Source organism: Hylobates moloch, unplaced genomic scaffold, assembly GCF_009828535.3.
Source record: "Hylobates moloch isolate HMO894 unplaced genomic scaffold, HMol_V3 SCAFFOLD_1, whole genome shotgun sequence".
Classification (NCBI taxonomy): domain Eukaryota; kingdom Metazoa; phylum Chordata; class Mammalia; order Primates; family Hylobatidae; genus Hylobates; species Hylobates moloch.
Genome location: NW_026652276.1, coordinates 24,093,071 through 24,165,159, shown reverse-complemented (window position 1 = coordinate 24,165,159; position 72,089 = coordinate 24,093,071). Strand labels below are relative to the sequence as shown.

Here is a 72,089-nt window from a genome sequence, read left to right as displayed (position 1 = left end):
AGTTCTCTAAACAAGCACAGCTAATTTCCCACCTCCCATTTTTCCCCTGGGTCCTCCCATCTCATCTCTCTGTCCAGCCACTCTCACTTTTCCTAGGTTTGGGAGACAAAGTAATTCAGTCACTCCCCCAGCCATGCAGTAGACTAGGATCATGGCTTCCAGCCCAGAACTGTGCCATGAAGGAGCCAAGAGCTGAGTGAGCAGTGGATGTCTCTCCTCCCCAGTCCTGACCTGTTCTGGGGATGGATGGGAGAGCGAGTATCTGCTCAGAGCACCTGGAGGAAAGCACACCTGACTTGGATCTCAGCCACATTGTGTCCCGGTCATGGAAACTTGGGCAAGTGGTGACTTCTCCTACACTCAGTGTACAGACCATTCGTCTATGAAATGAAGGCAGTAACACTCCTTCAAAAGATTATTTTGGGGATTAGAGATTAGACATAAAAAGCACCTGGCACATACTAGATACTTAATAAACCATAGCCACTTTTATTATTCTTGTCTTCCTTCTTTTTATAAGGATTAGATAAGAAAATCCACTTGAAATTCTAGCACCCATTTCACCAGATTCTCAGGTCTGTACAACTGGGAGGGAGGAGAAGGGTTGGGCTCGGGAAGAGTTGTGCTCATGAGCATGGGCTCTCCTCTATTCCTGTGGTCTGGATAGCGGAATAGACAGGTTTTTTGCTTTTCAACTCTATCCTCAGAGTGATAGACAAGTTAGAATTGAAATCGTTCAAATGTCACTTTTCCAGCAACTTAACTTTAAAAACATCTTTTAAGGGGGAAGTTAAAGCAGGTGGCCAATTTTCCATAATCATTATTAACATCTAGTTATAGACATCATTGCTCTGGTGCTCCCAATGTTCCCTCACCCTCCCACACCTACCCCAAGCCATGGAGAATCAGGAGTTGGGCTTGAACACCATGTTCTGCCTCCACCTGCAGCTCACAGGCGATACCTGTTTGCGGGACAAACAGAGGAGTCCAGTTTCCAAGGCTGTCAATCTGGAAACCAATCCATTTTCTAAAAAGATTGGAAACGGCGTCTCAACAACTTGCAGTTAGGCAAGAAGGCCTTGGCCTCCAGAGAGGCTCTCATATTACAAAACTTGATAGAAACCACTTGCATGGGGGCTTGGAGAGACAAGGCCCAGGTCACTTTGTTCCTGCTATGGGAATCTGGATGGGAGGCAGAGCTGTCTCCAGATGCAACCTCAGATACCACCCCAGGCAGCAAGCTGGCCCAGCAGCACGGGCTGCTTCTCCCAAACCAGCCACCTCCCTCTGCCCTAACTCTCCACCCCATCTCTGTTTTCAATCACCACATTAAAAATCAAGCTCAGCTATTTTGTTGGGTTATTTGGAGTTGATCCAGGTGGAATAGCACACTTTGCATGCAAAAAAAGGGAAGACGGTAGAAAGGAGTTAGGCAGAACTCAGGGGATACCATCTCTTTGTGTCTCATGGTTCTAGGATCAGGTTCATTGAGACCCAGGTCCTCTGAGATCCTCTGATAGCCTCAAGATGGAAGAAAGATGACAGTAGAAAGCAAAGTGTAGGAGAACACTTGAAAGAGGTCTCAGTCATGGGAGTCACATATGTGGACAAGCTCTCAGACCATTCAGGAAGACCTTTTAGACCAAACCACCCAACCAAACAGAACTGAAAGCAGCAGGCTAATGGGAGCATTGAGCCCCTCAAATCAGGGATACCCAAGGCATGCTCTGCATCATTCCTGGACACATGATCTAACAAATTCCCTTTGGTGCTAAGTTGCTTTGAGTTGGGATTCTGTCACTTACAAACACAAAAGCTCCAGCTATACACTAAGTCATCTGCCCAAGGTCACACTGAGTAAGAAGCACATCAGGCCTGTTAACCAAGGCCTGTCTGATCCAAAGGCATGCTTTTTCCCCTTCTCCATGTGGCCCTCCATGTGCCTCTTTCCAATGCCAAGTTCACTGGCAACTTCATCAAGGCAGGAGGGAAAATAAATAATTTTGTTCAATAATGAAATCTGCCAAGAGTTGTTCTAGGCGTTGGGATTACAGTGATGAGAAAGGTAGCAAAAGACATGGCTGAGCGGGGTGTAGTTTGTGAAAAGACTGGACTAAAGGAGGAGAAGAAAGCAGGCACTAGAGCCGTGCTCTGTGGCATTAGTTATGGACATCTCTCCTCCCTAGCACCAGGAGAGTTGAGGGTACTACCTCCTGAGAGAGTGCATCTATTTAATTTTTGCCAGGATAAATTTCCTCAGATTTCTGGCTTGGCAGATATAGTGTATGCATGCCCTTGGACTGACCATGTTCAAGTTCTGCAAGATAAAGGACAGAGCTTAAATTCAAGACCTGGCCTCTCACATTTAGTTCCACTATATAGATGAGGCCATTGGGGCTCAGAGAGGTTAATAGCAATGACTATTTCATGCCTACTTCCTCCTCCATATTGAATGAGAGAGCAGACTAAACAGAGATCTATAAAGATAAGAGCATGGCACAAATGTAAGATGGTATGATTCAAGGTGGAAGCTATGGTATCTCTTTGGTTGAATCACCTGTTTGCTGCACTCTGGGTAGAATCTGGGACTCTGATTGACATACAGCAATTTTCTATAAATTCCTATTTGGTGAGGGGTCAGTAATAGTGATGAGTCAAGATGAGCTCACTTCCATTATATAAAGACTCTTTCTACCTCAAGAAAAAAACACGCAGGGATTCTAAAATGCTTATAACACTTAGCCTGTCTAAAGCCTAGCTTAAAATTAGGAAAACAGGATATAATCAGAGCCTCCAATAACAGGTTCTCCCCAGAGGGACATCTAGAAGGATGGAAGAAAAGGGTTAAGATATAGTCTCATTTAGTAAGTCAAGTTTATGAATCTGAAAATATTAAGACCTTTGGGGGTGTATTAGTAAGGGTTTAGGGTTGCAAATAATGGAAATGAACTGAAAGTCATTCTGCTCATTTCTTGCCCAAAAAAGGAATTTAGTGGAACAATATTGGGTAGCCCACAGAATCAACAGGAAGGATGAAGAATCCCACTCTTCAGGGAGAACAGCCACAGTCATGCCCTAGAAACCTACTTAGGGTCCCATTCTCACTGCCACTTGACCTGAGACACTGCCTCTTCTAGCACTGTGTCACTACCATTAGATCCTGAATTCTGGTTGCTGCCACTGGCAGAACTAGTCCTACAGCATCCTTGGTTCTTTTTGTCAAACCTCTTGAGACTCAAAGCCCTGTAGTGAAGGTATCTGGTAGAGTTGTTTTAAGTCACATGACTATGACTTTGCCTCCAAGATTACCAGAGAATAGGAGTCTGACCCTTGGAGCTTACTCTGTAGGGTGGGGTGACCTTCTTCCCACCTGGACTCGCACAATGGTGAACTCTCCTAGCAGAGAAGAGGTTAAGATGACAGGGACAAACTAGTGTCCCTGCAATGTATCTGGAGAGGAGGGGAGGGGGAAGGGGAAGGGGAGGGGGAAGTGGAAGGGGAAGGGGAAGGGGAGGGGGAAGGGGAAGGGGAAGGGAAATATCTGGTTGAGAAAATTCCATCGGACACTGATTACATAGTCTCATGACTTTTAGAGAAAGAGAGATTTCTTCTTGGCATCTTACTCTGTTCTCATCAGCAGATGGACACTGAGGGTTAGAAACCTCCCCACCACCAGCAGCCTTTCACCAGGTCCTATTCAATCTTTGGCAGCTTGGAGAGACTCAGTCTGGTCCATCCCACCCCACCTCCAGCTTCATCTTATGCTAACCTGCTCACCTGCCCTAATCCTTCAAGTTCCTCACCCCAGTCTCTCAGATTGCTGCCCCATCCTGTTTCTCCCCTCCAGCACACAGCCAAAACCCAAATGAAATCTGGAATTTTAACAAGTATCCGATAATGGAGTCACACAATATGAAGGCCAGGGTAGCTGGAGAGCAGGCTCCACTCTCATTCCAGCATGGAAACTCCGCACCAATGCATCTTCCTGTTTTTAACTAGATAGCTCTGCCTACTCTGGCTAACATACCTAGTAGCCAGAAATCAAATGCCAAAATGCCCCATCCTGAGCCTTGTGCCTGCACCCACCAAAACAAGTCTTTCAGGGCTGACCAGAAGATTCCGGATCTTGGAACAAAAGAGCCTCACAGCTCCAGGCTCTGCATGGTGACTCATTCCTCATAGACAAGTTAAACCTCCCTTTGGGAGAAAGAGCTAAGCTACAGGTACTCCAAGCCCAATTCCAAAAGCCCTCCAGGAACAGGGCTCAGAGGGAGCCAGGCAAAGTGGAGACAGGGTGGCAGGGCTGGGAGGGTGCCAGAGGACAGGAAATGAGCTTCTGCCCTTCGGTTAGTTTCCAGCAGTGATTCCTTCCAGCCAGGCTGAATGGGATGCACACAGCTGCCTCCCTGATGGGGTTTCAATGTTTGTTTCCTCTCCAAAGCTGCAGCTGGAGAGGACAGTCATGCAAAAATGAAAACAGAACTAAGAATCTTTCTTCAACTTTCCTTCAGCCCAACTGAAGTAGAAAATGCAGTCAACAGATAGAAAATAACATATTGGCAATATTTGTAATTCAGCACAGAATTAATCAATAATATTGCTTAAGAAATGTTTGTTTGGTTTTTACATGTCCAGAATCCTGGGAAGAAAATCTAGTTTAAAGAGAGAGAAAGATAGAGACTTTGAGATTCTGAAGGAAATGTCTTCTGGGTACTTTTAAAGTCTAAATTAATGGTCTTGGTTCTATTTAAAATATGTGTGATTTCCTTACTAAAGAAGAAATATCTGTTTCTTGTAGGAAAAAATCAAAATTCAATTAATGGAAAATATTTTTAAAAATTCCTCCTCCCATTAGATGTGCATACCTTCCAGATTTTTTTCTATACATTAATGCTTTGTTTTTATAAAAATGGAATTCTACATATTTTGTAATCATTTTTCCTTTCGATTATATCAATAACATCTAATTTAGATTGTTATCCTAAATGGATATACAGTGTATCATTATATTGACATTCCATTATCTAGTCAATAAATCTCTATTACTGAATATTTACTGTGTTTCCAATTTTGGGTATTATAAACAGCATTCTAATAGGCACTCTATCTTGCATATGAATTGCCTTGTCATTTCTTTAGGATATATTCCTCAATGTGAAATTACCATATAATATTTATTAAATGTTGATATATATACCAAACTGCCTTCCAGTAGGGTCGGATCAAATTGTACTTCCCCAAACCATGAATGCCTTTTCTCTGCCACACTCACTATTATGGGTGTTGTCATTCTTTTCTGTATTTCTTAGCTGTATCCAAGTTTACTTGATAATTGTTTTTATTTGCTTTGATAAAAATATCATGAGAATTCTTTTTCTTTTGATTGCATGTGTGAGATAAGGTCAAACTTAATCATTGTCAGTTAATGGAAAAAAAGAGTAGGAAGAGTGGGAAGGAGACAAGGTAGAGTCCACTGAGGTAAGTAAATAAGAATTAGAAGTAACTGTCTAAAAATATCAACATGCCCCCACCCCAGGGAAAAAGGAGGCAACAGAAACTGACTTTGGGTCAATTTCCCATGCTATTGGACCAAGAACTCTTTCAGTGCTATCCCAAATAGTGCAAGGACCTAGGCCGCTGGCTTGTCTTGCACACCATTTTTAAGTTGGAGGCTTCCAATCCAGGTGATGTCAGGTGACGTGTATATATAACATATAGACGGTATACATTTGAGCAGAATTGGATTTGTTTGGTCTGCAGAAGACCACCCAAGAAAAATTTTGGAGATTCCCAGAGGGATGAAACTGAGCTTAGCCTTCACCTGGTGTGGGACCTCAAGCCTTTCCATTGATGAGCAACTGTTAGCAACATAACTAGAACTCCCAACCCCAAATACTAGAGACTTATTAGGGCCCAGGTGAAAGAAATGATGACTCTTTTGAAGTGTTCCTCACATGCTGTTGGTTTCCTTTCTTTTATATTTACATGCATAATCTCTTTTAATTATCACAGCAAACGTTTGAGGTAGATTTTATTATTTTTCCCCCTCTGCAGATGGATGAGCTGGAGCTGAGACCACTATGGCAAAGCCACAGCATGAATCCATGTCATCTAAGTCATGCCCTTTACACTATTACCACCTGGTAGAGTTTGCAGTAATACTACTCACTTCTATTATATAGTTGGAGCAGAGGCTCCAACAAGAGCCCAGTGGTGGCCAGATTTCTTCCTGCTTTACCAGATAAGAAAGAAAACAGTAATTGGGTGACAATACCTAAATTCCCTTTGGGGTTCTGGGCATAAGAGAAGTGTTACATGTGCCTTCCTTCATAGGATAACAGACTCCAATGCTTACAGGACTTCTGAGAGATGTTAAGAAATCAATCCCCATTAGACAAATTAAATCTAAATAAGTAACACCCACTCTGCATCTTCCTGGAAAAATCCATCCCAGGCCCATATGGCTTCAGGCGATATGCTTCATGCTTAGAAATCATGAAGATCATGCAGGGACACAGGATGCAAATGCAAGACACCGATCATTTGGTCTCCTCCTTTCCATGGCAGCTTTCCACCAGGAGGCTATGGGAAGGTCATGGCCACCAGATGTGGCTGAGGACAAGGAAGCTTGTTCCTGGCTGGGCTCTGCCAGAAGCCTCCCTCCACCCTGCTGTACCCATGGTGTTCTGACAACCCTGTGGTGCTCACATCCACAGCGGCCTCTTCAGTGCTTCCAGTGGCCCATCTGCCTGGGCAGCAGGAATCGGAGGGGCGTGACATGGAGACACAGACCATCTAGTACTAAATGTTTGTTAAGGCTGGGTAGAGTCTGGAATGTTGGTTTGAGGGCTGCTGTCTGAAACATCAAAGCAATGAAAAACTTAAACGAATATGCCATTTGAGATGTTCTCGGAGGTGGGTGAGTTCTTACAAGCAAAAACTGGAAGAACTACTCTGGTAGAGAAAATTCCTTTGGACACTGATTCAAGTTCTGGCTGTGCCACAGTGGTGTCATCTCACATATCTCCCCACTAACCCGCTCTCCCCATACTATGTTGAATTTTCTGTCTTTAGCCAAAGCCTCTTTGAGCCTAAACGAGACCTTCTACTGGTGGAGCTTCAAAGCACTCCATCTCCCAGCATCCCCCACATTCTCAAATTTCATTTAAAAGACCGTGAAACACCATCTCTACTCCCACAAAGATAAATGCCATGCAATCCATTCTCCAGCCTAGCAGGCCTTTCTCAGGCCATCTCACGTCACACACTCAACCTCCAGCTTCCTGCTGCCTAAGGTGCTTGAATCACACTGGATCCCTGTTCTGGGGAAGCTTGTCAGATAGCTCCTTTTATCCCACACATTTACACCAACTGCCATCATCACCATGCATTCAAACTCACATTCCAGGACAGGCATGGACCACAGATATCTCAAAGCCACATCTGCTAATCCACAGATTCACACATTGCATTACAGGAACTCAATTACTTGGTGACTAAAGTCAAGCTCAGAAATCTCTTCTCCATATTCAGTAGATTCACTCTTCCTCACTCAACTTCCTCATTCCAACAAATTCAGAGACTCTCTACTTTTCTAAGAACTTATAGGTTCCCCTTAGACCTCCAAAACACCTAGGAGAGTTAGATGTCATTACTCGCATTTTATAGAACAATAAATCAAGGTTCAGAAAGATTGAGTGATTTGGCCAAGTTCACACATCAGGCTGGAGACTGCCTGCTGAGATTCAAACTCAGATCTGTTGACAGTCTATGCTCTGTCTAGCAACTACAGGCTGTAACACAAGGGATTTATACAAGATTACACAATTGTTCAATAGGGTTAGGAAAATAGAAACAAGAGAAAGGACAGGGCCAGAGGAAGAGAGTACCAAAGGTGAGCTAAGAAGGTAACCTTATTGTCAAGGTAAAGAGTTGAAGTTTTACTTTACAGGCATCTAACCATGCCAGTTTTTAAGCAGAAAAGCAAAACTAGGGGGAGGAAGAAATAACCTGAGTAGAAAAAATTCTCTAAAAATTATGTGTCAAGGTCCCTGCCTCCAGCAAAGTCTTCCCTTAAGCCATCCAGACGGGGTGGAATGGTTTCTCAGAAATCTAAGCCACTCTATGCCTGTGTGGTACGAAACCCCATGCAAATGCCACTAAGCCTTCACCAGAGGCTCCCTGCCATGGGCTCTCCCTGTCTCCAGCTGCCCCAGGATAGCAGGGCTGCAGCAATGGCTTGGTGAGCAGATCTGGTTTGCAGCACAAAGCTTTGCACTCCCCCTGGACTGTTAGCCCTGACACAGTGCATAGCTGTGGTTTCTATGGGAAAGCCCCTGGCTACCCACACCAGGCCTTAAATGTAGGATGAATCCCACAAAATCTCCCATCTGAACCTGCATTAGGACTCAAATCCTGGGCTGATCCTGGCAGGGCTGGGCCTCCGGGCACAGATTAGCACAGAAACCCCAGGAACTCAAAGCACCTGCAGGCAAGGATCACTATGGCTGGGAAGCCAGCATCCCCAGGTCTCCCTGGCCAAGTCAGATCTCTCTTCCCAAAAGTCTTTTCATGGTGAATAGGATACTATGACCAGGAGTCAGGAAACCTGGGTTCTTGTTCTAGGCCAGTCACCAACCAGCTCTGGGGCCTTGAGCAAATCACTAGCCTTTGCCAGGTCTCTACTTTCTCATCTCAGGAATACACCACCAGCCCTTGCTACTCTGCAGAACTTCTTAGAAGAACATGTAAGAGTATGGATGTGGAAATCATAGCCAACTTCCTACTTGGTGGGATACCTGGAGAAGACACAGAGATGGCAGATGATAGATAGATAGATAGATAGATAGATAGATAGATAGATAGATAGATAGATAGATAAACAGATCATCTCCAAGATTTCTGGGAACAGTCCAGATGGCAGATGTTCTTCCTCAGTTTACTCATAAGCATAGTCTTACTTTTAAGGTGGTATGTCCTAATTTCTTGTGAGATAATAAAGATGATAATTCAATCAGAGAGATGGATAGAGCCTAGAGGAGGGATTAAGGGTGTGCACTTAGCCATCACTACTCTACCTCTTTTGAGCTGTGCCATCTTGGACTAGTTACACAGTTTCTCTAGGCCTCAATATCATCATCTGTAAAATGAGATTATTAAGAGTTGTACCCAGTTGTGGGTACATAGTACCTAGCACATGCTCAGCCCTCAATGAATGGTGGTTGATGATGTCAAAAAGGAATTCTGACTTTCAGGCTCTGTCTATGTTGCTCTGTCCTTCCACCCTCCCCATCCCACACATCCGAAGTATATCTTGTAATTGTGATGCTGGGTGTGCCTTGAAGGGTTTGGCTCTTTTTCCTATGCCCTCCTCCTGGAAAAGAGCAGACCTGCTGAGGCAACCAGCACAGAAACAGAGCTCGTGCCGACTCCCAACTGCCGGGGATACAAGGGCTGCTAGGGAGACGGAGCAGGAAGCACAGCCCTGGAAGAGCGCACTGTCTCCCCAGCATCCGACAACGAACCTCTCAGTGTGGAGCTCTGTGAGGCACCGTTGACGACTGTCACTCACATCCACTGACACCACTGTCTATGCCATTTGTCAGCAAGCAGGATGCCCTCATGTGGTTTGACCTGACTCTCTCAAGTCCTAGGGAACAAGGTTGTACCCGCCACATGAAAACAATCAGCTGAATGCACAGAGTCTAGTCAGATTCACAACTGGAGTTTGCATCAGTCACCCACCACCCTGCAAGGTTCTATTCTTCAATTCGACCAACTAACTTGTAACTGGGGACACAGCCCAAACATGGAACCAGGAAAGGTCAAGGTTCCAAGCTACCTTCGAGATCATCTGATCCAATAACTTCATTGTTCTGGTAGGAAAAGCAAATCCCAGCGAAGGGACTTACCAGAGATCATACAGTTGGCCAGGGAGTGGCTCAAGGATCTAGGAGTAGCAGAGGAATCTTCACCCCCGTCACCTGGGAGAAAACAGAACCACAAAGGACGGGGGGTCGGCTGGTGGTGGGGAGTGATGCTGGTTGCATTTCAGGGGCTTCGCAAGGGGTAGAATGAGCACTGGACTGAGGGTTAGAAGACCAGGGTCCCCCACGTGTCTCTGCCTCGAATCAGCTGGGCCCCCGTGAGCTGTCACTTCCCCTCTCTTTGGGTCTCAATTCTCTCTTATAAAATGGAGCATCCCATCCACCTCTAAGAATGGGTTCAAGGAGCAGATGAAAATGTGTTTTGAAAATCCTGAGGCTCTACATATGTACAACCAAATTCTGCCCATCTACACAGCCACTTTTAGCTGTTGTCCCCAAGGCCTGGAAGCAGGCAGAGAGGAGAGTTAGGTAAGCTCTCTGAGCACATCCAAGGCTGGAGGGCTCCCCTCAGCAAAGGGGGCCCAAAGCACCAGGCTAAATCCATGTCATTCAAGCAGCGCTCAGGTTGTGTCTAAGCAGCTTTGATTTTAAAAGATTAGGAGGGCCGCAGGGTGGAAAGAAAAGTTGATGAGGCAACAAAGTCCTGCCCGCAGTACCACACTGCCCTCTGCAGGGTGTCTGTGAGAAGGCACCTCGGCTGGCCAGGTCAGGTTAATTCCGACTGCCCAGGGTCACAGATCCATTCTGGTGCCTCCACGCAATGTAAGCCCTCTCCAAGTAGAAACAGCGATTGGGGGCGGGGGGGCGGGGGGGGGGGGGGCCTGCAACCACCCTCAGTAATCTGCTCTGTCTTCAAACAGCGCAGGCCTTTCTTGGTGCCTGGCCCGAATCTTCCTCTTGTCCTAACATCCACCAACTTCCAACCTGCCCTCCAAGGAGCCTGCCTTAGCATCTCTTGCTTCTGACTCTAAAGCCAAGATTTAGAAGGTTCTAGAAAACAGAACAGCCCTAGCTCCTGCCCAACTCATTGTACCCCCTCTTCTCCAGAGTAAGGTGGTTTCTCCATACCCTGGACATATTTTGGTCCTTGGAGAAAGCCCCCACACTGAAGGAGACATGTCCTGCCTGAATCAACAGACAAGCCAGCGTCCTGCAGGTCTCAATGATGAACCAAAAAGTCTGTGACTTTCAAGAACATCAGACTCAATCTCCACAAATGATCTGGGATTGTGGGGGACATCCAGGGCCCAGAGCCTGCCCCCACGGCAACAAGGAATGTCCTCCAAGGCCCTCATGGCACCAGACCTTCCCCCTTCTCCATCCTCTCCCTGGCTATGTGGTTCAGAGTGGGGCACTCTGCAGCTGGCTGACCAGCCTCCAGGCGTGGGCTCAGGCCATGCTCCCTGTGTGCCCTGTGCAGACCCGGGGAGCTGCTGCAGCCGGCCTGGCCATGTGACACGGGTGATTCACACACGCAGACGCCCAGACCAGTTTCTCTTTTCTTCCTCTCCCAGGCCATTACAAAAGGCACAGTCTCAGCACAGTGCTGCATTGTTCCCAGGGTCAGCAGAGGCTGGAAGCTGAGGGGAATTAGGAAGACAGGGAGCTGAGCAGCGTAGGGTGGTTTTCCATGCAGCATATGCGCCTCGTGCAGGCCAAGCCCACTTCCTGTCTTGGTTCCAGCTCTGGAGCTCAAGTTTACATCTCCCTCCTTCAGAACCAACTTCCGTTTGGGTTGTTGGCTTCTTTAATTTTCCACTTTCTGCACGTGTGCATTTCTTTTAAAAATATGCACATGCTGTTTCTTTTTTCCTCTCCAACACACATCATTCTTTAGAGACTATAATATAAATTCGGAGTCCAGCAGCCTTTGTCTTTAAGAGCATGCTTTATCCTTTGTCTTCTGCTCTCTACCCCCAACAAGACACTAAGCACAGACAGGTTGGTGGATGTGATCAGAGGTACACGTGGGCAAGGCCAGGACTGGGGGGGTGCAACATGAGTGAATGGGAGAGAGAGGAGGCCGGTCAGCAATGGTGGCAGGGGGTGGGGGGGTGAGGAAATTTGGCCATGACTGGGGCAGTCAAGGATTTGGGAAATTATTCCAATTTTCCTATTCTTTAATTATGAAAATCTTCAACTCTGAGTAGATGAAAATAATTTCCTGGTAAATAAACACTTGGAATCAGAAGGGCTTTTGGCAGCCCAGTGGTCCCATTCTGATCGCCTGAGAGTTAGTCCTTCCTCTACAGCAGGCCCATGGCCAGCAGGACAATCTGTCCCATGGCTGAGCAGCTCAACTCATTAGAAGGAGCTTTGAATATCAGGTCAAAATCTGTCCCCCAAGTGGTAGGTTGTAAAAACGGTCACCCTTTTTCACTCCTCCTTGTATCAATGCCCTTAACATGTGACTTTGCAGGACTGATCTATGACTTGCTTTGATCAAATGTAATGTCATGCCATTGCTGAACTTAGACTTCAAGAGACCTCACATACTTCTGCTCTCTCACTCTGAACCCTGTCACTGGCATGAGAACAAGATCAGTATAATCTGCTACACGATGAACTAACACATGGAGGAGAACTCTGTCATTCCAGCTTAGGCCTTCCTAAGCTTAGACTCTTACTCTCTCAAGTCCTGGGGACAGCCCACAGCCAACGTGACAGCTGACTGCAGATGCATGTATGAACCCCAGGTGAGATCAGCCAAGCCTGGCCCAGGTCAGCAGAACCGCCCAGCTGAGCCCAGCCCAAATTGCTAGCTCTCAGAATTATGAGCTAAATAAATGTTGTTTTAAGTCAATAAGTTTTCTAGAGTTTTGTTATGCAGAAAAACTAAACCAGTGCAGCCCATAATAGCCCTCTACAGCTATACAGAATAATCTTATGATTCCTTGTCCCTGAGGACAGCCCTTTAAATAGTGAAATACTTATCATTGCCTCTAAGCACCAGAATGACTCTTGGGGAGGTCATGCTACTAGCTCCTGTTTTAGAGGAAAATCACCCACCAAGACATCCTTCGCCACTTCTTTTTCACTTGCTGCCAACCTAGGAGCTGCAAACATCTTGCAGTTGCTGTCAGCATCCTTCTACAACATCTTACCCACTCATCAGAGCACTCTGACAGCCCTGTACCCCAATAATCTGATCTTTCCAGCACATTTTATTGAAAATTAAGAGAAATTATAAGATTGAGATGAGGAGGGCACTAAAGTACAATGAAAGTAGTTAAGTCAATTAGGCTTCTTGAAGCCACTTCTGACCCAAATCTGCCAAAACTGCCAAAAAGCCTCCAAAATAAATGTCCATGGAAGGCTTCACGTGGAGCCCCAGCTCCATGGGTCACAGCAGTTGAGGGTGGTCAGGGGCTGCTGCTTCCAGCATTGGCCATGTGAAGCCAGCAGCAAATGCGTTGAACTTGGTCTTGGGGCTGATGGGGAAGGTCATCACCCCCACCACAGGAGACAGATCAGACCTATGGCAGCCTCCATTTGGAACCAGATGTGGAGGGAAGTGGTGTGGGAAATGGCTGCCATCTGTGGATTTTCTGGCTGAAGACTTGACTACAAAGTTTGCCAGTTTCAAACGAGCCCTTGCAGCTTGGCTTCCTGTTTTCCGTTTGCACTCCCCGTGTGTCACGGCACAATTATTCTGGGAGACGTGCTCAAAATGGACACGGTCTCCAATTTTCTTTCCCTAATAACAGTGCGGGAAATAGGGGTGAGGGAGGCAGTGAGAGAGGAAAAACCCCAAACCTCAGAAAAGGATGAAAACACTTCTAAACTCAATTTCAAAAATGAGAAAATCAAAATCACCAAATCGCAATACACGGCCCTCTACTCATTCAATCCAGTCCCCTTATGGCTGAGCGGGCTTGCGAAGAGAAGAGACTTCATGGATGTGAGGGGTGTGAGTTCTACTTTCATGGGATCAAGAATATTTTGAAATTTTCTTTCCTGAGAGCCTAAAAATCATCCGCCTGGGATGGCAACAAGGTCAAATGGCTGGTGGTAGGGTCCTGAAAAGATGCCGTCCACCAGCAATTATTTTTCAACCACATACATGGCCTTGGCCATGGCTCAAAGCAGAACAAAGAAAGGGCAACTCTCTTCCAGCTCTTTTTTGTCTTCTACTAGACAAATTAATCAGCCCCAGTGCCCAAATCCATTCTTATTCATGGCCATGAAAGAAGTTGGAAGTCTAGAGTATGGATGTTTTAAAGGTCCTTGGAACTGTCCTGCTTTTGGATTTTAGATGAAAAGTTTAGGATGTGTTTGTCTGTGTGTGCCTATGTATATGAGCCTGGATTTATCTAGGCTTTTATCTATGTGCCTGGGTACACACATTTGCGTTTCTGAGAGTGTCAGCTAGTGTGCGAGCATGGTGTACATAAATAAATATATCTATAACATGTACACTTGGTACAAATGCCTGTGTGAGCCCACGAATGTGCACATTTGCTGGCCAGCATGTGCATAAAGTTGTGTCTGTGTGTGCATGCACATGAGTGTGTGAATGCCCCACATGTGTTGCACTAACATGTCTGCAGTCTGTGTTCAAGATGGGGTGGCATGAGTGTGCATGCAAGCGCACACCTGCCTGTGACAAGGTGTGTCTGTGTGTGCACGTGTCTGTCCGTTCAAGCAGGGCTCCTGGTCTCTCCCCATCTCCATCTCCACCTCCCCCTCTGTCAGCCCACAGCAGCCTCTGTTTGCCTCCCTTTGGGATCTGCCAGCTAATGGCAGGAGTTCTTCTCCCAGGGAAACAACACTCCTCCCTGCTCATTTGTGTCTCATCAGAGGGCTAACTGGCCTGGAGGGGCTCCAGGCTCCAACCCGTAAATGGCAGTCCACGATGGCAATGGACGACTTTCTTAATTGCCCATGATGCTTGCGGGTGCAGTGCAAACACAATGGTAGCTATTAGGCTGCGAGGCCTGAAGCAGGGTTACATTTTGCGCCTGTGTGAATTTAGTGTTCCTGGGAGTAGAGAGGCCAGAGTGGGTTGGAGCCACCGAGAGGCTGTTATTATGGCCTGGCATGAGCCTGCCGTTAGCTTCTTGAGACCCTGAGGCCATTTCACCACACTCCAGAATTGCAACGCCCCTTGAATTTCCAAACCAGGGACCCTGGGCAGCAATCCCCCCACCACACACACACACACACACACACACACACACACACAGAGTCATGCTTCTTCTTTCTCTATTCTGTCTGTCTCTGATTTATTTTTCTTTCTGTCTCTTTCTCCCACTCTATGGTTTTTCTCTCTTCCACTCTTCTCCTCTATCCCTTTCTTGCTTCCTCCCTTCTTTCTTCCTCCCTTCTTCTCCTCTCTCTGCCGCTCTCCTAGTTCATAAGCTCACAGCAGCAGACGTAAAGCTGGACAATGACCAGCATCACCTTCACCCACCCAGCCACCAGCAGCAGCCTTTCTCCTTCTCCAGCCCAACCCCAGCCCAGTCTTTCCCTTCGGTCTCCAACCAGCCCATTCCTTCACAGTTCTGGGTCCCAACAGGAACATTTGTTATGTATACGTAACTCTAAGGCTTTGAGGAGGCTGGAGGGGTTTAGCAATGGGCTTTTTGTTTCTTTTGTTCCCCTCTGTTTGCCCCCTCATAGACACCCATGATAACCAGCGCTCAGTCTCTTGTTTTCTGTGTTGCTGGCTTCAGCTCACATGAGGGAAACTGAAGATCCAAAGATAGCAGGAGTACTCTACATCAATACATCAAAGGAAAGGTGCCCAGATGCAGGACTCCTCCATAGCTTAAGGCACAAAACTTCTCCTCCGTAGGCCCAGATTGGAAGAACATGGGTTTGAAGCCTCCAGTTGTGGCACTTGAGGGAATTTGGAGCAATGACAGAAGACTGTGTGATTTCCTCTTGAGAGGAGAAGTGGGCCAGGAAACAGTGGTAAGACACTGCTTTATAAATGGCTTAACACATCCTCATTCAAATAGTCCTTCAGAACATGTTGCTTGGCTCAATGTTTATGGGTGAATAAATGATGAGTGAGTAAACAAATGAGTGAATAAATGAATGACTAGCAGGCAATTACGTTCCCCTTCCTAGAGATTCCTAGGAATGAAAATCATACAAAATCTGGATGATCTCTCCTTAAAGTAAGGGAATGCATAAGGTGACACCAGCAGGGCTCTCCAACAGGAGGAAGTGGCAGTCCTCCAGTAGGTCCCCTCCCCTGGTGGCACCCAATTCCTTTGTGTATTAAATGGTCTTCACTAATGATCTCAATTGACCTTCCCACCAATAAAGCATTGGAAATGAGGAAGCTGTGACATTATGAGGATGAAGGCATTTCCAACTCTTTCACAGTTTTCATCCAATGGCACAACATCTTCTGTGGTCCTTCATCTCAGCCAGGACCATGAAAGAGGCTCCCAGGTGACCCGCATGGGACAGTAATGCAGATGCCTAATGCTTTTGTCCTTCTTATTTTGTCTACCTTGCCAGGTGTAGGAGCACTTTCTGACTGGGGAGGAAATATGAAAGTTCAGCTCCTTTGCATCTAGTTGGGACACACTCTGAGGCATAATTTGCATTCTATCATGCCTCTGCAGGATCAAGGTGATGTTTATCCTCCATGAGTTTATAATAGAAATTTCATGCCTGCTTGACTTCTTCCCTTTCTCTTTCCTGCATGCCCCACTCCCTTTCAAGTTTCTCCTAGGATCATTTTGTTAAAAAATTACTTGTGCACTAATACTCATCTCAAGGTCTACTTCTGGAAAACTGATCTTAAATAACAGAGTACTCAAACTAAAATGCCTACTAGAGTCTGTTGTGAGGAGGTATAGAAACCTCACACTCTACCCGTCTTAGTTTGTTTCATGCTTCTATAGCAATACCATACACTGGGTAATTTATAATGAACAGAAATGTATTTAACTTGTGGCTAAGTCCAAGGTCAAGGAGCCACATCTGATGAGGGCCTTCTTGCTGCATGATAACATGATGGAAGGCATCACACGTGTGTGAGAGAGAGAAAGGAGCCAAATTCATCCTTTTTTAAGAAACCCATTCCCAAGATAACAATCCATTCATGAGGGTCCTGCCTCTAATCACCTCTTAAAAGTCCCACCTCTCAACACTGCTGCATTGGGGATTAAGTTTCCAGCACATGAACCCTGGGGAACACATTCAACTCACAGTGGCATCCAAAGACAGCAGCCGCTCCCAGTGGGAACGGCAGCCATACTGCAAGATAGCCTGATTTTTTAAAAATGTTTAACAGAATCCATGGTTTCACATATCTCTCTGTTTTTAAGTGTGAAAAACATCTGAGATCTTTTTTAAAACACTGTTCAAGCTGAGCAGAACACATCCACAGATGGGATTCATATTCTGACTACTAGATTTCAATCTCTGCATTGGTGGTTCAGATTCTAGTGAAGAAATGATTGGAGGTGACTTCCAACACCACCCAATCAAAAACTACCAAGTATTGAAAAGGGCAGAAACGTGACCCATGGTGTCATGACAAATCAATTAGCCAAAACCATCTTGAAACGTACACGAATGTTAGAATTATCAGACAAGGAAATAGAAACAGTTATTATAATTATATCCATATATGTTCAAAAAGTTAAGTAGAAGATATTTTAAAATATCCAAGTCAGACTTCTACAGATGAAAACTAAAATGTCTGAGATGAAAAATACACTGACTAGACTAAATGGGAGATCAGACATTGCAGACGAAACTTGAAGACACGGCAATATGAACTAGCCATGAGGATACGTAAAGATAAAAAGATATTATAGAAAAACTAACAGAGTATCACTGAGCTATGGGACAACTTCAAGCAACCAAATATATGTGTAATTGCAGTCATCAAATTTGAGATGCAAGGGAGAACAGAAAAATTATTTGAAGAAATACTGGCTAAATTCTTTTCCAAATTTAATGAAAACTATACACCCACAAATCCGGAAAACACAATGAATGCCAAGCAAAAGAATATGAGGAATATCACACCTCATAATCAAATTGCTCAAAACCAGTGATTAAGAGAAAATCTAAAAAACAGCAAAAGAAAGATACATTATGAACAAAAGAGCCAAGGTAAAGACAGCAGATGTCTCATCTTAAAACAGTATGTGAGGGAAGGCTGTAGGGCAATATCTTTAATGTATCGAAAGAAAAAATATCAACTAGAATTCTATACCTAGTGAAAATATCTTTCCCCAAAAAAAGCGAAATAAAGAAATTTTCAGGCATAAAAAAACTGTAAGAATCTATCACCAGCAGACCCACATTAGAAGAAATGTTAAAGTCCTTTGGGAAAAAAAAAATTAAACCAGACGGAAATATGAATGAATGTGCACCAGGAATTAAGAACACCAGAAATAGTAGCTTACATTATATGAAAAACTTACCTCAAAATGAATTGCAGACGTAAACATAAAATAAAATATAAAACTATATACATAGAAAATATAGAAAAAACCTTTATGATTTCTTAAGATTTCATACATACAATACCCAAAGTACAAGTGATAGTAGAACAAATTGATAAATTGGACTTCATCAAATGTAAAAATATCTACTCTTCAAAATCAGAATGAAAAGACAAGGCACAGACTAAGAGAAAAATATTTACAAATCATGTATCTGATAAAGGATTTGTATCCAGATTTATAAAGGGAACTCTCAAAATTCAATAAAGAAAATAAGCAACCCAATAAAGAAAACAGGAAAAATATTTAAACAGACACTTTCCCAAAGAAGATACATGGATGGCAAATAAGCACATGAAAAGACATTCAGCCTCATCAGTCATTAGGGAAATGCAAATTAAAACCACAATGACACAGCACTAAATAATTATTAGCATAGCTAAAATGGAAAGAACTGACCACATCAAGTGGTGGTGAGGATGTGGAAGAACTAGAACACTGTTGGTGGGATTGTAAAATAGGACAAGCATTTTGGAAAGCAGTTTGGCAGTTATTTTAAAAGTCAAATATACACCTACCATATGATTCAGCCATTCCATTCCTGGATGTTTACCCAAAAGAAATAAAAGCATATGTCCATACAATGACTTGACATGAATTTTTTTAACAGCTTTATCTGTAATAGCCAAACACTTGAAATAACCTGGATGTCCTTTAACAGGTGAATGGGTAAGCAAATTATAATATACTCACATGATGGAATACTACTCAGCAATCAAAAGGAATGAACTACTAATACATACTACAATCTGGATGAATCCCAGAATAAGTATGCTGAGTGAAAGAAGCCAGACCAAAGAACATACATCATATATTATTCCATTTATATAAAATTCTAGGAAACTCAAACTAACCTATAGAGAGGTAAAGCAGATCCATGGTTGTGTGGGTGAGAGAAGCAAGAAAGAAAGGTTACAAAGTGCCACACAGAAACTTTTTGGGATAATAAATATGTTCAACATCTTGATTCCAGTGATAGGTTCATGGGTATACACCTGTGTCAAAACTTATAAAATTGTACACTTTAAATGTGTGCAGTTTGTTGTATGCCAATTATACCTCAATAAAGCTATTTTAAAAACAGCTTTATTATACTTATTTATTGGTCTGGCAATCAATAATGATGTGTTTAAAAAAGAAAAAGAAATTGTCAAAAAAGGTGAAGTGTTCTTAACTTGGACGTGGAAGCAGGGGAACCATAACCCACAGGTCAGCCCTACCATGGCCCAGGGTTCATTCATTCCCTTTCCACATGCCTTCATAGGCCCTCCAGTTGACTGAACATTTACTCCAAGGTCATTTAATTAATACCCATGAGAAAATTAGAATGTATGTGGATTTTCAGCAGAGACAAGAGCTGCATCAACTCTTTACTTTGTGTAATCTATATAAAAGTATGCCTTTTATCAAGGCACAATGCCTTACTTAAGCTTGTATAAAAAGTACCTATCCTTTACAATAGAAGCATAAGTATACAGTAGATCAAATATGAGCCATGAGTAAGCCATTTGTTCTCACCTGCTGTGCATCATGATCTTACCAGTGTTTACTAATAACCCAACTATGAATGTGCAATATACTTCTATTACACTGTCTTGGTCTCTGGGTAGAAACCCTCAAACAACGACTTCAGTGTCTAAATCATGACTCTGTATCCAATGACTACCTCATTTATCTTCATTTATATTTTAATCATTTTCCACTCATCGACACGTGTTTCTTATATCCCAAGTATGTTCACAGCAGCCTGTGGGAGTAAGTAGAGCAGACACATCGTCCCGTCCTTACAGACAAGAAAACCCAGGCAAAAAGCAGTGAATGGATCTGCCTGATATGACACAGCTAGTCCTCCAGATAAAATCACAGGCCTGATATGACACAGCTAGTCCCCCAGATGAAAATGCAGGCCCAATATAACAGAGCTAGTCCCCCAGACGAAAACGCAGGCCCAATATGACACAGCTTGTCCCCCAGAAGAAAACCCAATATGACACAGCTAGCCCCCCAGATGAAAACTCAGGCCCAATATAACATAGCTAGTCCCCCAGATGAAAATTTGGGCCCAATACGACACAGCTAGTCCCCCAGATGAAATCACAGGCCCAATATGACACAGCTTGTCCCCCAGATGAAATCACAGGCCCAATATAACACAGCTTGTGCCCCAGATGAAATCACAGGCCCAATATGACACAACTTGTCCCACAGATGAAAACTCAGACCCGATATTACATAGCTTGTCCCCAAGATGAAATCGTAGGTCCACAGACATCTGTTGGAGGTGCAAGCTGACAGCCCCGCTGCCACATGTCCGACCACACAGCCCCTAGCAAGGGGAATGGAAGGAATCATGGTCTCTAACCAGTGCTTCACAGAGGCCATGACCTTCTGCAAGGTCAGCCATGAAAGCCCCAAGGTCAGAGCATCTCCAATTCTATCAGCCACAGGGATGCCGACCCCTGCCTATACTCACTCAGCTGGAAGGCGGCCTGAACCTAATGGCCAAAGAGGCCAGAAGATTCCATGGATCTGGAAGCCAAGGTGGATGCCTTTGGTCCAAATGAGCTCTGTCCCTATGGTCAACAGGCCATTTAAACAGGTCTCAGCCAGCGTCTGTGCTGGGAGCCCAAGGTCAGGAACCACCGCATGCATTCTACATGCCATCAACACAAGACCCACTGCATGGGAATGGGGCTCAGAGTTGGAGGCAAAGAGGGGGTGACTGCCCCAAGGAGAAAAGAGGGAGAATGGTGAGGGGCTGATCTCAAGCATGAGCCCTAGGAACCTCACCCCCAGCTTTGCATTCCAGTATTACAGCATCTTGTCCCTACTGCAGTAAGGTCACAAGCCCAAGGGGTCAGTTAAAATGCCAAAGACCATCACATTAAGTGCCAGACTCTTATCTCCAAACAGTTTGAAAATAAACCAGCCAGACACCAGCAGGGATCTACAGCTCCAGAACTTAACCTGGGGAAGTAATTCAGGAAGCTGGTGGAGTGTGGTGGCTAATATCACAAACCGTGGTGTCAAACAAACCTGCTTTCACAGCCTGCTCTTCAGCTTCCTAACTGTGCGACCTCAGGCAAATTACTTTCCCTCTCTCAGCCTCAGTTTCCTCATTTAGTGCATGGAGATAATAGGGATGCCTACCTCATTGGGTTGCCATGAAGACTAAATGAGTTTGTATACGTCAAGGGCTTAGTAAAATGCAGAGTACACAGTAAGTGCTCATTAAATACAAGTTGTTATTGTTGTAGTTCTGATTGGAGAGAAAGGAAAGGGGGAGGGGAGAGTCTGGCCTGAGGGGGTTTTGCTGGATGGGTCCTTGTGCAGGAAGGGGGATGCAATGAGTCCCCAGATGCCCTGAGGCAAAGAGAGCCAGGAAAGAGCAGGTAGATGCCAAAAGTGAACATAGGAGGCCACCAAGCCCTCTACATCCTTCTTCTATTTTCCAATTCATCTCATTTGACAGATGAAAAAATTGGGACTCAGCTGGTCGCATGGCAGGACCCCACAGCAGCTCTGGTTTCATCACAGCCCCTGTTGCTATGGTCTCCACTCCATCCTTTGTCAGGATTGGATCCCTTCCCATCTGGAGATCCACCGGGGACAGGATGTGCCTTTCAACAACCCTCTTCCAGCTCAGCAAACAGCTGACCTGCTCGAGACTATTCCCAACCTCCGCTGCATGGCATCTGTGGTCATGTATTGGTGCCTGCACCATGAGACCCTGAAAAATGAAGCCCTGTCATACAGAGAGCCCCACAAAGCCCATCAGCCTGCCCTGCTGCCTGAGGCAGAAGCTCAGGGCACAGACTTTCCAGCCTTCATTCCACAACTGTGAATTGCAATACCTGCCCAAACAGCTCTATGCTAAATAAGCACAAGGGGTGTGAGTAGAGAAAGGTGAGTGAAGATAAATCAACAGGCCCTACTTACCAGCAGAAAACAAGACACCCAAGTCACAAGGTTGGCTGCAACAAATGTCTTAGAGGCAGAGGCAAAGATAAAAGGCTCTAGGAGTTCCAAGAAGGGAATGGAGCCTTCCAGCTGGAGAGCAGGGAGCGGGCATTTGACCCAGGTGACATTTCTGTGCCCCAGACAGCCAAATCCATGCGGATTTAGTTCCTGACTTCCCCGGTGAGATGCAGGAACAGGTGATGGAACAGCTAGGAGCTCCCTCCCTGAAGGCCTGGGAGGGGAGTCAGAGTTGAAAAGTGTGCCATCCTCCTTAAATTTACTGCATTGTCAGGCTCTGAGACTCCCCACTCCACCCCCCCCACACACACCTGAGAGATCCCAACATGGTCTGCCTGGATTTCCCTGCAGAAAGGAGTCTTACTCAAGACCCCCTTGTGACTTTGGAGTCAGCCTGACTAGGAGAGGGCTTTGACCCCATGCAAGGTGCATGGAGGATCTGAGATCTCAACTTCTCTGCCCTCAAGTCTCCATGAGTCCTTGGACTCTGGGGGGCCTCTCTTATACCTCAGTCATTAAACAAGCATGAACTTGGCCCTCTACTCCCCAGCCCTGGCATAGGTGCTGCATATAGAGCAAAGACCTGAATAGGAAGCTAAAATTTCACGACTTCTTAAAACCTCTCCCTGAAGACCTCAGGCTTCTCGGGTCTTCTTTCTTTCTTTAATTCTTTCACTCAATTTATTGAACAGTTATTGAGCCCTGCTCTCTGCTAAGCCTGTGGTCTCTCCCTCCTTTCAAAATTCACTTTCTTTGTAGTAGTGCTTCTCAAACCGAGGTGGGTTGACCCTCTGCTGCAGAAACATGAGGCGTTACAGAAGGGTTTCCGAGGCTACCTCACTCTCACTCCAAAGTGAATCAGAGCCCCACCAGTAAATATGGGTTTTTAGCCAATGCTTCGGGGATCTGATGAACATTTAAATCTGAGAACCACTAACTTAGAGCTGTTTTCTCTAGTTTTGTCCTGTGTTGTTGCTTCTCATTTCTGAACAACATACTTTTGACAATGCAACAGAATTTGATGTTTCTGCAGGGCAGGGCTGAGTCACATTCATCTTCTCTCCTAGGACACCTTTCTTAGTCTGTTCAAGCCGCTATAATAAATATCATAGACTGGGCAGCCCATAAGCAACAGAAATTTTTTCTTCACAGTTCTGCAGGCTGGGAAGTCCAAGATCAAGGAATCAGCAGTCTTAATATCATCACCTTGGGGGGTTAGGATTTCCATATATGAATGGTGGGTGGGGCAGGGGGAGCACTGTCAATGACTAATTAGAATGGACCCCATACACAAACAGTGGTATTCCCAAATCCAGCTTCCTGGGTGTGACCTCTGTAGTCACTTGAGGCCCTGAACTTACAAGGGTCTATATTTGGTTTGATACTCTGCTCTGACCATCCTGAAATTTGTACTCATTTTATCTCTGTGTTTGGAACTGGAATCTAATGGGACATGAGAATGCACGTGAGCAGAGGAGATAAGGCACCACGCATGCCTACCATTATGGCAAACAGCAGTTAGTTTTGTGAGTTTCCACTGTCATGTAGTCATGAATGAGCTGTGAAATATAATTGTGTCGTTTCAGTGATTCCACTAATTAAACACTATATTTGCATCAAAAACTGGCATTTTACAATATAAAGAATAGTAAAATTGATGGTAATAATTTCATCTTTAAGTGTTTATTCACATAGAACTACATTAAATAACAACTTTAAAACACCATGAGGAACCATGAAAGAAAGGAAAAAACTTTATATTTTAAAACCTTTAATGGCATTTTTTTTCCTGCTGTTTGAAGAAGCGGGCCACATTTTTATTTTGTACTAGGGCCAGCAAATAATGTAGCCAGCTCTGGTTATGCCCATATAGGTACAGATAAATATCTATATATGTAATATAGATGCTGTATGGCATCTGTAATATAGCAGATGAATACTGGATGACACTTATCTGGATAATAGTGGAAGAAATTTGCAGATGTCAGAGTTAGAAGCAGTAATATTCTGGGGCTGGCTCCTACCATTCATACCAGCTCTCAGCAGCCAAGTGGGTGCATCTCACCCAAGTTTGCATTCAATGACATCACATTGTAGCTTGAAACTGGCCATGATGAAAGTATTCACATTGCAGAAATCAGTAGACACCACAAATCAGGGCTTTTTTTTTTTTTTTTTTTTTTTAAGAGAGTCTCGCTCTTGTCACCCAGGCTGGAGTGCTGTGGTGTGATCCTGGCTCACTGCAACCTCCACCTCCCAGGTTCAAGCAATTCTCCTGCCTCAGCCTCCCAAGTAGCTAGGATTACAGGCACCCACGACCACACCCAGCTAATTTTTTTTGTATATTTAGTAGAGACAGGGTTTCACCTTTTGTTGGCCAGGCTGGTCTCGAACTCCTGACTTCAGGTGATCCAACTGCCTCGGCTTCCCAAAGTGCTGGAATTACAGGTGTGAGCCACTGCACCCAGCCAGAGCATTTTTATTCCAAAGAGCTGGTGTTAAACCTTTACCAGCATACAATTAATTGGTCTGAGGTTATCTAGTTCAACTTCCTCATGATGACAGAAACAGAGAGGAAAAGCAATTTTCAAAGGTCCCACCACTTCTAACAACGAGCTCATCATGTTCTGTTTGAGGTCCTAGCATGGAAAAGAGTGACCCCAGGGAGTCCATAGTAAACCAAAACCCAAAAATAACTGGCATCCAGAATCCTGGCAGATATCCCAGTGCCAGTCTGGCCTGCTCCTCCTGCCATGATGCATGCCCTCCTAGGATACTATTGGGATTAACTGGGACTGGTTATGTCCTCCCTGGGTTGTCCTGTCACCAGGCAGGAAGGGTAACCTTTGCTTAGATATGCTGGGTCTCACTCCAGAACATGCTTCCTGGCCCATAATTACTTTCAGAGCATGCTGTTTCCACTTAGGGAAACCTGAGCTTCCTTCCAAATGGCACCGGACATGACCTGAAATTACATGTTTGCCTGCTGAAATGGACACACTAGTCAAGCCTGCTGCCTTCAAGTCACAATGGATTAAGTTGTAGGAGGGGGCCATGCTGCTGCGCGAAGCTGAGCTGGAAAGGGGGGGGCCTCTCATGAGTCTAGAAATCTGAGTTGTGTTTTCTCCACCCATGCCTGGACCAGCTCCAGGGCACAGCTCTGCAGCCTGGGCCACTGGGGACTGATCAGGGCCATGCTCTGCCTAAAGTCTTTGTTAGTTAATGTGAAACACATTTTCTAATCACCCATGATGTGGCAGGCATTAGAGATTCAACCCTGAGTGAAACGTTTATCGTGTCTTTATGAGGCTCACAGTCTGACAGCAAATAATTACAATTTAAAGGAGACTGTGATGTAATCCTTGAGAGAAGGAAACACAGTGTGATTAATTCCGGCTCAATAGAGTGGTGTGACAAGAGATGATATTCAACCTTGATACTGAAGGACAGGTAAGACTGAATCCTTTACTGTTTCTTTTCTTTTTGAGACAGACTCTCACATCTCACTCTGTCGCCCAGGCTACAGTGCACTGGTGTGATCTCAGCTCACCGCAACCTCCGCCTCCTGGATTCAAGCGATTCTCCTGCCTCGGCCTCCCAAGGTGGGACTACAGGGACACGCCACCACGCCTGGTGGCTAATTTTTGTATTTTTGGTAGAGACAGGGTTTTACCATGTTGGCTAGGCTGGTCTCGAACTCCTGACCTCAGGTGATCTGCACACCTTGGCCTCCCAAAGTGCTGGGATTACAGGCGTGAGCCACCACACCCAGCCTTTTTACAGTTTCTAAGCACTTGCATGAACATCAGTGAATTTCATTCTAATAAGCATGCTGTCAAATGAAATAAGTAAGATAGCACTGGAAATAAGGTTCAAGGTGATTTTTCCATGAATATGATTTGTATCTGTGTCCCCACCCAAATCTCATGTTGAATTATAATCCCCAGTGTTGGAGGTGGGGCCTGGTGGGAGGTGATTGGATCACGGGGATGGATTTCTTATGAATGGTTTATCACCATCCCCTTGGTGCTGTCCTCACAATAGTGAGTGACCTCTCAAAAGCTGGTTGTTTAAAAGTGTGTGGCACCTCCCCCTCACTCTCTTGCTCCTGCTTTCACCATGTGATGTACCTGCTCCCCCTTCCCCTTCTGCCATGATTGTAAACTTCCTGAGGCTTCCCCAGAAGCTAAGCAACGTCAGCACCACACCACCTATAAAGCCTAGAGAATCGTGAGCCAATGAAACCTCTTTTCCTTATAAATGACCCACTCTTAGGTATTTCTTTATAGTAATACAAGAACAGCCTAATATACCCATAATCACATAAGTAGGCAAGGAAGAAAGGGGCTGAAAATACAACAGCTAGGAAAAGAGAGTAGATGTTAGTTGCCGTCTAACTAGAAAAGGAGTTTGTCTTAGAAATTAAAGTGAGGAAGGGGTGATTCTCAAGTCCCAAGATCCTGATACAAGGGCATCTCCCACGCTTTTCTCACTGAAAGTTATTGCCTCAACCCTCTCTCTCACTCTGGCTTCTTTCTGCAGCCCCTGGTTCCCTCAGTTCTGGAGACTCAAAGTCTATAATCAATGGTTGGCAGGATTGGTTCCTTCTGAGGGACACGGGAGAAGAATCTGCTCCAGGCCTCTCTCTTTGGCTTATGGATGACCATCTTCATGTCATCTTCCTTCTACGTGTGTTACTGGGTGCAGATTTCTCCTTTTTATAAGGACACTAGTCATATTGGACTAGGACCCACTCCTAATGACCTCACTTTAACTTGATTACTTCTGTAAGGACCTTATTTCCAAATAAGTCCCATTTTGGGGTGCTGGGGGTTAGGACTTCAACATATGAATTCAAGGGGACACTATTCAACCCACAATACTAAGCAAAAATTTCATCTACTCTCACAACACCCAATGACCCCAGGCTCCACCTGTTTCACGGAAAGGTAGAACTAAGCCCAGGCATGACAAGCTGCCTGTCCACTGGCGCTACAGCGAATCCTCAGCAGAAGCCAGAAGCTGACCCAGCACACGGACTCCCAGCCCAGAGTGGTCACCACAGGCTCCTGTAAAGCCAGAAAGCAGAGGTTTCGGAACAGGAGTCTGAGCCCATCCAATACCATGTGGTTTGCTCAGGGAACCTTTTATTTACTTTAAAATATAGACATATAGAGAGCTGCATGCTGTCCAACATATGTGAAACAACCTCGGTTCAGATGATCTGCAAAACCCCAAATTGTCCCCATTAGGTTCCCAGGAACTTCTTTGCTGAGCACTACTGGACCTCAAACCCCACGGCCTGGATGGCCTCCAGTGAGTCATTCCGGTCACTCCAGAGTCTGAAAATCTATCACATGACCCCCGTTCCTGCCCCTCCTTGGCCACATCAGCAGAGCTTTCTAAGTCCATGCTCAGTTCAAATTCAAAAATAATGCTCTTTCCTTTCTTCAAAATCCTGCATGATCTTCTGAATAATCCTATCCTAGGTCTCCCCCAAGGGTGACCTGACAATACAGGGGAAGGAATTTAGATTGGAGGCTAGGGAGAACTCCAAATGCACCTAGCATAGCTTGCCAAGCTTACTACCTCTGTGTTGGCCACTCGAGCAGCTCTGATCAACCCCTGGGTTGAAATTCAGGAGACTTCCTGCAGCCGTGCTGGTAGGAGATTATTGGTTATGGAAATTCTGAAGCTACACCTGGTTCTCTCTGTGGCTCAACTGAATCTCTAAGTAATGAACTCAACTTCCTGTGGATACCCTATATAGGAGTAAAGGCTTTAAAATATATGCACTGGGGAATCAATTCATACCTCCAAAGGAGCAGGACTTCTTAGGGACCATCACCGTAATTACTATCATCATCAGAACTTTGTGATAAACTTGTGAGCTATGACACAGTGTCGAGCTACAGACAGGGCTTCAGACTGAGTCTTGGCTCTCTGGTTCACAGTTAAAAGCAGGCACTGTGGAATAAACTGACTCTTAGACTGCCAGTGTGTTGGTCATTTGCCTGTTTGGTCTGCATGCTAGTTCATTTCTGCCCTGTTCTGCACTGCAGATACTGTATTTCTTAGGTTTTCTTGCTTGCTGACTTCAGGACAGCTTTGACCAATGGGAGGCATGACAGAAGGCTGAAGGAAGAGGGAGGCCACACTGTTTCTGCCACTCTCTTTCTGCTCTGGGCAGCATATCAGGGAGTGTCAGCCTCGCTCCATGGCCCTAGCTCCCACCACACAGGCCAGCCATGGTCTTAGCTTCTGCAGGTGGCCCCATCCTGGTTGCCAGTAAAACCACCTCCCCCTTATTCCTCAGCCCTAGGGAGGAGTGTTGGAAGCTTCCATGTCATTAATTCCCATTTGATTTCTCAGCTCTCCCGTCTCTGCATAACCAACTCCTTGTGTTCAACTCTTGCTATGTAACACACTCAGAGTAGTTTCTGTTTTCTGCCTGGACCCTGACTAATACAGCAAATGACAGAAATTCAATCAAACTAGCCAGGAAGGAGAAAGAATTTGTTCTTCACAGAAGGAAACTGTGGGAAGGGCAGGGCGCAGCTGGGTCTCAGAGCAATTGGATCCAGAACTGTCTGTGTTGTTCATCTCTGCCCCTCTCTACAAGCCAGCTTCCTTCCCCCAGATAGGCTTCCTCCACATTCCTTGGGAAATGGTCCTGAGCAGCTCTTAGACTCGCATCTTCAGGCTCAATGCTAGAAGGGAACAACTGTTTTTTCTTCTAATCCAATTTAAAAGACACAAGGAAAGGGCTTCTATCGGTCTAGCTTGGGTCAGTGTCCACCTCTATGGCCAAGGGACCAGGGAACTGGTTGATAAAACCTACTAGAGTCACATGGTTGGGGAGTGTGTAAGAAAATGGTGCCAGAGTCACCACTTAAGTGATAAGGCTTATTTGGAGGCACAATCTCAAGGCAAAGACTTCTCACTCTCTCAAGAGAGAAAGGAAAGGGGTGAATGCAAGGAATGCATTTCCAAGCTATCCACAGCTCCACAAAGGGACACAGCCAGTTTCTGATTCACAGGGGACTTCTTCACACATCTGAGGCATAATCACTGCCCCTGAGAATCTTCCATCCCATAGAAGAAAAGAGAAAAAACTGTCTGCTGAATCCTTCCCATCTCCTGTCTTTCATAGGTCAAAGTTTTCTACATGGGGCACTATCTCCCCATGCTGCTGGGCTGTAGCCTTGCTTGGCATCTTGGGGCAGTCCCTACCAAAGGCATCAAAGAAGCAAGGAAAGCAGTGTGGCACTTCAGCAGAGACTAGAATGGGGAGGCCTCTGAGGATCAGGTTGGGTCAGGTTGGCCACAGCAGAAGCAGTAGAGGTGATGTTGGAGCTCAGAACTCATCCCACAGGAGGGAACCCATGAGCAGCGGTGTGACTGTGGCAGCAGACATGGAAGATCAGTCTCCATGAGCAAGCAGTGAGGTCCTAAGAGAGAGGAAAGGTCCAGCAAATCCCAGGTGATGCAGACATTAAAGCAATGGGGTGGGAGGGGCAGGCCCCAAAAGAAGGACAGCGCTGTTCTTAGCGGAAGGGGTCATATAGGGACAAAACAATAGGTTCAGGAATAGGAGCCTCCCAGGTTGAACAACAAAAGGTTCAACCAAAACAAGGTATTTATAGAATGGACACATCAAGGGCAAACAAACAGGTGCTAGGCAATGCAGACAGAGCCTCAGAGGTGGGCTTGCCAGAGCTATATGAGTGTTCTCCACTTTTCTCCCTCTCTCAACCCTGACCACAGCTCTCCACTCTCATATCTCCCTCTTCTGAGCACCTGTTCTGGGCCAGAGCCCATCTCAGGCAAATAATGCATGCTCTGTGCCTGCACTCATATACCTGATTCCAAGTACATCTCACCTTCTCCTCAACCAAGCCATCATCTCCCACCAGTCTCCATGATCCTCTCCTAACTCAGTGGTCCCCAACTGTATTAATCCTTTTTCATGGTGCTACAAGGATATACCCGAGACTGGGCAATTTATAAAGAAAAGAGGTTTAATTGACTCACAGTTCTGCAGGGCTGAGGAGGCCTCAGGAAACTTACAATCATGGCAGAAAAGGAAGCAAACACATCCTTCTTCTTCTTCACAAGGCAGCAGGAGAGAGAAGAATGAGAGCCGAGCAAAGGGGGAAGCCCCTTATAAAACCATCAGATCTCGAGAGAACTTAGTATCATGAAAATAGCACGGGGGAAACCTCCCCCGCGATTCAATTACCTCCCACCGGGTCCCTCTTGTGACACATGGGGATTATGGGAACTACAATTCAAGATGATATTTGGGTGGGGATACAGCCAAACCATATCACCAATCTTTTTGGCACCAGGGACCAGTTTCATGGTGGACCAAGTGTTGGGGTAGGGGAAGAAACTGTTCCACCTCACATCATCAGGCATTAGGTTCTCATAAGGAGCACAAACCTAGGTCCCTTACATGCACAGTTCACAGTAGGGTTTGTGCTCCTATGAGAATCTAATGACGCCACTGATCTGACAGGACGCAGTGCTCAGGTGGTAATGTTTGCTCACCACCCCCACCCCGCCCCACTCACCTCCTGCTCTGTGGCCTGGTTCCTAATAGGCCATGGACTAATGCCTCTATGGCCTGGGAATTGGGGACCCCTGTACTAACTGGTCCCCTGCTTTTCTATCTTTGTTTCACTTCAGTGTCTTCTATACACAGCAACCAGGTGATCCTTTCAAAACCCAAATCAGATCATATTTATTCCCTTCCTCAAACCCTCCAAAGACTTCCCATCACACCTCAAACAAAATCCATGCTCATTGTTCCCCCCACATGATCTGACCTCCAGCCTCCTGCCTGCCATTCTCCCCTTCACTGCCCCCAGCTTCAACTGCACTGGCCATCTTGCTGTTCTAGAGCCCAGGCAGCATGCTCCCACCTCAGGGCCTTTGCTCCTGCTGTTCTCCCTCCTTAAACCACTCTTCCTCCAGACAGCAGCATGGCTCATGCCCTTGTTTCTTTCAGGGCTATGTCCAAAGTCAGCTCCTGAAAAAGGCCTCCCTGATCACCCAAGCTAAAACAGCACTCTGCTTCATGCTCTTCCCCTTACTCTGTTTCTCTGGTCCTTATAATACCACTTACCATTCATGACATCAAATTATGGGCGGGGGGTGGGGGTGCAGGTTTATTTCTCCCTCTTCTCCCTTCCTTTTAGAATGTAAGCTGCATGCAGAAAGGGGCTTTGTTATATTCCCTACTGTAGCTAGAATAATGCCTGACACCACCAAGCTCTCAATAAATATTGGTGCAATGAATGGATTCATCTGGTGGGAGACAGATTGGCCACCACGGTATGACAAGGGCTGGCATAGACACAAGAACAAGATTCTTGGGTTACATTCTACAGCCAGAGGGGTCTGGGAAGTCCCAAAGGGCATGAGCAGTTGGGACTCATCCTGCTTGCAGTTTCCAAACCAGTTCAAAAAGAATAGGAGATTCTGATCAGACAGAGTTGGCTGATAGGGAAGAGCCAAACTGCTTCTGGTGCGGGGCAGTTCAAGGTAAGCTCAATGAAGTCACTTAGGGCCTGTGCTTAAAATACTGTTTATTTTCTATTTTTAAAAACATTTGTCATCGAAATGTCATGGTGGAAGGGGAGTTTGGGAATCATCTAGGTCAGCTGTCCTGCTGCACGGGTCAGGAAACTGCATCTCAGAGACAGAAAATGACTTTTTCCAAGTGACAGGGTGAGTTGGTGGTCAAGTCTGCTCCCCTGTCTGGGATGCACAGACACTCTTGGCTTCTCGAGTGCCTAAAGGATTTGGTCGCAGGGACACTTATCCTTTCAGACAGCAGCCTCTGAGAACCTTTTATGCCAGTATATTGCTAAAGTGAAACCTGGCTACTAAAGAAAGCCTCTCTGTGTTGAAATTCAAATAGTGTGGTTTGTCAGAAAAGTAAGGATTTTACTGCTCTTATTTAAAAAATGGTTTTGTAAACATCATGAGGGCAAGGACACCTGTCTTATTCACCACTGCATTCTAAATACCAGCCAGGTGCTGGACACATGGTAGGTACCCAGTCATTATGGTTGAATTAACTGGTTAAGGAAACTAGAAAGTAATTCTTCCAGAAGAAAAAAGTTGAGCATGAAACTTGGTATTCTCTCCATTTTGCATCCATAAGGGGGGAAGATGCAGGGAGGCTTAGATTTTAGAATGATGATGGGAGTGTTAGAATGACAAACTAAGGGATTTTTCTGGTTCCAGTAACTTGGTATGGATTAAAAAGCAACAACTTTCGTCACTCAGCACTCATGGTGTTTTCCTCAATTTACAAAGTAATAAGAGTTGGCGTGAAACTTGAGAGTTATTCATATCCTTGTAGGGTTTGAGTTAAGTGGACATGTCACAAGAAATGTCCTAATAAAGCTTTGATTATGAAATTACCAATTTTCCATCTGCCAACAATATTAGGGAAAAGGCTACCTTATTGTACTTAGGAGTTTGCCTCTTTTTCAACTTGCTTTTTACAACTTCACTCATCAATGGTTTTAATAATGTGTTCTATTCCATTCCAGGATGTGGGAGTCAATCATGTGTAACAAAAGGCCACCACTGCCACATGCCCTAAGACATGAACAAACCCCTCATAAGCTGAGTCAGCAGATCTAAATTGATAGCCAGACAGCAGAGGCTGAGGACAGCACCTCCCTCAAAGCCAAGCAAGAGCGGTTCCTGGACTGGGCCATTCTTTAGAGGCCCCACTCCGGCCTTCCTCTGGCCTTGGGGCTCTTCACAGGGCAAGGATTTCACAGGCCCAAGAGAAGATACCAGACCAAAGCTCAGGGCTTCCTTCTGAACCACACACTCTGGGTTCCTGTCTGGGCCTCTGCCCAGGGTTCCTCCCCGCAAGATTGGAGCCAACCACCCCTCTAGTGCACACACACACACACACACACACACACCCCTAGACTGAACGGGCAGCAAGGCTGGGCTGCAGGAGCTGGCACCACCACCACCACTCCTACCCTTGTGTGCACACAGACACTCTAGATTCGAATTGGGAGCTTGGGTAGGAGGAGCAGAGGGGTGGGTGGGGGCGAGGGACAGTCCTCCCTGCTCCAGTATATTCTAGCTCAGGGATCTGCAGAGTCTGAAGTTCTAAATTTAGAAGTTGATTTTCTAGGTTGTCATAAAAGGTATTATGTCTCCCAAATTACAATTCCTAAGACCCCCCCAAATAAATGCCAATATCTTACTTCTTACCTGGCTTCATTTCAATTTGGTTAACAGTATTTTGTCAAGGAAGAAAGAAAGAACACACAAGTTTGCAGCTTTGCTTATAACTCTTGAATACTTAGCCATATACTATGCAGGAATGAAGTAAGAAATGGAGCCCTCCATTCCCACTCCCATCCTGGGCCCCTCTGAAGTCAAGGCTGAGCGGAGAAGGCACTCCTCCCTGTGGAGGCCCTGGGAGCCCACTGCTGCAGGGTACAAAGCCTTCAGGGAGGGAGCGGGCAGCACTAATCCCAGAGCAGCCTCCAATCTTTCTCTGAGAGAAGGAAAGAGGGACTTTCCTGGGAAGTGGGGTGAGTCGCCCTGGTCATTGCAGTTCCTAAAAGTCAGCTGTTTCCAAACGGGGAAGAAAACGAGATGAAATCAAAGAGCTTGTGCTAGGGAGGCAGAGGGGGCCTAAATGGACTTTAAAAGGGCCTGAAGGGGTTACTTTCTTTTGCTGATTGTCTACAAGGCTTGGAAGGATTTTGAGAGAAGGTGGAAGGGGTGGAGTAAGACAGCAGAGGTGATCCTGGTTTTCCCGTACCTTGGGGCTGCTCGGCTGAAGGAGCAGGTGGCAGCAGAGGTCGCTGGGTCCAGAGGAGTTCCCAGGACAAGACTCTTAGGACTGCCCATCACTTCCAGCATGCAGGGCATACTTCTCCATGAGGCACAGTGCAGTGCCTAGAAGCCACAATATTTCTAGGGACCCTCAAAAATGTTTTTATTTTAGTTGTCTTTCAAAAATCGGAGGAAAAAATGAATAGAATACAAATGAGTATACAATCATGAATCCAGCCAGAATTACATTTGTTTTTATACCAATGTAGTCATAAAGTATAAATTTTAATATTTCTCTCCAGGGGGAGGACCCATGAAGGCAAAGTGCTGACAGAAGTCATACTGTGACCCTCGGCAGCAAGAGGCCTTCTGGGGGCTGCAGCCCCATGGGGAAGACGCAGCTCAGATCTGAGGACGGACTCCACAAAAGCTGTGAGTCTAACAGTGGCCAATTAAATGTAGGAATCCAGTTAAAGCACTTAGCACCAGTCCAGGCACACAGCAATAAGTATAGGGTATCCTGGTAACTGCTCATGACCATTGGCCACCAATAAAATGGTTGAGTATGCTGGGTAAGAGCATAGGCTTTGAAGCCAGACAAATCTAGGTTTCCATCCCTGCTTTGCATCTCACCAAAGCTGTGACTTTAGGCAAGAATCTCAGTTTCTCCAGCTGGAAAATGTGAATAATACTCCCTCAGAGGACAGTACAGAGCCCCACACATAACAGCTGCTCAATGAATGGTAACAATGAATACTAACAGTTTCGGGACCAGCCAAAAGGCAGGTACCCACAGGGTAAATGAGAAGCATCTCCCATCCCAGAACATCTCCCCTCCTCAGCCTGTCCCTCATTGCTTCAAATCTGCTATGTGAACTGATGTTTGTCAAAATGTAGACAAGATTCCCAAGAGCAAAGTAAGACAGTGAGCTTGGGGGAATGGGTGTGAAGGCAGGAGCTTGACAGAGCTTCACCGTGCCTGTCAGCTCAGCATCCAGGAGGCATAAGTAGCACTGAGGCAGGGGCTCTGGAATAATCTGAATGACAGATTCTTGATCCAGGACTAGAAAAAAAAGAGAGAGAGAGAGAGAGATTGAAGGAAAGAGATGGGCTACCACCCAGGGAGAGGCAACTTGCAAATGTTTCCACTCTCACAGGTGATCTTACTACTCAGCCAGATGGGTTGGTTCATCTTTCCATTTGCATTAATATGCCCTCCAGAGGTCATTTCATCCTTCCCTCTGCCTCCAGACAGGATGACTAAGAAACCCAAGGGATACCAGTGGACCTACTTGCTTTTAGGGTCTCTAGGGAAGGGGAGCTTCACAGCCCCTTCCTCCTCTTTCCCTGCACATTTTAGGCAGTTTCCAATTATGTCCCAGAAATGGCATGGAAGCCACAAAACTTTCTAGTGATATAAAAATCCTACATCAGCCTCTGTCTCCCCTTCTCCTCCTGCCACTTTCTGCTCATCTTAGTTGCACCTCAGAGCTCCCACCTACAGAAGACCCACTTAGGAGGAACCAATTCACAGAGGGCATTTTGCAAACTTTTTTTGTAATTCCTGGATTTTTAAAAATCTTTTTATGCTAGGATAGAAAAAAAATCAGCTGAATCCAGACCAATAACCTGTCTTTCTAAAAACATTACATTATTGGACTAAAATCAACCAAATGTTTTACTTTTAATTTCCCAAACCAAACAACATGTGCAGATTTAGGCTCTAAGTTTCGTACCCTTCTCCCAACCAACTCATCCCTGACGCAGAACAAGAGTAAAACCAAACAAACAGGAGAGGAAGAGCGGGCAGAGCAAAGCTCATTCCTTCCGAGACAGCTGCCTGATTTCCATCAGGCCAAGCCTGAGACTTTTGTGGCCCAGCCACATGGTCCATTATGATTTGGAGGCTGACAGCACCGCACAGGCATCTACAGAAGCTAGAACCTTCTGATGGCTGCCCACACACAGAGAAAAGCAGGGTTTGTTTCAAATAAAAATCATATCATGAGATTAAGGCATCAATCAGCAAACATCAGGGCTATGCATAAAGAACCTTAGAGACAATTTCTTCAAAAGATTTGGCTTTGAAAATTAGCAAATAGGTCCTGGAGAGATAAAGCAACTTGACCAGCAGAGCTATGAGGCAGGACCTACCTTGTCAGGACTAGGATCCAAGGGGTCCCAATCCCAACCCTAAGCTGTTTTCATCACCCCACTTGCCTCCCTGACCCCAGTTGAAACCCTAGCAGCCAAGGGGAAAGTTCTGGGTCTCACCGCACTTGCATTTGAAGTATCAAAACTAAGCCAAATCCAAATCGTCTTCTCCCCCACCCACCTTTCACTCAACAATAGCTAAGTGAACTCAGCTGAAAGTTTCCAAAGAATTTCACTTTGGGGCCAAGCCCAGAGATGGAAACTTTTAGCCTGGGAAGGGAATTTAGCAGGACGCAGAGCAAGTGAAAACAGAAGGGTGGAATTAGGCAAGAGACGGGCATCACAGCTTCCGCACAGCTGTCTCGCGGAGGCCCAGCACCATGCCTGGTCTAACCTGCAATTTACCCCCAAGGGCTGCTGCAGCACGGGGCATGTGCACAGCCCTGGCAGGAGGGCACTGGTCTTCTACCCCTGGGGCCTTGGTAATGGGGTCTCTGCCCTTTTCGCTCTGTGACTAGACACTCATCACTTCTTTCAGAGATACCACTGATGGCTCTGAGCTGGGCTTTCCCGGGAGTCTGACTATGCCTGGCCTGCTATGGGGGCCATGGGGGGCTGCAGGAAGAGGTACCAAGGCACCTATGGGGTCCCTTGCTAGCCCCAGAGGAGGCTCTCAGATGACTCAGTCTTTCAAGCAAGTGGGACAGATAGAGACTGGAGAGAAATCTCTTCTTACTGGAATCACCAAACCTCCCATTCGCATCTCCAAATGGACCTAGGCATTTCACCATAGAAAGAATGCTGCTCCAAAGAAGGCTGAGAGTCCGACGGCACCTGCTAGGCAGCTGTCAGAGTGAAATGAAATAATGGCTCAGAGCCTGGTGCTCAAAATGGACCATTGACCACTAGAACAAAAGCCCACTGAAGCAGGGCACCAGCTGGCTCTGTATCCCAGAGCCTGGCACTCTACCTGGCACACAGTGGTGCCTAATTAATCCTAGATGAATGCGCACACATGCATTGAGAGCAAGTGAAGTGCTGGGGGACCCAGAGGGCCACACACCCATGACCAGCAGCCAGTCCCTGGCTCCAGGACAGTGTAGGAGACATCTCTGTAACATGGAGGCTGCTTCCTGTCAAGGCTGTGACCCCGTGAACTTGAGGATCCCCCAGGAAGGATGCCCAGGAAAGAGCTTCCCTCAAGGGTTGAAAGCAATAAGGTGGGCCAATTAGGAGTTCACCGGCAAGCCCAATCCCTGGAAGACTGATTCACCCTCATACCCCCCACAGGGCATGAAAATCAACCAAATGTTTTGAGCCGAGCAAAGGGGGAAGCCCCTTATAAAGGCCAATTACGGCCGGGCGCAGTGGCTCACGCCTGTAATCCCAACACTTTGGGAGGCCGAGATGGGCGGATCACAAGGTCAGGGGATGGAGACCATCTTGGCTAACACGGTGAAACCCCGTTTCTACTAAAAATACAAAAAATTAGCCGGGCATGTTGGCGGGCGCCTGTAGTCCCAGCTACTCGGGAGGCTGAGGTAGGAGAATGGCGTGAACCCGGGAGGCGGAGCTTGCAGTGAGCTGAGATCTGAGATCGCGCCACTGCACTCCAACCTGGGGGACACAGCGAGACTCCGTCTCAAAAAAAAAAAAAAAAAAAAAGGCCAGTTACTATAAGTGCCCCTCTCAGAGTCTCAAGAGCAAACTGGATTTTTTTTATTATTGATATATTTTTATTTACTGCTGCCCTTTATATTCTGGTAAATATATATAACATTACATTTCCCATGTTAGCCATTTTTAAGTGTACAGTTCAGTGGCATTAAGGACATTTACACTGTTGTACAACCATCACCATCCTCCTTTTCCAGAAATGTTCTAATTATCTCAAAATGAAACTTTCTACCCATTAGATAACAGTCTCCCATCCTCCCCCTCCTCCTAGGCCCCAATAGTCACTGTTCTATTTTCTGTCTCTGAATTTCACGACTCTGGATACCTCCTACATGTGGAATCATATAATATTTGTCCTTTTGTCTTCGGCTTACTTCATTTAGCGTAATGTCTTCAAGGTCCATCCACGTTGGAGCAGATGTCAGAATTTCCTTCCTTTTTGAGGCTGGTTAATATTCTATTTGCATGGAAATGCCACGTTTTGTTGAGTCATTCATCCATTGATTGACAGTTGGGCTGCTTCCACCTTTTGGCTCTGGTGAATTATGCTGCTATGAACACGGGTGAACAAACAGAAAGGCCATTTTTGGAAGGGAGGGAAAGGAGCTCTGGGTTACGGGCCAAGCCAAGGAAAAGAGCACTGAGATCCCTCAACTTGGGGGAAGGTGATGAGAAGAAGCCACACTGACCCCATCCTGTCTCTACCTGCCTTTGCACCTTACTGGGAATGCGCTGTAACTAAGGCTAAAACTAAAATGAGTACATATCAGGGGAGAAGCACATGCATAGGAACAAAAGCAAACATGAGATCAGACTTATTCCATGCCAGGCAATGTCCTAACCACCTTACACCCATTAACTCTCTTAACCCTCCCAATGGCCTTCTGCACAAATACTGTCAATGGCCGTGTTTTACAGGAGAGGAAAACAGGGCACAAAGAGATAAAGTCGACTGCTCATGTCACCAGCCAGCAAGAGGCAGAGCCAGGATTCGCACTTAGAACTCCAAGTCTATGTTTAAATCCAGCCCCGGAGGGTGGAGGAGGGGAAATGTTCTCATGCCCTGATCCATCACAGCATCTTCCACCAGCAGAGAGAAAGAGGAATTGAAAGTAAAGATTCAGGAAGAATTAGTCTTCCTGAGAGATGTCAGGCCCACTCTGGCTGAAGTCTTGTGGGGTTTAAGAAGCTGTGGGCCCCAAAAGGGGCTGGAGGGGGTGACTGGTCCTGAGAGGAGAAAGGGTGTAATTCTGAAGCCAAGAGGGCTCCCGGATGGGAAGCCCTCTTGGCAGCCTGGGTCTCTGCGGGTCCACTTGCTTTGGGAACCACAAAGCCAAAATGTAAAGGAATCTATTTTCTAAGGAAAACACATACTTATACATTCTGAGTAATTTCCCGTGGAACAAGGAAAAAATAAACACAACACCCCAAATGGTTTTTTGCTTACAAATGGGTTCAAGCAAAGAGAAGTGGGAGAATAAAATATAGGGTCAGGGGAAAACTCTCTACTGATTCCAAACCTCAGAAACAGCCTGGAGGCTTGAGAGGGTGGGAGGGACGGGGAGGGCTGGGGAGTGAGGTGCCCAGAATCAGGGGCTTCCTGTCTCCTCTTCTAAGAGCTCCTTGCCCACCCTCAGAGGATCAGAGGAGAAGAAACTCTGGAAGCACAGCCATAAGCCCAGACTGGGTTCGACAGCCAAGGGATTGTATAAGTCAGCCACCAGAGGTGGTGCAGGTAGGTAAAGATGAAAGCAATGGTCCCATTGTCATCAGCTGGGTAGTCAGGGAAGAGTAGGTGGATTAGGGGCCAGGGCCAAAAACAGGAAAATTAAGTGGAAAGCTGCAGATCACAGACATCATTCAAAGGAACTCATCAAAGAGAAAATGGTAAAGGACAGTGTAATTGTGAACAAATCACATCACTTTCCTGGACCCCACTGAGTCTCCCGTATAAACAATGGGGGTACACTATTTGATTTCTACCATTGATAATTCCAAATTAGATGAGGAGATAACTGGGGGGACAGAGTTACAGAATGGGGGATGGGACTGGAGGATGATGGGGCCTGAGGATGGGTACTCGAGAGCCAAGAGAATTTGGAACAGCTAAGAGTCAATTTGCACTGCAAATCAGACCCAGGGAGAACATCCTGACTGGCAGGGGTCCCAGGTTATTGAAAGTTTGGCAGCACCAACATTCAGAGCAGCTGGCCTGGATTTGCTCTAGCAAAAGATTCATACCATGTGGGGACTGCCAGGTCTCCAGGGCCCCAAGGGCCCCACTCTGCCCGAGGCAGCCTGAAGAGGTTGAGATTCCCTGGCCAGCAGTGACCTACCTGTTCCAACTGCACTGCACTTCACTGGTGAAAAGTCCTCTGGCCTACTAGGACCTCATTTGGCCCTCACAGCAGCCTGGTGAAGAAGGATGAATCCTCATTCCCATTTTACAGATAAGGAAACTGAGGCTTAGAGAAGACCAGTCTTGGTAAGCCACATGCCTAGCAGAGCCAGGAATGAGCTCATGCCCTGCCTTGTTCGAGAAGAAGGCACCACGCAGGGCATGGGGGGGGTGTCATTGTTCCCCAGTGTGTGCCTGGTTGGGGGGACAGAATGTCAAAGGCAGGAACCCCATCTTGTCCTCTGCACAGCCCCTAATTCTCTTCCCCCAGGCCCACTGTAAGGTGCTGGAGGCAAGGAGGCCCAGTGGGAAGAACACTAGACCCAGGAGACCTGTGTCCAAAGCTGCCTGTCCTTGGGCAAGTCGGTTTCCACATTTGTAAAAGTAGTGGTTGCACTAGATTAGTAGTTTCCAATATTTCAGCATCAGATCTTTGCTTTTGCCCAGTGAATCTTACTAGACCTCTTGCTAAAAAGAGAAAAAGGAGGGTCACTCCAGATGAATCAGAGTAGAAACTTGGCAGGGCTAGATTCTCATCAAATTTCCATCCACCCCCTGAGGCCCCTTCACAGGACCAAAGTCAATGCGGAGCCCAACTTGCAAACCATCCAATTTCCCAGTCCCCTTCAGGGCCTTCATCCTTCTCTACAGAGCCACTTAAGGACAAAACTTCTCAAATCCCGATGTGGGCCTCTACTCTCTTCTCCTACATGCTCAGCCACCACTGAAATGCTGTCAACTTCCAAATTATAATTCCAAGTCACAACAAATGCCTACCCAACACCTACTCTTGGTTGTCTGTATTAGTTATCTACTGCTGTATAACAACTTATAACCAAATTTAGCAGCAAACACTTACCATCTCACACAATTTCTTAGCATCGGTAATCTACGAGCAGCTTAGCCAGTGGTTCTGGCCCAAGTTCTCTCACGGGGCGCAGTCAAGATGTTAGCTGGGGCTGTATCATCTGAAGGCTTGACTGGGGCTTGAGGATCTGCTTCCAAGAGGGCTCACCCCACTCTCATACTGACAAGTTGGTGCTGGCTGGTGGCAGGAGGCCTCAGGTCCTTGCCACATGGCCCTCTCACAACATGGCAGCTGATTTCCCCTATAGTGAGTGTTCCAAGGGAGAGTAACCAACATGGAAGCCACAGTGCTTTTTATGACCTGCCTTGAAAACCAGACGTGATCACTATCACCATAATTCATTTATTAGAAGCAAGTTACTGAATCCAGCCCACAATGAAGGGGAGAGGAATCAAGCTCCACCTCTTGAATGGAGGAGTATCAAAGAATTTGTGGACTATTTTAAAACCACTACACTGTCCACGGGCAGACTTATGAACTCCTACCCCAAACCCAGTCTCATTCAGCTGGTGCCTATTACAGTAAACAGTACCCACTTAAGGTAGCCAGGAGCCTGGGCCCTCTCTTTTCTCATGCTCACACCCCTCAAGTCTAATCAAACATCAAGTCCTCTCATTCTCATCTCCTAATATCCTAGCCACTAGGTAGCAAAGATAATGGTTAAGAGTATGGGCTTCCTGGCCAGGTGCAGTGACTCACACCTGTAATCTCAGCACTTTGAGAGGTCGAGGCAGGAGGACTGCTTGAGACCAGGAGTTCAAGACCAGCCTGGGCAACATAGTGAGACCCCATCTCTACTAAAAGAAATTTATAAATAAATTTTAAAAAGAGTATGGGCTCCCAGACTGAACCCCGGCTCAACCAATTACTAAACCTCCACATGCCTGTTTCCTCATCTTTAAATGAGGAGAATAGTATCTACCATATTGTGAGGATTAAATATACCATGTAAAACCCACAGGACAGTGCCTGGCACATAGTAAATACTAAATAAATACTTGCTATCATATTTCTCAAATTTGCATCTCTGTCCATCTGCACAGGTCTCAGCAATTGTCATCCTTCACCTAGATGATTTACACAGCCTCCTATTTGGTCTCCTTAAATCCACTCTGTTCTCAAATATGTTCTCCATAGAGCAGCCAAAGGGAGCTTTGCAAAGTGCGTATTTAATCATGTTAAACATCCACCCTCCACTACCATTGTTTAAAAGCCCTCAAAGGTTTCCCATTGCTTCTTAGGAAGAAGATAAAGCCTTCCTCTCACTCCGCACAACCTGGGCCCTTGCCCAAGTATCCAGCCACCTCCTGATAAGTCTCCCTGCTCTTCAGATTTTCATCAAACACACCATGCTTCTATCTGCCACAGGGCCTTAGCCCATGCTGCTCCCCAGAGGAAAACTCATGGCTTCTCTCACACCACCTTACCTCACCTAGAAAAAGTCTAATCACCTTTCCTATCTCAACACAGGTGTTATTGTCCGAAGAAACCCTCCCTGACTTCAAAATTTCCTTAGAACGCACATCCCAGTCTGTGATTATTTGAGTAACCCTCTCTCTCCCACTGGACACAAAGCTCCACATGAGCAGAGACCACACCTGCCATTGCTCACCATTCTTTGCTCAGCTCCTAGCCCATGCGTGGCACAAGGTCAGTTTCCAGGAAGTGTTTGTGGAATGAATAACTAAATGCTCTTGCTCTCTCAGATATTGCAGGGAGAGTTCCAAGAGTCAGGGACTGGCCAACAGAAAAGGACCCACCCTCCAGGCTGGCCTCCTCCCACGTCACCCACCCTGGAGATGCTGAATCATCAAGTCACTCTTAGCTGGACCATGTCTCGCATAAACAAATATCAGACCCCTCTGGAAGTGCCATGAAGTGGGGCTTCCTGCCTCACTCTGGGGCTGCCAGAGCTCTCCACACCACTGAGAAAGTGATGGATGGCTTTATCCATGGCTTCCTCAGATGCCGGGGAAAGGCTCAGATTTGCCTGGCTTCTGGAGGCTGCAGTTCCTGAGTACAAACCCCTGGCCTCCTCCCCAGCTGCCCTCCCTGAAATTGGGATCAGGAAACACATTCCCTTTCCATTAATTTATTTATTCACTGACTTCAGCCACCTTTCAGGGACTCTTTTTCTCCAAACTTCTGCGTGGGCGCCTGGGGGGCAGTGTGGGGTGGCAGAGAGCACATCCCACCCAAGTCTTGACCAGCTGTGCCACCAACATGCTTGTGGCCTTAGGAAATTTACTTTCTTTTCCTAGTATAACATGACACCTGCCTGCTTCCTCCTGCAAGTGTTCAATACTCCATGTCTGCAATTATCTCCAAGTCACCTCTTTCTTTCATCTCTTTCCCCAGCCACTCTCGGATGCTGGAGGCACTCTCTGCCACACAGAAAGGACTATTCATCCCTGGAAAGACTGTGCACTGGTTCTGCGCTGAGCACAGAAATCCAAGTCTGTCCCACAGAGAAAAGAGAGCCTGCTTCTCACATCACACAAAGGCCTCCATTTTGCCTGTGACCTCCACGGTCACCCTCCTTGGTCTTTCTTGTCCACTCAGCTAACTTCTTTATTTTGTGTCTGTCCACGCCATGCCTGCTGCTGATGTGCCCAATGTGAGGACCCTGTCTGCTTCCCAATGTCTGAGGCTCTGCTGTTCCTACCACAGAGTCACAGGTCCCTCAAACCCCCACCTGCAGCTCACCAGGTCACAAATCCCAGCGTGAATCCTTACAGTAAGCCAAAGAAAGGAGTTTCATCCCCCACCTTGGGACGCAGCTCCCTTTGGCCTTGCAGCCCTGAGGCCCCGAGGCCTATGTGCATGGTCACTGGCCTCCTCCTGCCTTGGGCCCATCCTGAGGCCCTGTCTTGGTAACCTGCTTTGAGACCCAACTCCAAATGCCCAGCCCCCTTGTCTTGCTCTTGTTCCTGATTTGCTCTGAGGCCCTGCTGCTGGGGTACAGACATCCCTGGGCCACCTAAACTCCTGAAGATCACCTTCTCCAGAGCCCCAGAAGGTAGGCTAAGCCCACCTGGTGTGACATCTGACTCCATACCCTGTTCCTCTATCCACTCACCTTGGCCATGACCCCCTATCCCTTGTCTTCTGGCCTGGATCACCCCCAGCACAGTCTACCTTGCCTGCCTCTCCCCTAGTTAAAAGTCTCCCTCAGTTTGCTCCCTGCAGTGGGATGACCCTAAATATTCCCCAAACTACTTCTTGTCAAGCATTTCTAGGGCCCCAGAGTAGATCTCAAAGAGACTTTTAGCTCTTGCCCTAAGATATAATGCTCCTTTTCTTATATCCCTGTGTTCAAACTATTTATCATTCAACAAACTTTTTTTTTAAGAATCTAATCTGTGCTGGCTTCTATTTTATGCACTGGGGTTGAAGCAATGAACAAAACAGAGAGGAATCTCTGCCCTCATGGGTTTGCACTTCAGTGAAAGCCCACAAGACATGGAGTCAAACTCCAAAAAGAGAATTTCCTCTGCCTGTCCTGAGGCCTCTCCACTCACCAAGTGGAGTCAACCTTTCTGGTACTGCCATCTTGAATCTCAAAGCATCGAGCTCCATTATTGTCTCCCTCCAAGCTCCACTCCTGTTCCAGCTGTTGCTCCCCACGGTTTCCCCTTCGGGGGAGGAACAATTGTGCCCCCTTTGGCTCCTCCAATATCTCCACTGCTTTTCCTTCCCCCTTCCTGCTGCCTCCTCCTCTTCCTGGGTCAGATTCACTAGTCAGCGCTTTTACCCCTGAGGAACATCCTCTGTCCCCTCTCCAGTAACCCACCCCCCTCCCTTTTGTTCTGTCTCATCAGCAAGGCTAGCCTGCACTGCCCTCCATGCAGATTTTCTCCTCCCCAGAGGCTGCCACTGGAGTCCACAATGACAGGGGAGCTGAACATTTCCCAGTCAGTCGCCAGCCCTCAGCAGAGCTTGGCCTGAGGCCCATGCAAGCATCTCAGGAGAGGAAAATCAACTTTCCTGGACCCAGCCCTGGCTTTCCAGTGAGATCCCACAGCCTCCGCAGGCTGCTGGCATCCACTCCGGAAAGGACATATGGGTGGTAAGCAGGACTCTGTGTGCCCTGCAGCCTCTACAGGGCAAAGGCCTGGCCCTTGCCATAGGAGCAGATCTGACACATGTGCGGTGGTTCTGGTGCATAACCACCCAGAACATGGTGCAGAGCCAGCCTGGGCCTTCGAGACCCCTGAGTCGCAGAGCAGCCAAAGAACTCCCAAGGGCTCTGAAGGTGGGACAGGGACAGGGACCTGCAATGCCATGGTACCATTGCCTCTTCCCTCCCATACAAGGAACTATTCTGTATGGCCTGGCCCCTCAGGTTCCTATGGCCCTGGCATAGACAATAAGAAATAGCCTACCTCCCTTCTTTTGCCCCCAACAAGCACTCAAAATGAGAGTCATCCATTCTCCTAGACCAAGCAACTAGGCAGATACCAGCTCACAGGTGAGTGGAGGCTCATACCAGCCTGCCCTACCTGCCAGCTTCACCAGAGTCTGAGCATTCTTAGGCCCCTTCATTATGCCGGGGGCCCTCCAGACCTAATTTTGGGCTATCACTAGCACCGAGCCACCCTCTCCAGTGGGCTGAGACCCCATGTGAGTGAAGAGGACAGGCTGTGATGAGAAGGGAGTGGCTCTCCCAGTCAGGCACAGAGCACCCTGCAAGTCAGCACATTTGGTCAAGACAAAGAAGGGCTGCTACAGAAATCTAAGTGGATATCTGACACTGGGGCAGTGGAACTCCCCTTTGGAAGATGGACTGTAGGAGGATTATATTCTCCCTCACCAGGTTTCTTCTTCCCTGGTTAGAAGAGTTTTGAAGTCAACAACAGGGGCTAGTTCTGGAGCAAACCAGCTCTAAGCTATAGTGACCCAGAAACAGAAGCTAAGAAGGCAGTAGCTCACACCTGTAATCCCGGCAATTTGGGAGGTCAAGGCAGGAGGATCATTAGAGGCCAGGAGTTTGAGGCTGCAGTGAGCTATGATCATGCCATTGCACTCCAGCCTGGGCGACAGAACAAGACTCTGTCAAGAAGAAAGAAGAAAGAAGAAGAGAAGGAGAAGGAGAAGGAGGAGGAAGAGGAGGAGGAGGAGGAAGAAGAAGAAGAAGAAGAAGAAGAAGAGGAGGGGGGGGGGGGAGGAAGAGGAGGAGGAGGAGGAAGAAGCAGAAGAAGAAGCAGAAGAAGCAGAAGCAGCAGCAGCAGCAAAGAATAGAACAGCATCTTTCTTTTTTTTTTTTTTTTTTCCTGAGACGGAGTCTTGCTCTGTCCGAGGCTGGAGTACAGTGGTACGATCTCGGCTCACTACAAGCTCCGCCTCCCAGGTTCACACCATTCTCCTGCCTCAGCCTCCCAAGTAGCTGGGACTACAGGCGCCCACCACCATGCCTGGCCAATTTTTTGTATTTTTAGTAGAGATGGGGTTTCACCGTATTAGCCAGGATGGTCTCGATCTCCTGACCTCATGATCTGCCCGTCTCGGCCTCCCAAAGTGCTGGGATTACAGGCGTGAGCCACTGCACCCAGCCAAGAACAGCATCTTTAGAAGACCAGCTATTCTGGGAGAAGAAAAGGGGCAAAAAAATGGTGATAACCTCATTATTCTTGGGAACCTAATAAGACTCTAACCAGGTCATAGCTGCCAGGAGAGGGGGTTAATGGTATTCAGAAGTTACAACTGAGGTGATGGCAGCTAGAGTATTACCAGGACCTTCCAAAGAAGGCAGAAGAGGAATTTAAGAGGGGGTGGTGAGCAGGCATCATCTTTCCTAGAGATCAACACCAAAAAGATTATGATACAGACCTAGGAGGGAGAGAGTCCAGCTTCCAGATTCCAGACTGGGGGCCAGGAGGGTACATAATTCTGAGAGCCCTATCAGTCCTTCCCTGAAGCAGAGAGGATTCACCTACAGAAACACAAGGAAGGGAGGGTCTAGCCGCCCCTCCCTCCAATATCCACTCTCATGGGCTTCTGGCAACCCATCTTTGGGGGCGCAAGCCCCGGCATCCACAGCAGGGTCATTTTTACAAGGTGCGCACACCCCATGCCTCCCGGGGCTTTTGACACTCCCTAGAGGGACACTGCCAAGGCTCCTGGGAGCACCACAGGAGGCCCGTGGGTGCTATCCTGGAGCCAAGTTCAGCTGCTCCCCCAGCTGGAGCCCAGCCTCCTGATTGTGTGCCCCAGCTGGCTCTAGGGACTTGGGGAGACTTCCACTTCCCTTTGTAATAAGGGGCTTGGATTAGCAATATTTCCCAACTATGATTTGAAGAACTCTGACCCCACTAGATGCTCCATAGCAAGAGGTTTCACTGGACAAATAATCCTAGGAAATGCTGCAACTCTACCAACCCTCTTGGAACTCTCTGTTCTCCTTAGCATAGTAGAGGCTTTGAGCAGCCTACAGTGAGGAGGAGAGGGAAGGCAGCTTAACTTTGGTGATGTTTTGTATTGGCCTCCACACATGAATTCTGTTCTAAGTGGTTTATCTCAAATCTTCTGGGTAAGGCACTATTGTAACCCCATTTTATACAGCCATCCTCTGGGTGGCTCTGCGCTGCTCTTCTTGGCCCAAAGTTTCTCAAATGTCCCGTTCAAGCCTGGGACATTTGTCATGAGCACGGCTTTAGAAATTCTGGACAGGAGGACCTCTAAGACTAATTAGATGCTTTCCTCACACTGAGACAAGTCCCATTAAATTAGAGAGGGAGGGGAGGGGAAGAAAGAGAGAGAGACCGAGAGAGAAACAGAGCAAGAGAGACACACATCAAGAGAGACACAGAGAGCGACGCAGAGAGACACTGAGAGACACATACAAAGACACGCTGAGAGGGAGACTGAGAGGGACAGAGACTGAGACAGAGAGAGACACTGAGAGACAGAGACATGAGAGAGACACTGAGAGACAGAAACACTGAGACACAGAGACACTGAGAGACAGAGACAACATGAGAGAGACACTGAGAGCCAGGGACACTGAGACACAGAGACACGGAGAGACAGAGACACTGAGACACAGAGACACTGAGATATACACACAGAGAGAAGGCAGCAGGGAGAGGAGAGTGTAGCCATGGTTGTGAGGAGAACCTGCTGAGATGAGCTTTGTGAGTGAGCCTGTGCTTTTGGAGGGGAGATGACGGCAGCTTGAGTAGGGGATCTCAAACCCACCTGGGCAAAGCCAGACCCCCCTTGGAATGGGTTTCCATTCACAAGTTGAGGAGGGCAATGCCCGTGCCAGTGACAGAGGAACTCTCACGGAGGAAACAGGCAGATCCTCATCACCCTTTGGCTCCTCATGGGCAGCCTGGCCTGGGTGAGGAGGACCCTGGAGTCCACCTGGGAAATCTCAGCCACCTGCTGGAGGGGGCAGCTTTAGGGCTTCAGGGCTAAAGAAGTAGGATAACTAGGGCCAGAATTGTAGCGACAAGGGAACGCATGCTCAGTGACAGACCCAGGCTGAATGTGAACAACCCATTCCCCTCCACCCAGCCCTTTCCCCCAAACCACTCACATGCCTGCCCCCCTCAGCCCTGAACACCCAACCCCAGCCTGCACAGAAGACCTGCAGCCTGGAAGCAGGCAGGCTTGGAGCCCTGCAAGGGTTGGGGGTTGGTTCTGTCCATCTTTGGATCCCCACCCCCAGCCCTGTCCAAGACATTTGTCCTCAAAGGAGCTTTATTTGGTCTTCTCTCCATTTTTGTGCAAGCCTAGTGAGAAGCCATGGCCAGCAAAAGGAAGCAACAGCCACCTGCCTGGACCTCATTTGAGAGGGGCTGCAATGGGCCACCTGTCCCCAAGCTTCCCTCCCACGCAGTAGGTCACAGAGTCTGGCCACTAGGAGAAAGTCCGAGAATGTTAAGGTTTGAAGGGACCTAAGAGCCTAATCTTCCAGCGGAAGCCTCTGTCCCTCCAGGCTGGGGCAAAGAGGGCTGACCGCAGGTGGCAGCACGCAGGTCACATTTGTCTCACAAGATTTGGCCTCCGGTGAGCCTAAGTGCTGTGGAGCAAGGGTTAGGAGTTCCCACTCAGGAATAAGACTGCCGGGATCTAATTCCCAGTTCTGCCACTTCCTATCTGAAAAACACATGCCTCAGTTTCCTTCTCTATAAAACACAGCCCCATCACCAGGCTGAGGGCAGACTCTTTGGGGGCAGATCTGTCACCAGCCCATTTTGCAGATGAGGAAACTGAGGTGAATGAGCCGGCACTGGGACCCTAAGTGCGTCATTCCAAGCACAGAGATCTTGCCACTTCAGCAAGCCAACTTCCTTCCCCAGGGAAGGCTGGAAAACAGTAACTGGAGAAGGGGGCAGGAGGGTCTCTGCCTGGGTGCAAGGCTCAAGGCTGGCCAGTCCTGCCATTCCTCTTGCCTCTGGTTTTTCCGAATTCTGCCTCTCCCCCTAGAAAGCCATTGCAGGCAGGGCACTCCCAAGCCTCGTTTACAAAATTATAAGCTTCCTTTGTCCCCAGTCTCCTCTGGTTACAATAACACTCATCGGCTCTCCAGAGCTTTCAGGGGCATGGAAAATGTGACTTCACTCCTCAAGGATTTCTGATTTAACAAAATGGCATTGGGGAAAGAAAATGAAAAAGAATGTCTCTGTCCATCCCTGATAGAAAAGGCAATAGGGCTCCAGCCTCCCAGCCCAGAGTCACAGCCAAGAGCTCCCAGAGGGTCCAGAAGGCACAGACAGGGGATCCTCACTCCCCCCTGGGCCCCACAGACTGGAAATCAGCCTCTCTGGGTGGGGTCTAAGGGGAAAAGGGAGGGAAAGGGTCACTGAGGACAGGTGTCAAAGGCAGGAAATAAATATATCCTGTCTTGCCATTCCCCAATTTGACAACTTTATTATTCCTGTCCTTCTTTATTCAGTCAGTCCATCAGTCACTTGTCCTAAGTGCTTAAAACGAGTGGCTCTGGTGTCCAACCACCTGGGATAGTATTCTGGCTCTGCCATCTTTCCAAGACTCAGTTTTCTCATCTGCAAAATAGAGACAATATAGTCTGGACTTTATAGAGCTGCTGTGAAAACTAATGAGATACCATGCTAAGGGCTTCACACCATGCCAGCAGATCAGAAGCTCTCAAGACATGGTAGCTCTTGGTGCTGTCATTCATGGGAATGGCAAAGCTTTGTCAAGCAGAACAATGTGTCTGAGGCTGGACTGTTGGGAGTACCCATCTCATGGCACCTGCAGTCTAGAGACCCAGCCCTGGAGGCTCCTAGCTGGCCCATTACTTTAAGTCCTGAACACCAGGGCTAGTCTAATAGGTAGACTGGCAGGGTAAGGAGAAGGGCTTAGTGAGTGCTTGCTGCATACAAGACGCTGTGCAGGTGCTACGGAAAATTCAGAAATGGCAACTATAAATCAAATACCACAATTTCAGGGATATGAGAAATATAATTTTTTTTAAAAATTCTTTAAATCAAGTTAAATCCATCTCTGAGCCCCCATCCCATCTGAGACAGGAAATTTGGTCCTGGTCATTAATGGAACCCGCCCATCCTCTCTCTCACCAGCATCACTGGAAGGGGTGCATGCATGGGCACTGGCCATTTGTCCCCACTGGTTACTGCTGAGATTTCTGATGCAAGACCACACGGCACCCAGGATCCCAGGGGCTCTGCTGCTTCTGTGCCAACCAGTGTCAGAGAAAGCTACTCACAGACACATCACACAGTCAGCCCACTCTGAGGTCCTGCCCACCCTGGGCATTGCCAGGGAAAAGGATGCTCTGCCTCCGGGACTCTTCCCTCAAAGGCACTCACATCTCAAAGAACTCAGGGTCCCAGAAAGGAAGAAAAAAGAAAAGAAAGCAATTCCTACTCCCTGGCCTGCAGCAGCAAGTCTCCCAAAGCAGGGATCCCAAAGGAGCAGGCTGTTTACACGGGGGGAGTTGGGAGCAGCGGAGACAAAAATATAAGGATAACAGAAAATGAATCGTCGTATCTCACAGACGGCCCCTCTAAAGAGGTGATTTCCAGGGGCTGCCAACAAGACACCTGCACCCCCTCCACCTTCTACCCCTACCCCATCACCCACAGGCAGAGGAAGCAGCAAACCACATGGTGACATTTCAGGGCTAACAAAAAGCCCTCCAGGAAGTAAATCAATCTCCCCCAACCTTCCTGAACGCCTACACTCTTCTTCATCTAAGGCACATGTCCTGGAGAGGTCTCTGCCTAAAGGGATCAGTTGACTTATCACTGTCACCTTGCTGAGGCCAGGGCAACAGGGAAGATAAGTGTTGACTGGGAAGCAATACTTATCCAAGCAAGGAAATGGGTATTTAATACCTACTAGGTACCACCAGGTGATTTCACAAACATCCTACCTGCTCAACACAACCATGCAAAATGAGTGCTTCATTCCCCTTTATGATGAGGAAACAAAGGTCCTGAGAGAGGGGCCAAGGTCACAGAGCTGTATTATGACAAAGCTGAGAACACTCAACTAATATTTAATAATAATACTATCACTTATTATAGTACTATTAACATTCCCATTTTACAGAAGAGACTCTGAGGCACAGCAATTAAAGGACCTGTAAGGGCCAAGAAGGCTGCTCCTGAGGCCTGGGCTATTGACCCCCTCATTTTTCTGCCTCTGCATGAGAAGCAACTCGTTGGAAAGTCCCACCAGCTCTGAGAATTCATGTTTTACCCAGATTCCTGCAAATGAGTAGGGAAGCACTACCAAGGATTCTGGTAGCTTTGCATAGGACTTAAAGACTCATGATTTTGAAATAAAGTTTTGTAAAAAATAAAAATGCAAATATTTAGAAACCAATTAAAGAGCATTGCTTTAGGGAGCAAAAGACAAAAACCCCTCCGTGCCTCACTGTCTCCTCCCACTCACCCCCCACATCAATTCAATGGCCTGGAATCCCTGCCTTTGTTCAATAAACAGAGATGGCTCTAAAGAGAGGACCCAATATGCTGAGCAGTCTTGGATAAAGAACACCGACAGTCAGAGATGGAAAGATACCTTCGTCGGACAGATGAGAAAACTGAGGTCCGCATGACGGAGCGACTTGCCCAGGGTCAGGCACCTGCGTAGGCACCTGGACACATGTGCGTGTGCACGCAAGCAAGGCCGCGCACGCTGGGCTCTGGCCGGCACGGCCCTCACGTGCCCTCACGCACGTATGCCCCGCATGGGTTCCCCCAGCGAGCTATCCCTGCGCCCACCCCTTCCCCTGCCCGGGCCTCCGAAGCAGCTCACACGCAGGTGAAGACTGCCCCCTGGTGGGCGGGAGCCCTCTGGAGGCCCGCAGGCCCAGCGTCCTGCGCCCGTAATCCCTGAAAGGGGCTCCTCTGGAATCACTCCCAGGCCCTGGGGCCAAGATCGAGGCTGCTTTGGGAAATGGGCTTACACGGGTGTGGGTTGGGACCTCTGGGGTCTTAGAACCAGGGAAATAATAAAGCAGAGGCTTGATGTTGCAAGTTTAGTTCCCGGAAGCTGACTGAAATGGAGAGGAGCAACAGGAAAGTTTTTTGGGGGGGCTTTCTAGAGATCAACACCTCTTCCAAGGAAGGGACACAAGCAGGGCTGGGCAGAGAACGTGCGCTGCAGCACAGTCACCTGAAGGCCGGGAGCACGGAAGTTAGGATGGCCCTCTGGGACTAACAGGTTTAGCAGATAAAAATACAGGATGCCCAGTTAAATTTGAATTTCGGATAAATGTGAAAGTTTTTTGTATAAATATGTTCCATGCAAGAAGAGAAGAGTGTCTGTGCAAAAGGGATGGGAGATGGGGGGTTGCGGTGATGGAGACTGCTTACATATAGAGAGATGGAACAAACAGTCACCCACCACATTCGTGGTTTCTGTAGATTAAACCAACTGTGGATTGAAAATATTGGGGGAAGAAATGGCTGGTTACAACTGTACCAAACAGGTACAGGCTTTTTTTTCTTGTCATTATTTCCTAAACAATATAGTATGACAATTATTTATGTAGCATTTACATTGTGTTATGTATTACAAGTAATCTAGAGGTTACAGGAAGATGTGTGTAAGTTATATGCAAATACTACACCGTTTTACATAAGGTATTTGAGCATCCATGGATTTTGGTATCTGAGGGAGTTCTGGAACAAATCCCCCATGGATACTGAGAGACAATTGTACTAGGGATAATAGGAGCCATCTTTCTCATTACTGGAAATGAGAGTAGGAAATATGGAAAAAAGACAGCAAGAATAAACCCAGTGGAAATACAGATATTGGTGTGAGCTCAGTTTGCAATATATAGAGGTAGAAAAATACAGATATAAATGCATGAATGACTATATGGACTGCATGTTTGTATGTAGAACTATTGTGGACTGCATATTTGTATCCCTCTCCCAAATTCATATATTTAAACCCTAACCCCCAATGGCATAATATTAGGAAGCTGAGCATTTGGAAGGCAGTTAGGTTTAGATGAGGTTATGAGGGTAGAGATCCCCATGATTGGACTGTGTCTTTTAAGAAGAGAGAGAGACTAGAGCTTGTTGTCTCTACCATGTGGGGATACAGTGAGAAGATGGTCATCTGCAAACCAGGAAGTGGGCCTTCACCAGACATGGACTCTGCACCCTGATCTTGGACTTCCCAGACTCCAGAATTGTAAGAAATGCATTTTTGTTGTTTAAGCCACCTAGTCTATGGTATCTTGTTATAGAAGCCCAGACTGACTAAGAAAATGACTCTAGATATAAAGGTGGAATGTGTGTGTGTATAGTTTGCTTGTATGTATGTATATCTATATATACATATGTAGATATGAGGATATATGTAGAGATAACATATATTCTCTATCTCTACTGAGAAGATGTAGGGATAGCAACACCCTAATAACAATGACCACACTCCTTGGTTTCTAAATACCATTCTGTGCTAAAAGAAACCAGAGCTCCTTGCAGAAATAGCCACTTCTAAGACTAGAGCTGAAAAAAGTACTGTCAATTACTAAGTGACAGTGACAGTTATTACAACATCCAACTATGATTGTCTAGTTCTCCCTGTAGTTGTATCATTTTTTGTTTCATGTATCTTGAAGTGCTATTATTAAATACATACACATTTAGAATTGATATCTCTTCTCAAGGAATTGACTCCTTTATCATCTGGGTTAGTCACCTTGGCCTGCCTAACAAAATGCCATAGAACAAGTGGCTTAAACAACAGACAGTACTTTATTACTGTTTTGAAGGCTGGAAAGTCCATGATCAAGGTGGCAACAGGGTTGGTTCTGGTGAAGCCTCTCTTCTCTCCTTGGCTTATAGATGGCCACCTTGTTGTGTCTTCATGAATTAGTCTGTTCTCACATTGCTAATAAAGACATACCTGAGACTGGGTAATTTATAAAGGAAAGAGATTTAATGGACTCACAGTTTCACATGGCTGGGGAGGCCTCACAATCACACAATCATGGTGGAAGACGAATGAGGAGCAGAGTCACATCTTACATAGCGGCAGGCAAGAGAGCTTGTGTGGGGAATCTCCAATTTATAAAACCATCAGATCTCGTAAGATTTATTCACTATCATGAGAAAAATATGGGGGAAACCGCCCCCATGATTCAATTATCTCCACCTGGCCCCACCTTTGACATGTGGGCACTATAACTATTCAAGGTGAGATTTGGGTGGAGACGCAGACAGACCATATCACTTAACATGGCATTTCTTCCGTGTATGCAGAGAGAGATCTCTGGTGTCTCTTCCTCTTCTTATATGGACACCAGTCCTAATGGTCCCACCCTTATGGCCTCCTTTAACTTTAATTACTTTTGTAAAGGCTCTATCTCCAAATACAGACACTTTGATGGTTAGGACATCAACATATTAATTTTGAGAAAACACAATTCAGTTCAAAAAATAATCTGTACCATTGTGACCCATGATCATCTTTATCTTCTTGTCTATTTTGTCAGATATTAATATAGCTATACCAGCCTTTTTATGTTTGATGTTTGCATAAATAGCTTTTTTCATTCTCTTACCTTTGTCAGTGTGTTAATACTTAACACACATCTCTTCTAAACAGTGTTTTACTGTGTCTTGCTTTTTAATTGTCTGACAAACTGCATTTTGAGTGCTTAGTCTTTTATTAATTAAATTATTGACATGGTTTGCTTTAATTCTACCATCTTGCTACTTGTTTTCTTATCTGTTCCCTCTATTCTTCATTCTTTTGTTTCCTCTTTCCTGTCTTGAGTAATTTTTAGTATTCTATTTTCTCTATTGGCTTTTTAATCATACCTCTTTGTACTTTTTTTTTTTTTTGCAGAGACAAGTGAACATTTATTTTTGTACCTTTCTTCCTATGTGTATTTCAAGTCTTTTTCAAAACAAGGCCTGAGGAATCTCCAGATTCAATTATGTCCCTGGGCTTGGTCGACAGCTGCATGAGTCTTAGGGAGCCTTGTACAAATGCTAGAGTTACTCATTTACCAACATTAAACCCTAGGATAGAAGATGAAACAAAGCAGGTTTCCTTCCTCCATGGAATGTGCTGATTTCAGACGAGGCAGCAGCCAATGTAGAAAACGCTGGAATTTTTCCTTGGAACTGGACTGTGATGAGAGGTGCCTGCCATGAACATAAGCTGCTGTCTTTTCTTTGACCCTTCCTTTCCAGTTTGTGAAGATAAAGCCGGAAATAATCTTCTCTGAAGATACTTGATAAAAATGTCCCCCCAAAAAAAACAAAAACACATGCTTCCACTTCACTGATAAAAATTTACTGCAGTTTGGCACCTGGGTCTCGTTCAGCTGGCGGATGAGCTGATTGATGCGTTCACCCTGATAGCCAGGTGTGCCTATCTCCTTGAGGAAGCCCACTCTATTTTTGGTAGCATGACAGGCCACTGAGAAGTGGAAAGGGCACAAGAACCATGAGATCTCCTGGAAATGCTTCCCTGGAAAGGCAATTTCATGAATGAGGTCTTCCAAGCAAATGACACCAAACTTCAAACTTCCCTAGGTGCTCCTCAATTACTGTGTTGTCTGTCAGAGGGATGGTCTTATTCTTGACCTTGGCTTGTCCACGTTTCAAAATGAGTTCCCAGAGAGACTTCAGATTTGGAAATCCCCAGGTCACATAAGGTTCCACTATACGCAGCATTTTTAGCTTCTGGGGGGTGACTTTTACAAAGACACCACTAAAAATTTTCTTTAGGCAAAGTCTTGCAATGGTTCTCTGCACCAGTAAACATGCCATCAATCCTTTCAATGCGTTCAACAAAGGCCAAGGAATGTTTATCTGGTGATTCCAAGGCACGAGGTTTCACTTTTAGTCATCTGAGACGCACCTTGTCACGTTTCTGCCTCCAGGAATCATGTAGAAATGATTCCATTCACTTAAACCTGAGCCCTTTTCCTTCCTCTGCTCCTTCTTTGCCAAAAGTGCCTGCTTTGCCTGGGTGGCTTTGAGGGCTTGATAAGCCTTCCTCTTTTTCAGGAGATTTTCTGGAACCAAAGGGATTTGTCTTTGCTCTTGCTCCACCATCTTTCTAGTGTTGCAACTACCTGCACTTTTTATTTTAGTAATTGCTTTAGAGGTTACAATAGGCGTTCTTAACTTATCAGACTTTATCTTGAAATAATATACCATACACATAATTTGAGATTCTTAAAATAGTATAATCTCATTTACCTGCAATCCATCTTTTGTGTTATTATTGCCATATACATATTTCTGCATGAATTATAAACTCCACAATACAGTTATTATTTTTAAATGAAAATGTTAACTTTTGAATAATTTAAGAAAATAAAAATATAGTTATATTTATTCACGTTTCCCATGTGCCATATTCTTCAATCCTTCCTGTAGATCCAGATTCTCTCTAGTAGCATCTCTCTTCAGCTTAAAGAACTTCCTTTAGCATTTAATGTAGTATAAGTATGCTGTTGGAAAATTCTCTCTGCTTTTATGTTTAACTTAATATGCCTTTATTTGTCTTCATTTCTGAAAGCTATCTTCACTGAATATTTAATCCAACATTGATAATATATTTCTTTCTGCAATTTAAAGATGTTATTCCATTGTCTTCTGGCTTTCAATTTTTATGATGAGAAGTCAGCTGTAGTTCTTATCATTGTTTTCCTGTATATAATGTGCATTTTTATTTGGTTATGTTTAACAACTTTTTTTCCCAGTTTTAACTTTCAGAAGTTGGACTATCAAAATGCCTGAGTGTGATGTTCCCTGTATTTATCTTGATTGAGATTCAATGAGCTTTCTGTATGTGTGACTTACTGATTTTGACCAATTTTGGAAAATTGGTGGGAAGAGCCATTATTAAGGTTTTTTAAATCCGTATTTGCAAATCTTAATCCCTAGGTCAGCAGTCCTCAACCTTTTTGGCAGCAGGGACTGGTTTCATGGAAAACAATTTTTCCATGGACAAGGGTGGGGGACAGTTTCAGGATGAAACTGTTTCACTTTAGATCATCAGGTATTAGATTCTCATAAGGAGCATGCAACCTACACCCCTCGCATGTGCAGTTCACAATAGGGTTTACACTCCTGTGAGAATCTAATGCTGCCACTGATCTGACAGGAGGCGGAGCTCAGGCAGTACACTCACCTGCTGCTCACCTCCTGCTGTGCAGCTCAGTTCCTAACAGGCCATGGGCTGGTACCAGTCTGCAGTCTTGGGGTTGAGGACCCTGCCCTAGGTTGTCTGTGGACTTGTTTCTAATCGAGGTCTTTCCTGTTTCTTCATCTGCATTTTTTTTATTTTGGAAAAAATCTCAAATTTTCAAGAAACTTGTCCAAATGAAGCAAATCTTTTTTTCTCTAAATTATTTGAGAGGCAATTTCCAACAAGATGCCCTTGCCCACTGAACACTTTTGTATGTATGTGTTGCCTGTAACAAGGATATTCTCCAATATAACCTAATGAGATCATCAAGGTCAGGAAATTAAAGCTACTATATTACTATCATCTCATCTTCAGATATCATTCATGTTTAGTTGTCTTAATAATGTTCTTTACTGTAAAATATTATAGTCCAGAAACTCACAAGGGATTGAGATGTCATGTCTCTTTAGTCTCCTTTAGTCCATAACAATTTCTTTCTTTCCTTGCATTTCATGATCATGACTTTTTTTAAGATTATAGGACAGTTATTTCATAATACATCCCTCAATATAGATTTGTCTTAAGTTTCTCCATGGTGTGTTTTAGTTTTTGCATCATTGGCAGAAATATCACCAAAGTGAGCTATACCACTTGAGGTGGGACATCATTGTTATTTATCTCACTAATGGAACAAGTTATGCACAGAAAATTTACCAAGATAGACCATATTTTTATGAGGCTTTATTTTTGTGAGACCTTATAAAATCTCAATAAATTTAATAGTATTCAAGAAATATCAAGTTTTTAATCTGACCACAATAGAATCAGATTAGAAATCAAAAATAGAAAAATAACTAGAAAATCTCTATTTAGAAAATGAATACTGTAAGTCTAAATAATCCATAGGTCAAAGAATAAATCAAAAGAAATTGTAAAGCATTTTTCACTGAATGAAAATGAAAACACAACAGAGCAAAATCTGTAGAATGTTACTGAAGCATAAATTAAGGGGAAATATATGGCACTAAATGCCTACATTAGTAAAGAGGACAAGTCTCAAGTCAATGGCCTCATGTTCCACCTTAAGAAACTAGAAAAGAAGATTAAATTCAACCCAATGTAATAGGAATAAAGAAAATAACAAAGAATCAAGTGGAATTCAATGAAATAGAAATCAGAAAAATAATAGAGAAAATTATGAAAGCAAAAGCTGGCTCTGATAATATCAGTAAAATTGACAAATTTCTAGCCAGACTAATACAGAAAAAAGAAACAGAGGACACAAATTACCAATATCAAGAATGAGAAAAGTGGCATGACTATGGCTTCTAAAGATACTATGAGGAAAAAAGGGGATACTGTGGACAATTTTAGGCCAATAAATTGAACAACATAGATATAATGGACAAATTATTTGAAAGACATGAACTACCAAATCTCACTCATGAAGAAATAAATAATATTTATACTAATAACCCTATACTTATTAAGCTAATTGAATTTGAGTTAAAATTCTTCACACACACACACACACACACACACACACACACACACTCAAACTCACACAAACCATGTGCAGGTCCAGAAAATGACAAACGCGAAAGAACTTCATAAGCAATTTTTTAAAATTTCAATAGCTTTAGGGGTACAAGTGGGTTTTGGTCACATGGATGAAACAGAGTGGTAAAGTCTGAGCTTTTAGTGTACTCATCACTCAAATAGTGTACATTGTACTCAATAGGTAATTTTTCATCCCATACCCCCTCCCAACCTCCCCACTTCTGAGTCTCCAATGTCCATTATACCACTCTGTATGCCATTGGGTACCCATAGCTTAGCTCCCACTTATAAGTGAGAATATGCAGTATTTGCTTTTCAGTTCCTGAGTTATTTCACTTAGGATGACAGCCTTCAATTCCATCCAAGTTGCTGCAGAAGACATTATTTCAGTCTTTATGGCTGAATAGTATTCCATGGTGTGTTTGCGGCGGGGTGTGGAGGTGTATGTGTGTGTATGTATATATATATATACACTTCAGATATATATACAGATCGTGCCACTGCAGTCCAGCCTGGGCAACAGAGGGAGACTCTATGTCAAAAAAAAAAAAAAAAGCAAAAAGATAGAATGCTCCCTTTGTTTTTGTCATTTTATGGCTTCTTTTGGTTATTGTCATGGTAACTGTCAACCATCATGGCCCTAGAAGGAGTATTGTTTAGCATGGAAATATGATTATAATAAAGCCTGAGGTATTTTTGAAGTCACTGGTCATCTATCTTGGTTCTAACCATCTCAACTGGTGTGGTTACAAAGGGAACTTTTTGAAGTCAGGTAGCGTGATGCCTCCAGCTTTGTTCTTTTGGCTTAGGATTGACTTGGCAATGCGGGCTCTTTTTTGGTTCCATATGAACTTTAAAGTAGTTTTTTCCAATTCTGTGAAGAAAGTCATTGGTAGCTTGATGGGGATGGCATTGAATCTATAAATTACCTTGGGCAGTATGGCCATTTTCACGATATTGATTCTTCCAACCCATGAGCATGGAATGTTCTTCCATTTGTTTGTATCCTCTTTTATTTCATTGAGCAGTGGTTTGTAGTTCTGCTTGAAGAGGTCCTTCACATCCCTTGTAAGTTGGATTCCTAGGTATTTTATTCTCTTTGAAGCAATTGTGAATGAGAGTTCACTCATGATTTGGCTCTCTGTTTGTCTGTGATTGGTGTACAAGAATGCTTGTGATTTTTGTACATCGATTTTGTATCCTGAGACCTTGCTGAAGTTGCTAATCAGCTTAAGGAGATTTTGGGCTGAGACAGCGGGGTTTTCTAGATATACAATCATGTCATCTGCAAACAGGGACAATTTGACTTCCTCTTTTCCTAATTGAATACCCTTTATTTTCTTCTCCTGCCTGATTGCCCTGGCCAGAACTTTCAGCACTATGTTGAATAGGAGTGGTGAGAGAGGGCATCCCTGTCTTGTGCCAGTTTTCAGAGGGAATGCTTCTAGTTTTTGCCCATTCAGTATGATATTGGCTGTGGGTTTGTCATAGATAGCTCTTATTATTTTGAGATACGTCCCATCAATACCTAATTTATTGAGAGTTTTTAGCATGAAGGGTTGTTGAATTTTGTCAAAGGCCTTTTCTGCATCTATTGAGATAATCATGTGGTTTTTGTCTTTGGTTCTGTTTATATGCTGGATTACATTTATTAATTTGCATATGTTGAACCAGCCTTGCATCCCAGGGATGAAGCCAACTTGATCATGGTGTATAAGCTTTTTGATGTGCTGCTGGATTTGGTTTGCCAGTATTTTATTGAGGATTTTTGCATCAATGTTCATCAAGGATATTGGTCTGAAATTCTCTTTTTTGGTTATGTCTCTGCCAGGCTTTGGTATCAGGACGATGCTGGCCTCATAAAATGTGTTAGGGAGGATCCCCTCTTTTTCTATCGATTGGAATAGTTTCAGAAGGAATGGTACCAGTTCCTCCTTGTACCTCTGGTAGAATTCGGCTGTGAATCCATCAGGTCCTGGACTCCTTTTGGTTGGTAAGCTATTGATTATTGCCACAATTTCAGAGCCTGTTATTGGTCTATTCAGAGATTCAACTTCTTCCTGGTTTAGTCTTGGGAGGGTGTATTTGTCGAGGAATTTATCCATTTCTTCTAGATTTTCTAGTTTATTTGCATAGAAGTGTTTGTAGTATTCTCTGATGGTAGATTGTATTTCTGTGGGATCGGTGGTGATACTATACTACAAGGCTACAGTAACCAAAACAGCATGGTACTGGTACCACAACAGAGACATAGATCAATGGAACAGAACAGAGCCCTCAGAAATAATGCCACATATCTACAACTATCTGATCTTTGACAAACCTGACAAAAACAAGCAATGGGGAAAGGATTCCCTATTTAATAAAGGGTGCTGGGAAAACTGGCTAGCCATATGTAGAAAGCTGAAACTGGATCCCTTCCTTACACCTTATACAAAAATTAATTCAAGATGGATTAAAGACTTACATGTTAGACCTAAAACCATTAAAATCCTACAAGAAAACCTAGGCAATACCATTCAGGACATAGGCGTGGGCAAGGACTTCATGTCTAAAACACCAAAAGCAATGGCAACAAAAGCCAAAATTGACAAATGGGATCTAATTAAACTAAAGAGCTTCTGCACAGCAAAAGAAACTACCATCAGAGTGAGCAGACAACCTACAGAATGGGAGAAAATTTTTGCAAACTACTCATCTGACAAAGGGCTAATATCCAGAATCTACAATGAACTCAAACAAATTTACAAGAGAAAAACAAACAACCCCATCAAAAAGTGGGCAAAGGACATGAACAGACACTTCTCAAAAGAAGACATTTATGCAGCCAAAAAACATATGAAAAAATGCTCATCATCACTGGCCATCAGAGAAATGCAAATCAAAACCACAGTGAGATACCATCTCACACCAGTTAGAATGGCCATCATTAAAAAGTCAGGAAACAACAGGTGCTGGAGAGGATGTGGAGAAATAGGAACACTTTTACACTGTTGGTGGGACTGTAAACTAGTTCAACCATTGTGGAAGTCAGTGTGGCGATTCCTCAGGGATCTAGAACTAGAAATACCATTTGACCCTGACATCCCATTACTGGATATATGCCAAAAGGACTATAAATCATGCTGCTATAAAGACACATGCACACATATGTTTATTGTGGCACTATTCACAATAGCAAAGAGTTGGAACCAACCCAAATGTCCAACAACAATAGACTGGATTAAGAAAATGTGGCACACATACACCATGGAATACTATGCAGCCATAAAAAATGATGAGTTCATGTCCTTTGTAGGGACATGGATGAAGCTGGAAACCATCATTCTCAGTAAACTATCGCAAGGACAGAAAACCAAACACCGCATGTTCGCACTCATAGGTGGGAACTGAACAATAAGAACTCATGGACACAGGAAGGGGAACATCACACTCCAGGGACTGTTGTGGGGTGGGGGGAGGGGGGAGGGACAGCATTAGGAGATATACCTAATGCTAAATGACGAGTTAATGGGTGCAGCAAAACAACATGGCACGTGGATACATATGTAACAAACCTGCACATTGTGCACATGTACTCTAAAACCTAAAGTATAATAATAAAAAAAAGGGAACTTTTTTATCACAGGTGTCCTGTTTCTTAAAGATAAGCAGAGTTAGGACAGATAGAAATTCAGCTATGCTATATGCCTATGCATTACACCAGCGGGAATGGATCAAATGGTAGATCTAGTTTTAGTTCTTTGAGAAATCTCCATACTGTTTTCCATAATGGTTGTAGTAATTTATATTCCCACCAGCAGTGTGTAAGTGTTCCCTTTACACCACATCCACACTAAAATCTATCGAGTTTTAACTTTTTAAAAATGAACATTATGGCTGGGGTAAGATGGTATCTCATTGTGGTTTTAATTTGCATTTTGCCAATGATTAGTGATGTTGAGCATTTTTTTGTATGTTTCTTGGCCATTTGTATATCTTCTTTTGAGCAGTGTATGATCATGTCATTTCCCCATTTTGAATGGAATTATTTGATCTTCAACAAAGACAAAAACGTACACTAAGGAAAGGACACCCTATTCAATAATGCTGGGAAAACTGTATAGCCACATATAGAAGCGTGAAACTGGATCCCCATCTCTCACCATATACAAATATTATCTCAAGATGGATTAAAGACTTAAATCTAAGACCTGAAAATATAAAATATACAAGAAACCCTGGGAAAAACTCTTCTGGACATTGGCCTAAGTAAAGAATTTACGACAAAGATCCCAACAGCAAATGCAACAAAAACAAAAATAAATAAATGGAACCTAATTAAACTAAAAAGCTTTCGCACAGCAAAAGAAATAATCAACAGAATAAACAAACAACCTAAAGAATGGGAGAAAATATTTGCAAACTATACCTCTGATAAAGGATTAATGTCCAGATTCTGCAGAGAACTCAAACAAATCAGCAAGAAAAAAACTCATAAACAACTATTAATATAAGGAGTTATTTGTAAAACTCAAGCAGATTTCAAACCTAGAAGAAATGAATATTTTTTTAAAAATTCATAACTTATTACAATTAACCTCAGAAGTGAAAGTCAAAATAAACAAATTTTCAGAAAGGAAATGAAGTAGTAAATTAGTTCCCCCCTAAAAATTCACAGCCTACATAGTGTTACGGAGACATTATATCCAAGTTTTAAAGAGCAGATAATTATAATACTGTTTAAACTATTCCAGAGCACTAGAAAAAGAAGGAAAACCTTCAAATTCTTTTTATGATGTTTGTATAATATTGATAACAAAACTTGAGAAAGAGGCCAGGCGTGGTGGCTTATGCCTATAATCCCAACGCTTTGGGAGGCCAGGGCAGGCAGATCGCTTGAGCCTAGGAGTTCTAGACCAGCCTGGGCAACATGGCGAAACTCCATCTCTACAAAAAATAGAAAACTTAGCCATGCATGGTGGTGCACGCCTGTAGTCCCAGCTACTCAGGAGGCTGAGATGGGAGGATTAACTGAGCCCAGGGAGATTGAGGCTGCGGTGAGCTGTGATCATACCACTGCACTCCAGCCTGGGCAACAGAGTTAAACTGTCTCAAAAGAAAAAAAAAGGAAAGAAAACAAATAACTTGAGAAGGACTGCACATGAACACACACATAAACACACACAAAAGAAAATTCTGTATCAATCTCATTTAGGGAGATATATGTCAAAATATGAAATGAAAAATTAGCAAAAATCATGAGCACATTAAGAACAAAACATCACTATTTCTACCTCTGATATGAAGGAGTAAAACACCTAACAAATCAACCTTTCCATAAATGACAACTACAATCTCTGGGGAAAAAAATTAAAAGTAAAAAATAAGCCAACTACCCTGTCATTGAAAAGCGTTCAATGAGAGAAGGCAGTGGCAGATGTGGGGTGAATTTCATGTTTTGTGACTTGACTCTGGGAGTAGCAGCAGCTGTCGTGGTCATACTCGGCAACAGAAACTCCAATAGAAAAGCATATCATCATTCTTGCTGAAGGAACTAAACAAAGGATACTGGGGAAACCAGAGCTGCCAAAGAGAGAGGATACCCTAGAAAAGAGAAAACCAAAGAGGAAGAATCCCAAAATCTGTGTATAAACTCTGCCCAGTCTGGCTCCCCTGAAACACGTATGTACGGGGCAGACTGGAGGCAGTCTGAACTGAGGTCTGAATTGCCACACACTACAGGCAAGACAGACTTTGAAGTATGACTCTCCCAAGTTAACTGCTTCATAAAACACCACATCAACATTATGTGGAACAATATAACAAACTCCAGAGCCTCCACAACATAATATTCAAAATGTCTGGAATACAATTCAAAATAATTGACATACAAAGAACCAGAAAAGTGTGACCCATTCTCAAGGGAAAAAGCAACCAACTGGGGTTCAGTCCTGAGAAGAACCAGGTGTTGGAATGATCAGATAAAGACTTTAAAAGCAGCCATTATACCTATGCTCAATGGGGTAAATGGAACCTTCTCAAAATAAATGAAAAGATCAGAAATCTCAGCAGAGAAATAAAAGAATAAAATAACCAAAAAGAATAAAATAAACCAATAAAATAACCAAAAATAAAAGAATAAAATAACCAAAAAGAAAAATTTAATATCTAAAATAAAATTCACTGGATGGGCCTATTTGCAAAATGGAGATGACAGAGGAAGGAATCAATGAACTTAAGGAAATCAACCAATCTGAAGAAAAGAGGAAAACAGCACCTCAAGGACATGTGGAATAACTTCAAAAGTAGAGGAGGAAGAGAATGGAGCAGAAAAAACATTTAAAGGGAGAGGTCTGAAAACTCTCTACATTTGATAAAAGATGGGAATGTGCAAAATTAAGAAGCTCAGAAAACATCAAACAGGAAATATTTAAATAAAAACTTTATGGGTTACATCATGGTCAACCCACTGGACCCAAGGAAAAAGAGAAAATCTTGAAAGCAGCCAGACAAAAATGAAATGCTACATTTTTATTTGGACAACAGTTTAAATGACCATAGACTTCTCCTCAGATGTCACAGAGGTCAGAAGACTGGAGAACAACATCATTAAAGTGCTGAAATAAGAAAACTATCAACATGGAATTTTATATCTAGTTAAACTTGAAAAGTAAAAGCAAAATACATTTGCAGATAAAAGAAAAGCAAATGAATTTCTTCTAGTCATTAATTCTGGCTTATGAGAGATGATACCAGAGGTAAACTCAGATCTTTAGGAATGAATAGAGACCAACAGAAATAGTGAATATCTGAATAAACCTGAGTAAATATAAAAGTCTATTTTTCTAATAATTTCTTTCAAATAAATATGAATAAAGAAAAATTGTGAAATTCTCTTGTCCAGTTTATAATGTATATAATACAACTGTAACATAAATGCAGGTGAGGTTATAAATTAATCTATACAGTCACAAGGTGCTTATATTTTATGTAAAGTGGTACACAATAGTAATCTTAAATAGACTGAGAAAAGTTAAGGATATGTTGTGATGCTTAGAACAATGACAAAAATAAAATTTAAAAAAACAAGGAGGGGCCGGGCGCGGTGGCTCACGCTTGTAATCCCAGCACTTTGGGAGGCCGAGGCGGGCGGATCACGAGGTCAGGAGATCGAGACCACGATGAAACCCCGTCTCTACTAAAAAAAAAATACAAAAAAATTAGCCGGGCGTGGTGGCGGGTGCCTGTAGTCCCAGCTACTCGGAGAGGCTAAGGCAGGAGAATGGCGTGAACCCGGGAGGCAGAGCTTGCAGTGAGCCGAGATTGCGCCACTGCACTCTAGCCTGGGCAACAGAGCGAGACTCCATCTCAAAAAAAAAAAAAAAAAAAAAAAAAAACAAGGAGGTATAGATTAAAAATTAATAAATATATAAAATGAATTTTAAAATGCCTGAGCAATCCAGAAGAAAGTAGAAAAACAGGAAAAAAGAAACAAAAAATAAGTGAGAAAAACATAAAACAAATAACAAAACAGCAGACCTAAGTTCAAACATACCAATAATTATATTAATTATTAATGGTCTCAACATCCAAATAGAAAGACAGAGGTTAGAGAAATGCATTTAAAAATAAACAATAAAAAACATAACCTAACACACTTTAAATATAAAGATAGGAATAAGTTGAAATTAAATGAATGCAAAAAGATATATTATGCAAACCATAAGAGAGATAGATTAATTATATAAATATCTGATAAAATAGAATTCAAGATAGAATAGTACCAAAAATGAAGAGGGAAATTTTATAGTGACAAAACGATCAATTCAACAATGAGACGTAATAACCATAAATGAGTATATATCTATCAACAGAGCCTCAAAATACCTGAAACAAAAATTGACAGAATTAAAAGGAGAAATAGAAAATTCCATAATCACAATAGGTTTTTAACGCCTCTCTCTCAGCAAGCGATGGAGCAACTAGACAGAAACATCAGTAAAGATCTGTAAAAATAATGGTATAATTCAAGAATCTGAATAATAATATTCACCATGTTGACCTGACTAATAGTTACAAAACACTACCCAACAACTGCAGAATACACATTTATTTCAAGTGTGCACTATGTGTTTGCTGAGATTTACCATAGTCTGGGCACAAAACAAGTCTCAATAAATTTAAAAGAATTGAAATCATACAGAATATTTCTCTAACCACAACCAAATTAAATTAGAAACAAATGAAAGTAAGATAGGCAGAAAAACCCAAAAGCTTGTGATAAGATTCTTAACACACTCAGTAGAATGTTTAAAATTAAAAAGACTGGCAATACCAAATGTTGGTGAGGATATGGAGCAACTGGAGCCATCATGCATTGTTGGTGGAAATGAGAAATGATACAACCACTTCCAAGAAGTGACAGGATTTTTTTTTTTTAAGTTAAACAGCATACTTTGGTTTTTCTTCAGATTGCATAAATATTTTGCCTTTTACTAAAATTTTAACATACACCTACCACATGACCCCACCAGCCCATTTCTAGGTATTTACGCACAAGAAATCCAAGCATTTGTCCACAATAAGATCTGTATGTAAATGTTCACAGAAGCTTTATTCTTAATAGCCAAAACACTGGAACCAACTTAAATATCCATCATTTAACTGAATGAATAAGCAAAAAATATAGTATATTTATACAAACAAATACTACTGAGCAATAAAACAGAACAAACTACTGATAAACACAAAAACACGGAAGAATCTCAAAATCAGGCAGAGGAAAAGAAGGCAGAAATGTATATATAGATGGATGGATGGATAGATAGATAGACAGATAGATAGACACACAGACATATATCTAGTATTACTCCATTTATATAAAATCTTAAAAAAATCAAGTATGTAAAGGAATAGAATCAGTGGTTGCCTGGGACTCGGAGTAGAGGGAAGGGTGTACTGTAATGGGACATAAGGAATCTTTTGGGGCGAATGGTAAAGTTTTGCCTCTTGATTACGGTCGTAGTTTTGTGGCTATATATAACTGACAAAGTAGTGTGCCCTTTAAGTGAATTCAACTTATTGGGTGTTATTTACACCTCAAAGATGATATTTTTAAATTTCAGCACAAAAAATTAAAAATGGGATCAAGTGGGATTATTCTAGGAATACCAGGATAACTCCTTAAAATCCATTAATACAGTTTATTATGTTAAGAGACAATAAATAACATGTCATTATCTCCATACATTCTGGGGGAGCATTTGATCAGATTCTGCACTTATTCTTGATATTTAAATTTAAAAGCAAATAAAATAGAAATGTGTGGATATTTCCTTGACATGATAAAATGTTTTGAATAGAGAACTACAGAAGTTATTGATGCTAAAGTCAGAAATAAGACAATGATTACTATATTCACTTCCTATTGCTGCCACAAATTTCCACAAATTTAATAGCCTAAAACAACACAAATGTATTCTCTTACAGTTCTGGAAGTCAGAGTCTAAATGGTCACACTGAGTTAAAATCAAGGTGCCAGCAGGGCTGCATTTCTTTCTGGAGGCTCTAGAAGAAAATTTATGTACTTACCTTTTTCAGCTTACTAGAGGCTATCTGCATTCCTTGGTTCATGGCTCTCTTCCATCTTCAAAGCCAACATTTGCATCATTCTGACCTTGACTTCTAACATTGCATCTCCTTCACTGACTCTTACTCTCCTGCCTGCCTCTTACAAGGACTCTTGTGATAATCTTCCCATCTCAGGGTCCTTAACTCAATCACATCTGCAAAGTTCCTTTGTCATGTAAGTTAACACATTCACAGGTTCCAAAGATTAGGACATGGATGTCTTTGGGGTGGCCATTATTCTGCCTACCACACTTACCAAGTGCAAATGAGGATAATAATCAGGTAGACAAGATGGCCTATTCAATGGATCTCCATTGGCCTCTTTACCCAGACACCCCAGTATTTGCTCAATGGGCTCACTAGCAACGTGGCCACAATAGCAGGGATGGAGGTTATACAAGGGCTTGGATTTCCGTTCAAGCTTGATCCAGCTTCCACTATTGCTGAGTACTCAACTGCAGAGACCAATACTGAGTGCCCAGTACAGTATGTAGCCACCCTATTAGACACCTTCCATCATGGAAGAGGAAGCAATTTACCCTTGCTGGAATAGACATTTCCTGGAATATGGATTTGTCTTCTCTGCCTGTTGTAGTTTGACTAAGAGCAGCATCTATGGACTTTCTGAGTACTTGAATTACCCTCGCTATCCCTTGCAACATTGTTTCTGTCCAGGAAAAATAATTTTAAAGCAATGGATGATAGGCTTATTTCTACAGCATACACTTGTCTTATCATGGAACCTCATCATCCCAAAGCAGTTGGAGTAATAGAACAGTGAACAAAACTGTTGAAGGCATAAACACAGCTCCAATTTGGACTCAACACCTTATGAGAGTTGGGTGTCATTTGCAGGATGCAGTATATACTCAGAACTGAAGACTAATTTATGGTTCTTTTGCTCTTATACCCGAAAATGTGTGTATTCAGTAACTAAGGGACAGAAATAGGAGAGGTGCCCCTCACTATTAAACCTAGTGATCCCTTACAAACTTTTCTTCCCATTCATTGGGCTCAGCTGACATCAAAACCTAACTGCCCAAAAGAGAAATTCTTCCCCTAGGTAACTAAAAATGGTTCCACTAAACAAAGAACTAGGAACCTGTTTCTTTTTATGCCACTAATCAACAGACAAAGGCATAGGGGGACTAAGGTTGCTATACCTTGTGTGGCAGCAGGGGAAAGTGTGTCAAGAACACGAAGGATCCTTTCGAGCATCTTCAGATATTGGCAAAATGAATAGAACATACAGTGACCCAAGAGAGACAGTATTCAAAAACCTCAGGAATAAAGCTTTTGGTCGCTTCACCAGATAAATACCAAAATGATTACTACAATCTCGTGACCAGTTAGAGAAATGAGGACTGTAACAGCCACCTATACTCTCTTACTTGCATTATTTAAAAAAAAAAAAAAAATTACCTTTCCGTTTGTTTTGTTTTTTTTTCCATTTCCCCACCATTTTCATAGAATGTATTTTGGTGGATAACTTTATAATGTAATCCATGAGCTACAAAATATCAGTTGGAATTATACAGAAACTAGAGAGGGAAGGCTCATCACCAAGTGATAGTTGTAATTACTGATGGGACTTCAGGTGTCTCATCTGTTTTGGGGAAGATAGTGAGTTTGTTTTTTTCTATAAAAGATTATTGTATTATATTAAAAGGGAAAATGCTTTTGTTGCTATCAATGTTGTTTGTCAGTTTAAGCATGGATAAAAGAATATGGTTAGTCCAAGGAATGGAGTTTAATCATTATGGTGGGTTGACACTCAGTCTCCATCCCATCTCCTCTCTAGTATGCTTTTTTGAATGGAAGAACCTAGAAAACTAAGAACTACATTTTCCAGATTCCATTGTAGCTAGAGTTTTAGATGTAACTTATATCCTGCCAACTAGATTCATTCAAGGTTTGTGAAGTCTAAGGTGAGGCAAAGGTGGAGGTAAGGTTTCTACTGCTTGTGCTGTTTCCTGCTGGCACCCTGTGGAATTGCTGGCGTTTCTGTGGCAACATTAACAGAGGTCCAAGTATCTAGCACAAGCTTCAGGACTGCTGAGGCAGGGATTGGAGCACCCATCCTGCTGGTCAGTTCAGAGCAGCTCCGCATGATTCCAGAGACAGTAGCAGTGGTGACTTCCTCGTCAAAACAACTCCCTGTTCACAGAATTGGCATTGTGATTTTGGAGATAGCAGCTCCCTGACTGCGGAAGAGTCACAGGGACTATTTCTGAAATGGTTTCTAAAATCTCAACCTAGAGTCTCTTTTTTCGGTCCTCCTGATAATGTTGAAATCTACTTAATAAAATCCTCTGTCTTGGTGATTTGGGTATGCTATAATGAAATACCATAGACTGGGCAGCTTATAACAACAGAAATTTAGTGCTCACAGCTCTGGAGGCTAGGAAGTTCAAGATTAAGGCACCAGTAGATTCAGTGTCTAGGGAGGGCCCACTTCTTGGTTCACAGACAGTGCCTTCTCCCTGTGTCCTCACATGGTGAAAGGGGCAAGGCAGCTCTCTGGGGCCTCTTTTTATAAGGGTGCTAAACCCATTAATGAGGGCTCCACCCTCATGACCTAGTCACCACCTAATATGGTTTGGGTTGTATTCCCACCCAAATCTCATGTCAAATGATAATCCCCAATGTTGAAGGAGGTACCTCGTGGGAGTTGATTGGATCATGGGGGCAGATTTCCCCCTTGCTATTCTCTTTGAGTGAGTTCTTATGAGATCTGTTTTTTTAAAAGTGTGTAGCACCTCCCTCTTTGCTGTCTTCCTCCTGCTCCAGCCACATAAGACATGCCTGCTTCCCCTTCACCTTCCGCCATGATTGTAAGTTTCCTGAGGCCTCCCCAGCCATGCTTCCTGTATAGCCTGTGGAACTGAGCCAATTAAGCCTCTTTTCATTATAAATTATCTAGTTTCAGGTATTTTTTTATAGCAGTGCAAGAACCGACTAATACACCACCCAAAGGCCTCTCCTCCTAATATCATCACACTGGCGATTAGATTGCAACCTAGGTATATTGG

At 44.5% G+C, this 72,089-nt stretch overlaps 1 pseudogene; it reads right to left on the bottom strand.

Annotated features, from left to right (window-relative positions):
• Positions 1-50,001: 50,001 nt before the first annotated feature.
• LOC116810721 (large ribosomal subunit protein uL30-like 1) lies at positions 50,002-56,816 on the bottom strand (annotated as a pseudogene).
• Positions 56,817-72,089: the final 15,273 nt, after the last annotated feature.